Source organism: Gopherus evgoodei, chromosome 14, assembly GCF_007399415.2.
Source record: "Gopherus evgoodei ecotype Sinaloan lineage chromosome 14, rGopEvg1_v1.p, whole genome shotgun sequence".
Lineage (NCBI taxonomy): Eukaryota > Metazoa > Chordata > Testudines > Testudinidae > Gopherus > Gopherus evgoodei.
In genome coordinates, this window is record NC_044335.1 from 4,307,797 (window position 1) to 4,369,446 (window position 61,650).

Below are 61,650 nucleotides of genomic sequence, written 5' to 3' on the forward strand. Positions count from 1 at the left end.
GTCTCTAGCTGGGTTCTGAATTAACACAGTTTATAGCACAAAAATAATGGGTTGAAGTAATTGATTTACTGTACTCTTACCTTCCTAAAGGTCAGAGGTGAGGTGGTGGGGGAAGCTGCTGTTGTTCCATGGATACAGAATTTCGCTCTCTAGTAGTGTCTGTCAGTATGCCAACTCTAATGAGCACTACAATATAAGACAAAAATTAACTATAATACTTTGGGTTTGCCTGCGGGGCCAGAAGCCACTCACTGGTATTGAAGTGCCAGTTTTAAATGGAACATCTGGATATCCATGATTCACTTGGCAGATGAGTCAATGATTTTCATTTAGCAAATCCGGTGGTTTCATTCATCAGAATGATTATGCTGTTTGAACTGCTGCTTGATACACATACTGCAATAAAAGGTGTTAATGCAGATCTCTTTTTCATCTGAACTAGGGGAAAATCTTCCAGATAAACTCTTGCACTTGTTTAACCATTCAAAAGCATTTTTGTATGACTGTTTACCATTTCAGCTTGTTCAGAGATTTGCAGATGTTTACACATGATCCAATCCCTTGCAACTTCTTGGAAATATCCTCAGTGAATGTGTAGCTAACGATAATAAGAGGCTGTGAAAATCTATTGTATGTTGATACAAATTATTTGGCCTTTTGGTTACCAGAGAATGAAGTGTGTTAAAGCTCCACAGAAACTAACAGGCAGCCAGATATTCACAGCATCCTTCTCAAATCCCTGCTTTCCTGGGAAATGGCTGCTACTTTCAAACTTTGACATTTGTAGCTTGTCTGCCTAGTATATATACATATATAATTTATTTTAATAAAATGATTTAGATAAGGGCATGTTGAGGAAGCAAATGCCTACCAGTCCCCTGCTGACAGTGACTGAATTGATTGAGGTTGCAAATCATCCAGGTTAATATTATCCAGAACAGATCATGCTTTCTAAAAAGGCAATAAAGCTAAAACCCCATTTGGAATATGGACCTGTAAAGGTCAGCCCATTACTTCTCTATCATACAGTAGGAATTGCCAGACCAGACTAGACTTCATTTCCAGCTAGTACAGTATTGGCTCTCTGACAGTGGCCAGAATCAGATGTATCAGAGGGAATGTACAAAAAACCCTGCAATAGTTACATGAAATAACCAGCTCAAGGATAGCTACAAGTTAACCCCATCATTAGAGGTTGGTTTATGCCCTGAAGGCTTCTATCCCTTCCAAACACTGGGTTATAGTTTTAATCCTGTCTGACTTCCACGCAAATGTCCGATCCTTTTTCAAATTCTGGTAACATTATAAGATTGATCTTTGACAGGTCCGGTAGCTGTAAGAACAAGGATTCAAATGTGAATTCACCCTTCAGAATGGGAGCAGACCCAACACAGACCTAGAGTTGGAGGTATGATAGTTTTGTGTTTCCAACTAAAGATTAGTCCCACCTGCTCAGTCAGAGGAAATGCTCAATCCTGCTTAATTCTAGTCCGTGCAAGATACTCATGCAATGGCTGGTTCTTTGGGAGGAAATTCCCACTTGTCTCCCCCATGTCTGACTCTCTGCTTTGCATTTTGTTTTCTTTTGATAGGTTTTGCATTTGCTTTTCAAAACGCATGGTACATGACTCTTCTTTGAAGTTTGTTGAATGCTAGTAATTGGGGGACCTGTTTGGATGAGAAACACTGCCTCTTCCTCTGGGGGGGCACTACTGGGTCACTTGCAGTAATTGCATTCATTAATCTATTGCCTGGTGCACAGGATGTTTACACCACACACTTTTTTTTTTAAGGTGGTCAGAAGGGAGGCTATACAGTAACATGCAGTGCGCGCGCGTGCGCACACACACATATATAATATATAGTGTGTGTGTTTATGGAAATATATAGTGAGAGAGAGCATGCATGCTTAGGCATAGAACTGTATAAATAGAATGTTACATTAATGTTGCACCTGTGTTAAATTTTCAATATCATGGATGTTGAGTGATTTGCACATTAGGTGTTTGACCCTGCAGTCTTTATTTGAGCAATGTTCTTGTTCTTGGAGAACCCATCACAGACCTCACCTCCTTCTGCTCCAAGTGCAAAGTGCATTTCTTTGACTGCCTTCTGTAACCTGAATACACAGCAATATGAATATTTATTAAAGAAAGAGGAGACCCTACCAAAACAAGGCACTCCACTGCACATGCTTCTCACACTGGGAAGAGGATGAGAAAATAAGCATGCGACAGAAGTTAGTCATGTTGCTTAATACACACTAAGGGAAGATGCTGAGATACTGTGGTGATTAGAACCTATGTAGGAGAGTTGTAATAAGAAATAGAGCTAAAATGGAGTCTTATTTTGAAAAATGTCTAACGATGGCAACATGATGTTTTCTATGTTTTGTGTCAATGATGTCTAGATAAATCTGTCCAGTTTGCAAGTAAAAAAGCAATTTTGAGGAGGTCTAACTGTGCCAGCCCTGGCAGCTTAAGTTACATTCTTTTTGGCTTGTGTATCACCAGTAGTCATCTGCAATAGGAGTTTAGTTAACAATCCTGTTTATGTGCAAACCTGAATAGAATTCAGCTCCCTCTCCCATACTGCATTGGCTCTGCAGAGCTAACAACAATAAAAAGTAGTAAAAACTAAAAGGCCAGCTGCTGATTGGCAGAGTAAGCAGGTGCTATTCTGCATAATCACTTTTCACTGTTAAACACCTTAAAGTTGAATTTGTGGCACAATCCTGAATGGCTTACAATACAAATTAAATGAAGAGGTTTTATACTTGTGTTTTACGCAGGAGATGCTCAGAAATGCTTTGTCAATATCTAGTGAGCATAAATGAACATTTATTTACAAAACATCCTTGGAATGCCAGGAAAATAAGCGGAAGAACAATTCAGGCTTATGTGATCATAAGGTGTGTTGCTATATGTGTGTGTGTCTGTGGGCAGCAATTGCAAAATCAAAAGGGGAAAAATATTCCACGGAAGATTCCCCAAAGTCAATGCAGGGTATGACGTTGCGTGGCTTTGTACATAGCACGTTTTTTTTTCTCCTGTTTGTTGGAAGGAAATGGAAAAAAAAGTGCCATGAGTTTCCTATTCTCTAACAAGCACAGTGCTATCAATTTCTGCCCTGCTTCTCTCACTTTCTAACACAAGATATACTTGTTTCGGGGTCAGAGTGTAAGGAGATTAGAGGCAAGATACCAGCTTGGTAGGGGAGCAGTTCTGCCCCTATACTGAAGTGCTGATAATAGTGCCTACAGGCAGTCTGGAGTAACTCAGCTCATGCTCCTTCCACCTGTGCTAGCGAAGGGAAGACAGAAGTACTTGTAAGCAAAGGTGGGCACAAGAGTGAGCAGTGGACTCTGGCGCACGTTCATTGCCATGGAGTGCACGGAGGCTGTCTGCAGATGTACCACTGGGTTTGGCTTGATTCTGAGGGGTGGCTAGGGTAGCATGGGTCAGAAATGAGAAGCTGCTGCTGTCTGAGGATTTCTGATGAGAATTAGACATGGGGCATTGATTCTCACAGGACCCGAGTCAGGGTGTTCTGCTTTGCGGCTCTCCCCCCAAACACTTAGAGAGGGATCTTGTGCAGCCAGAGAGGATTAGGCGATGAACTCTTATGTGGGAAGATTTCCTAGGCTGCAGGGCAGAGAAGAGATCTAGCCAGTGGGATGGCTGTGGATCAGTGTGGTTATCTGCTTTCCCCATGGATCCTTAGGATCTATAGCTTCTGGCTAAGGAACATCACTATAGTATTTACACGTTGACTTTCTTTATATTGGACACTCCGGAAAGGTTCAGTTACTATAGAAAAGCCAAGGCAAGTAAGCGCTTTACCATTACGTTTGAAGGTGGTCAGTCTAGTGATCAATCATGGCTCTTATATGAGGGGAATGCATAGCTGTGGCCATGGTCTGAAAACGCTTGGTCCCTGCTCCTGTGAGTTTTAGCCAGAGGAGCAGTTTGCTAGATCTATGGAGGGGGATAGCGTAGTAGCAGCTTACACAGTGAAACTCTATGGAGTGTTTGGGGTAGTTTTTTCTCTGCAAGATTCCTCGCCTTCCCCTAGTAATGATGATAGCAATGGTCTTTGTGGCCTGTGATGCTGTGCTGGGATCTTACGACATTGGGGAATGGAGCATATTTAGCTACTGATGATGCATGCAACAAATATATGTGACGAAAAGATTCCCTGACTGGGAAGTTATTGAACATTTACAGCTAGGGAAGAGAATGTATAGAGGGGGAATTTCCCTGCCTTCCCCCGGCTAACTCAATTCCTGATGTGTTCGGGTAAAATGTGTAATACTCAAACGAGAGTGCAGACGGTGGATGTGCAAAATTTCAGATATCATTTGCTTCCTGGACAAATATTCACAGCAAATACACGTGTGTGCACACACACAGTTTTGATTCAAATGCAGTATGTACAAAACTGCCTGGACATGGCAATTAATTATTGTTAGAAAATTCTAACCCATGCCCGGGTGTGAATGGGAAAGTGAAGCCAAGCTTTCGAGTAATAGGGGTTTTATGTTGTGTTTTGGCAAAAGAAGAAAGTATTCCCATAAAAAGGAAGCAGATAAGTTAGGTAGCTTTCTGGATGTCTTTTAGAACTGTGTGCGTTCAGGGTTGTAGAGTGTGGATCCAGTCCTGCTCTGGTGGGAGTTTTGCCATTGAATTCAGTGGGAACAGGACCAGACCCCTCCCCCCCCTGGAAAGAGAGAAGGCCTGATTTTCCAAAGTGCCTAATATCTATGGAGATATACCTGTCTCATAAAGCAGGGACCTGGAAAGGTCATTTGAGTCCAGTACCCTGACTTGGCTAGCAGGACTAAGTATTGTCCTTGAGAGGTTGTTTTTTGACCCCAGATCCCTAAATGGCCCCCTCAAGGATTGAACTCATAATCCTGGGTTTAGCCATCAATGCTCAAACCACTGAGCTATTCTTGCCCCCATGATTCTGGGTGCTTCAAGGGGGTGGGGTGGGGGGAACAACCTGGGATACCTTAAATAGGCCTGCTTTTCAGAAAGCAGCAAGCTCCCAGGTAATTTCACCTGCAGTTGAATACAGTTGCAAGCCCAGCCAGGCTGAGAAGGGGAGGTGACCCCTGTTCTGGAGCTGTCTAGTGTGATTAGAGCCCCCTTCCCTGAGGGAGTCTCCAAGAGGAGCCAGTGGGGTGCTGCCTTATACACTGCTGGTCACCCTGTATTGCGGCCCTCGCTGGGGGACCTGTCCCACCTGCTGGGTGGGGAGCAGCACTGCCCTCTTGTGCCTTTCCCCAGCAAGGGAGGTGCGGTGGCTTCCCAGGTAAGGGACACGTGTCCCCTCTGCTTTGCGTCCTGGCGTGGCGAGCCGGCAGGGCCTGGAGCCCTCGGGGAGAGCGCGCACCCCGGGGCGCTGCGCCTAACCGGGCTGGGCCGCAGGGAAAGCAGGCAGCCGGCAAGGGCTGGAGCCCTCGGGGAGAGCGCGCGCCCTGGGGCGCTCCGCCGGGCCGGGCTGGAGGGAAAGCAGGCAGCCGGCAGGGGCTGGAGCCCTGGGGGAGAGCGCACACCCCGGGGCGCTGCGCCGGGCCGGGCTGGAGGGAAAGCAGGCAGCCGGCAAGGGCTGGAGCTCTCCTGGAGAGCGCGCGCCCCGGGGCGCTCCGCCGGGCCGGGCTGGAGGGAAAGCAGGCAGCCGGCAGGGGCTGGAGCCCTGGGGGAGAGCGCACACCCCGGGGCGCTGCGCCGGGCCGGGCTGGAGGGAAAGCAGGTAGCCGGCAAGGGCTGGAGCCCTCGGGGAGAGCGCGCGCCCCGGGGCGCTGCGCCGGGCCGGGCTGGAGGGAAAGCAGGCAGCCGGCAGGGGCTGGAGCCCTCGGGGAGAGCGCGCGCCCCGGGGCGCTCCGCCGGGCCGGGCTGGAGGGAAAGCAGGCAGCCGGCAGGGGCTGGAGCCCTGGGGGAGAGCGCACACCCCGGGGCGCTGCGCCGGGCTGGAGGGAAAGCAGGTAGCCGGCAAGGGCTGGAGCCCTCGGGGAGAGCGCGCGCCCCGGGGCGCTGCGCCGGGCCGGGCTGGAGGGAAAGCAGGCAGCCGGCAAGGGCTGGAGCTCTCCTGGAGAGCGCGCGCCCCGGGGCGCTCCGCCGGGCCGGGCTGGAGGGAAAGCAGGCAGCCGGCAGGCGCTGGAGCTCTTGGGGAGAGCGCGCACCCCGGGGCGCTGGGCCGGGCCGCAGGGAAAGCAGGCAGCCGGCAGGGGCTCGCTCCTGTGCTGCAGCTGCCCCGCTCCCTGCGGACTGCCCTGAGCTGGCAGCTGATGATTCATCACGGCGCCGTCGCTCTTACGCAAGAGGCGATTCCAGGCCTTGCTCTGGGGGCAGGGCTTGCGCTCTTCGGCGTTATAAAGTGGCTGGGTATGTGAGCAGGGAGGCAGAGACAGCAAGGGCAGCAGCTGTGAGCACCAATGCTTAGCCCGGTAAGGAGGGGAAAGGCAGCGGCTGGCTGGCGGGGGGTGGGTGTGTGTGTAGGGGGAGGAGGGTGTATGGCCTGTGGATGTGTCCACCTGTGTGTGAGAATTCGTTTTATTAAGCCAGGCGTCAGTTTTTCAGAGTTTATAATTTCATTTTGTGGATGGGTGTGTTTTTAGCTATTTTTTGAGTTTTTATGTAGGTGCCCAGAAATCTGAGGTTTTTCAGGGGCTTTCTCTTTGTATACGCTACCGCAGTGAGCATGTGGGTTACTCATTACAGTAGCACACACTGTAAAGCATAAGCTCTTTGTCACATTCCTTGGCGCACTTTGGTGTGTCTCTGGTTCAAACAGCATTATATTAAAGCACACTAGGGACACTTCAGTGTGCACCAGCAGGGTCATCAGGGACTAATTATGCCCAATACATTTGTGTGCTTTAGAAATCATACCCCCTGTAATGCGCACTAGTGCTCTGTGTAGACAAGCCCTTAGCTACAAGTAACAATTTCCAGTATTTTTCTCGTGTTTATTGGGTAAACATAGTTCTATTTATTTTTGTAATGGGGTGTTATCGCAGTATTTATCAGTGAAAAGCTAGAACTAAAAGCCATAGAAATACAGGATAGGATAGAAAGTAAGGTTTGCATCAGTCTTTTTTATTTCATAATTTTGTACCCTTGTGTGATTAGGACTGATTTTTATGAGTGTGCGTCATATATGTCTGTGTATCATATATGATCATGTATATATGCAAACTGCGTGTGTGTGTCTAGAGAGAGAGAGGTACAGATATAGCAGATTGATTTTTCAGAGGGAGTTGGAAGCCATCAGCACCTTTGCAGACCAGGTTGATGAAATCTGTGTGATGTTCTCCTTGACTTTCAATGAGACTAAGTCTCCTAAGTCATGTTGTTAAATGGGGTAACATTTTCGAGTGTCCTTTTTTCCCCCTAGTAAATTGTAAGAGCTTTAATTTGTAATTACAAACTTTATAAAGCAGATGGTTTTAAGCTGATAGACCAGACTACTTGCCTGGCAGCTTGTTCTAGTTTTTCTGGTATAAATTTGTATGTATCAGTCTCAGAATTACTGCATTGTGCTTCTTAAATATTCAGTTAGACCCTTGATAAAAATCCATATCACTTTTTCATCGACTTTTTTACTGAAGGCTCAGAGTTAACATTTAAACTGCTGTAGCTCAGCTATTTCTTTTTAAAATACTGAATGAAATCAGGTCATAGGGTAACAATTATCATGTTAGTCATCACCAGGGGGTTAACCCAGGATCTCTGGAGCTAATGCCAGACTTTCAACAGTTTGAGCTAAAGGACTAAGTCCCCTGGTTGGTAGCTATAGCAGACATCCTCTGTGGGTCAGGCACAGAAGGGGATGCGTAACGTGCACTGAGCAGTGGGCAACAATAGCATAGGGGGTAATTGTTTACCAAATGTCATGCAATGATACCAGTGCAAAAAGATCATCTCATTCTTTTCTCCCTCCAGCTCTCATCTTTATGCCGGTCTTGACTTTGCCAGCTCCTAGATACACATAACTTCCTCGTGTTAAATGTTTTGGAGGCCACCTTCTGAGTAAAGAATTCTGTGACTTTTGTGTCTGACTCCCTACTGCTCTCTCTAATCCAGATCTTCTCAGTAAACTCTGAATCATCTTTGTCTAACAATTTCCTTCTCACATCTCCCTTTATCTGTGAATCCACCTGCTGCACATCTCCAGGCTCAAGAGAATTAAACTTTACCTAGATATCTACTCTGCCAAAACCCTTATGCAGGTATTATTTCCTCAATGTGGCTACTGCAATACCCTCTTCTTCTTCGAGTGATTGCTCATATCCATTCCAGTTAGGTTTGTGCGCGCCGCGTGCACGTTCGTCGGAGAAACTTTTACCCTAGCAACCCTCGGCGGGTCGGCTGGGCGCCCCCTGGAGTGGCGCCGCTATGGCGCCTAATATATACCCCAGCCGACCCGGCCACCCCTCAGTTCCTTCTTACCGCCCATGTCGGTCTTTGGAACAGTGGAGCGCGGCTTAGCTGACCTCCACATTCCCTAGCAGCTCATAGTTTTTCTTAGACTTAGTTAGTGTTAATAGTATTGTTAGTACTTGTTTGAGGGGATCGGGGGTCAACCCTTCCCCGCACCCGGAGCTCATGCCTGGCTCACCGGGTTTCAAACAGTGCTCGGCCTGTCACAAGCCTATGCCGGTAGGAGATCCCCATGACTCCTGTCTAAAGTGCCTCGGGGAGTCACACTTATCGGCTAAGTGCTCAATTTGCAAAACATTCAAGCCGAGAACTAAGAAGGAGCGGGACATCAGGTTAAAGCAGCTCCTCATGGAAGCGGCCCTGACACCTCCGTCCTCGGCACCGAGCACAAGCCAGCCGGTAAGCAAAGGCACCGCCACAGCACCGAGCACTGCCACCAAGGACTCCCGGCACCGGCCCCCGCCGGCACCGAAACCTACTCCGAGCCACTCTCTCTCCCCGAGGTCGAAGACGGCGAAGACCCAGGTGAACCTGCCAACACCCGCCTTGCAGCCAGAGCCTGCACCGAAGTCGGACCGCCCGGCACCGATACCTGCCGTGGCACTGCCTAAGCCGGCACCGTCAACTCCAGCCCCACGAGGGCCTTCGAGTCCGGCGCCTGGCAGCTCCCCGGTACCCACCGTGGTAGAGCTTACTTTGCCTTCTACCCCGGAGATGTTTTCTGCAGCAAGAGACCTGATCGCGATCACTGATGCGGCACCGCCCTTACCCCCGGCACCGCCGGTGCGGGTACTGCAATCACTGGGCAAGCCGACCCTGACCAGACCATCATCTGTCAGCGTGGCGGACCGGCACCGCTCCAGATCGTGATCCCGCAGACGCTCCAGATCAAGACGTCGCTCCCACTCTCGACGGCGATCCCGGTCTCGGCACCGTTCAGACTCCCGGCACCGGTCTTCACCTCGGTACCGTTCAGGCTCCCGGCACCGGTCAACACCTCGAGCGTCAACTCGATACTCGCGGTACCGCTCCAGCTCCCAGCACCGTACCAGGCACCGCACCTCCAGGAGCAGGTCAAGGCAGAGAGACTCGAGATCTCGGTCGACCTCCCGACACCGAGCCGGTCGCAGGTCCTGGTCTCGCTCTCGGTACCGATATGAGTACCGGCACCGGTTGCCACAACTGAGGGGTGTGAGGTCCGTTGGGACTTCGGCTCCATCCTTCACTGTTCCACCATGGCCGTCCAGACACACGTCTGCATCCTCCCAGGCGGACAGCTACTACGACTGGGACCGGGATCCGGAAGTACCGGTGGGTGTGTTCCAGGACCCCCGTCCACAGGATGTAGGATCCCAACAGTGGTCCTTCTGGACACCCTGGGCGTACCACCAGGCCCAGGGTGCTCCCCGGTCCAGACCCATTCTGCTACCTCGGAACATCGGATACCAGAGGCCACCGTTTCCCGCCCCCCCGCGGTTGAGTCGGAAGAACAGATACCACCAGACTCCCCGGGGCAGCTGGAGCAGGAACTGACCCAGGAGCAGGAGGCCATCCGGGACACACTCATCCCCGGAATATCCTCCTCCTCCTCCTCGCCGGATGAAGCCATGGCAGGGATCTCATCTTCAGGACCCTCGCCGATAGACCTCAGGGCCCATCAGGACCTCCTGCGCAGAGTGGCCCTTAGCATCAGTCTACCTGTGGAGGAGGTCCCAGAAGTTGAGGACCCAGTAGTGAGTATCCTCACTGCAGATGCTCCCACCCTGGTAGCGCTACCGTTTATCAAGACCATCCAGGCCACTGCCGATACCCTTTGGCAGTCTCCAGCTTCCATTCCACCGACGGCTAAGGGAGTCAAAAGAAAGTACATAGTACCCTCTCGGGGGTACGAATACCTGTACATCCACCCTCCTCCCTCTTCCCTAGTTGTCCAGTCGGTCAACGAAAGGGAACGACATGGCCAGCAGGCACCGGCCCCTAAATCCAAAGAGGCTAGACGGATGGATCTCCTAGGTCACAAGGTGTACTCAGCAGGGGCCTTGCAACTCCGTGTGGCCAACCAACAGGCCCTATTGAGTCGATACAGTTACAACACCTGGGCGGAGGTGGGTAGGTTCTCTGAGCTACTACCCCCGGATTAACGTCAGGAGTTCAATGCGTTCCTGGAGGAGGGTAAGAAAGTAGCCAGGACCTCCCTCCAGGCCTCCCTAGACGCGGCCGACTCAGCAGCCAGAACCCTGGCCTCGGGGATTACCATGAGGCGCATTTCCTGGCTTCAGGTCTCCAACCTACCCCCGGAACTGCAGCACACCATCCAGGACTTACCCTTTGATGGCAAGGGTTTGTTCTCGGACAAAACGGATCCCAGGCTGCAAAGCCTGAAGGACAATCGAGTTATCATACGCTCGCTGGGGATGCATACCCCTGCGATCCAGCGTAGACCCTTCAGGCCCCAAGCACGCCGCCCATATTTCCCACCCCGCCAAAGGCAGGACCTCAGCAGAAGGCGCGGACGGGGTGGCCACAGACGCCAGTCCAGCTCCCACGGGGGCCAAAACCAAGGGCCCTCTAAGGCACCACCGGGCCCCAAGTCCGACTTTTGAAGGTGCGCCCGGGGACGGCATACCAGCCTTAGGACAGGATCCTTCCCCTATTTTCTCCAACCGCCTCTCCCACTTCCTCCCGGCGTGGTCCCAATTAACATCAGACCTTTGGGTTCTGCGCACGGTGAAGCAAGGATACCATCTACAATTTGCTTCTTCACCACCCTCCCGCCCCCCTTCCCGGTCCCTCTTCAGGGACCCCTCTCACGAGCAAACCCTCCTGCAGGAGGTCCGATCTCTCCTCGCAGCAGGAGCTATAGAGGAGGTACCTCTAGACGAGAGAGGAAAGGGGTTTTACTCCCGATATTTCCTAATTCCCAAGTCAAAGGGAGGCCTCAGACCTATCCTAGACCTGTGAGGCCTCAACAAATGGATGCTCAAGTTGAAGTTCCGCATGGTCTCCCTGGGAACGATTATCCCATCCCTGGATCCTGGAATGCAGCCCTCGACATGAAGGACGCATATTTCCACATTGCCATCTTTCCACCGCACAGGAAGTACATTCGCTTTACGGTCAGACACCAGCACTTCTAATTCACAGTCCTCCCCTTCGGCCTCTCCACGGCCCCGAGGGTGTTTACGAAGTGCATGGCCGTCGTGGCCGCCCACCTCCGTCGGCAGCAAATTCATGTGTTCCCGTACCTGGACAACTGGCTCCTCAAGGGGTCCTCCCAGTCGCAGGTGCGGCAGCATGTCGAGGTGGTTACGGACCTTTTCTCCCAGTTAGGCCTGCTCCTCAACGCCGAGAAATCCACCCTGGTCCCCACGCAAAGGCTGGACTTCATAGGCGCAACCCTGGACTCTACTCAAGCCAGGGCCTACTTACCTCAGCCCCACTTCCAGACGATCGTCTCGATCATACGAAGCTTGCAGGCCTCCACGATCACCTCAGCTCGCACCTGTCTCGCACTCCTGGGACATGTGGCCGCATGTACTTGTGTGACAAAGTATGCCAGACTCCCCATGAGACCCTTCCAAACGTGGTTTCATTCGGTATTCCGCCCGGGCAGGGACCACCTAGACATCCTGGTGACAGTCCCCCCCCCTGCCCCCTCCGCTCCCTCGACTGGTGGCTAACTCCATCCCTCGTATGTGCGGGGATGCCGTTCCATCCACAGCCACCGTCGATGACAACGGATGCATCATCCCTGGGTTGGGGGGCCCACTTAGGGCACCTGCGTATCCAGGGTCTCTGGTCGTCCCAGGAGTTGACACTTCACATAAACGTCCAGGAGTTGAGGGCCTCGCCTGCCAGGGTTGAGGGCCTCGCCTGCCAGGCGTTCCAACAACACCTACACGGCCATTGTGTTTCGGTATTCACGGACAACACAACGGCCATGTACTACATCAACAAACAGGGAGGGACCCGTTCGTCTCCCCTGTGTCAGGAAGCCGTTTGATTTTGGGACTTCTGTATAGCCCAGTCAATAGATCTTGTGGCGTACTTTCTTCAAGGGGTCCGGAATGCACTGGCAGACAGGCTCAGCCAGTCCTTTCTCTGCCACGAATGGTTGATCAGACCGGATGTCATACATTCCCTCTTCCAGAGGTGGGGATTTCCCTGCATAGACCTGTTCGCTTCCCGCTCGAACAGGAAGTGCCAGGAGTTTTGCTCCTTTCAGGGTCTCTCTCCCGGGTTGATCACGGACGCATTCCTCCTGTCGTGGAGGCACCACCTATTGTATGCCTTCCCTCCGTTTCCCCTACTGCACAAAGTCCTGTTGAAACTCCGCAGGGACAAAGCACGTCTAATCCTGATCGCACCTGCCTGGCCCAGACAGCATTGGTTCACCACACTGCTGGATCTGTCTGTGGACTCTCCAGTCCCCCTTCCTCTCCATCCAGACCTGATCACACAGGACCACGGCAGGCTCCGTCACCCGGACCTATGAGCCTTCCACCTCACAGCGTGGCTCCTACATGGCTGAACGCGGAGGAGTTGAGTTGCTCCGCACCAGTTCAGCATGTTCTCCTTAGCAGCAGGAAGCCTTCCACCCGCTTAACGTACTCGGCGAAGTGGAAACGCTTCTCTTGCTGGTGTGCAACTCAGGGCGTTACCCCTTTGGAGGCTCCGATCCCCACGGTCCTAGACTACCTCTGGTACCTTAAGCAGCAGGGCCTGGTGACATCCTCCCTGAAGGTACACTTAGTGGCCATATCCACTTTCCGACCAGGAGAAGGTGGCCACTCCATGTTCTCCCACCCATTGGTCGCTCGGTTCATTAAAGGCCTAGAGTGTCTCTATTCCCCCATACGTCGCCCTGCCCCTACCTGGGACCTTAACTTGGTCCTAAACAGGCTCATGCTCCCACCATTTGAGCCACTAGTGACTTGCTGACTCCTGTACCTAACATGGAAAACAGTCTTCCTGGTGGCCATTACATTGGCCAGGCAGGTCTCCAAGCTGAGAGTTCTCACAGTGGACCCACCCTACACTGTTTTCCATAAAGACAAGGTACAGCTGCGACCCCACCCGGCATTCCTCCCGAAGGTTGTGTCTGCCTTCCATACCAACCAGGACATCTTCCTCCCGGTCTTCTTCCCAAAGCCCCACTCTTCTCGGAGGGAGCAGCAGCTACACTCCTTAGATATACGCAGAGCACTTGCTTTCTACATTGAGCGAACAAAGCCGTTCCGAAAGTCTCCCCAACTGTTTGTGGCGGTCGCGGAGCGGATGAAAGGCCTGCCAATCTCCTCCTGGATGACTGCATGTATTCGCGCATGCTACGATCTAGCTCATGTCCCTTCTGGCCACCTCACAGCACATTCCACTAGAGCTCAAGCGTCATCAGCCGCCTTCCTGGCAGGCGTACCTATCCAGGAGATATGCCGTGCAGCGACCTGGTCATCGGTCCACACATTCACCTCGCACTATGCACTGGTCCAGCAATCAAGAGATGATGCTGCCACATCTCACTCCAACCCCACCGCCTAGGTAAGGCTTGGGAATCACCTGACTGGAATGGATATGAGCAATTACTCGAAGAAGAAAAGACGGTTATTCACCTTTGTAACTGTTGTTCTTCAAGATGTGTTGCTCATATGCATTCCAAACCCACCCTCCTTCCCCTCTGTCGGAGTAGCCGACAAGAAGGAACTGAGGGGTGGCCGGGTCGGCTGGGGTATATATTAGGCGCCATAGTGGCGCCACTCCAGGGGGCGCCCAGCCGACCCACCGAGGGTTGCTAGGGTAAAAGTTTCTCCGACGAACGTGCACGCGGCGCGCACACACCTAACTGGAATGGATATGAGCAACACATCTCGAAGAACAACAGTTACAAAGGTGAGTAACTGTCTTTTCTATGTTCTCTTTAAATCCATAGGGGCCTATAACAACCAGACGACTCTAACTCTAGGAAGTGCAGACAGTTCAAAATTGCCCACTCTGACGGTCCCTCGGGTATGCTCTAGGAACCTCATTCTGAGTGGATTGCAGTGACTTTCTTTTCTCACTCCCTGTCTCCAAGTCACTGAGTCCCTTCCCTTCCCTTCCTTAAGACCTCATCTGTACTACACAATGGCCCAATGTTGCATAACCGTTACTGCAATCACGCATAACATTCTTGCGTTCCAGAGCACCCTGTGAACGTTGGACTTGTGGCCCCAACTCTGGAGCTGATTGAATGTTCCTGTTGAGATCCCAATAAAGAGGATCTCTGCTTATTTAGGCTGGATCATTTAAAATCAGAGCCAGGAGGGAGAGATCTCAGCCTTTGGTGAGCAGCTGTAACTCTTGTTCTTGTTGGGCTTCTTCAGCAAGCCTTTTGGACACACCAGGACCAAGCAGGGTGTAGTGATATTGACAGCATCCTGGGTAAGAGCGGCCCACTAATAATTCATGCCCTTTACTGTGTCTCTCCCTGAATCCAGCAGAGCTGGAACTTGAGGAGAAATTAGCATCGCTGTATCCCAGGAGAAGAGAAGCTGCCCAGACATCATTCTAGGGCCCAATTCAAGCATCTGAAGATGTCTCCAAATATCATGAGTTCTAATGCTAATACCATCCACAGTGCTATGCTGTCCAACCACACACTGCATGTGAGACATTCATCCAAGGTAACAGCCTGTTTGCTCTTGATGTTGTTCTAATGTGTTTTTCACAGGAAGGGGGGAACCAAAGAAAGCTCTGTGGCTCTCCGGACCTTTAGTGAAGCCCCCCTTGTTTCTCAAAGGGTTTTAAATTTGTATGAAAATGTTAGTGTCTTTGTATTTTATGGATAACTCCTGCTCCACGCACCCCGGGGCCTTCAGTCCTTAGTCAGAACCTGATATTCTAAAAGGCTCTAAATTGTAATTTTCTCCCATCTCAAAGTCCAACTTGTTTCTTTTCATTTAAACCTGGCAAGGTGTTGGTAAATTTCAGGAAGTTAGTTAAATCACTCTGCTCCTCTTTGAGAGTTCTGTATCAGAGTGTCTTTGTTTTCTGCTTTTCATGGGGCTCCTGTCTGGTAGTGACGTCGGGAATTTTACAAGCCGGGGAAAACCTGTAATCCCAAAGCAGCTCTATTCACTCGAACATTGCACTTCAGTATTGGGGCCGCCAAAGGCTACATCCTCGCCTCACTGAAGTCAATGGCAAAACTCCCCTTCAGACCAGCGTGGGGCACTACAGAGGATTATGGAACATAGACAGTATTTGTTCAGGGATCTCAGTGAATTTGGCTGCTCAAATAGATCCTTGTCTGCAGTGTGCTGTACAAGACACAACACAGGAAGGCCCTGCCCTGAACAGCTGAGAGCCAGCAGGGACAAGAGCCCAGAGGCAGGAGGAATGAAGTGGCTTTTTAAAATTGGTTTCAATCACTTCTTGTGGGCATGGCGAGAAGCAGCTCTTAAGGAGGCACTTAGGGTGGGCAGAAGTAGTGGGTTAGAGAGTCAGGATGGAGGGCACATTCCATGCCTATGGGGCAGCATGGAAAGATGAGTGGGAGGAGGAGATAGATGGGGCAGATAACAGTGTGATCCAAAATGGTTTTTCATGGCCCCAGTGGTAATCATGGGAGGCCATTCTGGTACCCAGCTGCTGTAATTGTGACGCCCATCTACAAGAGGGCAAGTGAAAGTCTGATAGTTCTTTGTGTCTTTTTACACTAGTGGATGGTTGGTGCTATTGTGCTTTTCCTGGCTGTGCCTATCTCCAGCACCACTCCCACCTACCCATGGAGAGACCCCGTGACTAACAACAAAGTGGTGTGCCATCAGTGCCCGCCGGGAACCTTTGTGGCACAGCACTGCACCAGAGACAAACCCACAGTGTGCGCACCGTGTCCAGATCTGCACTACACGCAGTACTGGAACTACCTGGAGAAATGCCGATACTGCAACGTCATCTGCGGAGAGCTGCAGGTCGAGCTACATCAGTGCAACTCCACCCACAACAGAGTGTGCCAGTGTCGGCACGGCTACTACTCTGAGTCCGAGTTCTGCATCGAGCATGCCAAGTGTCCTCCCGGGTTTGGAGTAGTAAAGCTGGGTAGGTATTGCAGCTGGAGTACTGAGGCAAGGGGTGTAGAGCTGTGTCTAAGGCCTTATTATAGTCTCATGCTATTACCATCCTATCAGAATCCAGGAGACACCTGTTAAATAGCAGTAGCGGATAATCTAAGGTTATGCGTGTGTATTTTCTCACCATATATATGTGCACCACTGCCCTCTGTTGGATGGGATGTCAGATCCGCTCAAGTGAGTAAGAGAATGTCGTCATCTAGTGGCTACATCCTCTGAACGAGCAACATCCTACCACTGTTGTCCAAGTACACCGCTACCTCAATATAAGTATAAATATTTCAAGGGTTCCTGCTAGTTTGGCCATAATCTCTCGTGGGCACCCAGGACTGAAGGCAATAAGGCATGTGGGCAAGGAAGGTTCATTGTGAGGACCAGAAGAGGTTTGCTTGATGTCTCAATACGGGGGCTGCACTGACAAATGAACTTAGCCATGGGGCTGCTTCCTGGAATCCTTATTTGGTGATTTTGAAAGCATATATTAAAGATGGGAAAGGGGCAAATGAAAATAAGACTGATCTCTCCCCGCTGCCCCCCAAAAGCAGGTATGTAACAAAGAGCATTTAAGGGTGACTCAGAAGCGTAGCTCTCTAGCTCAGGATGATGCATAGATTACTGAAGGATATTAGGGAGTTTTTATTTTTTCCGTATCACAACTCTGTCTAGTTTTTATATTACCCCCTTCCCTGTGGTATTTGAGGGCTGTCCAGAATTACAACATGCACACCAAGATGTATTTCTCTCTCTCTCGGTCTTTTTCCCTCCCAGCTCCAGTCATCAAGGATTGGCCTCTATTTATTTTGGTTTTAAGCTGCAGTTTTATAGTAGGCAGGCTCAGTCTAGCAGTGTGTTTTGCCTCCTACTCTGAAGAAATGGTTTTTTGGCCATGTTTTCCTGACGGTCTCCATGACTGCATTCCAGATTTATAGGCCAGTCACCGGAAAAGCCCTGTCTTCTGCGCGCATGAGTCTTCTGTGGGTAGTTGATGGCTTGTTCCCATGGAATATGTCTATTGTGAGATGCCATGATTAGGCAGTGTGAGCTAGGTGCCAAGGTCATTTAGGCCAGTTCCATGTAGGTTGAATTTGACCAGGTGCTCAAATGACAGTGATGAGGGACATATAAGTAGGAAGGGGAGCCAGTTGAAGGGAGTGAAACTGTGGGATGATGGGCTCCTTCATTCTGCACCAGCTGTGCCTTTTTTAAGGTTATTGGCTTCATGCCAAGCATGCTACCATCCTACCCAGGGAATGACGGTAACAAAGCCCAGAAGTCATGAATGCAAACCACCGTGAGGTGCAGGCAGGCTTCTCAATATAGCTGGAAATGGCATTTATTTTTCACGTTTGTGACTACTTGGGTATCCAGAAATAGGGAGGAGTCTGGGCGCACACCAAGGCGGTGGGCTGATGTTACAGAGATGGCAAGTTCTTCAAAGGGCTTTGTAGCAGGATGCGGGCTGCATGCTTTGGAGCAGTGACTCCTAAGATCAGAGATTCACCTGTTAGTTTCGTGCGCAGGTCTCGTCGGCTTCCATAAAGGCTGAGCGCTCTGTCTCGTGTGGTTTCTCCTGGCACGCTGGCTGTTCTCTTATGATTTGATTTTCTGCCTTCTTTGTTTATGATCATCAGCACGCGAGTTGGTGTTCCCAACCCAGCTGGCTGGGGTCCCAGCATTGGGCTGTCTTGCAGCCAGATCCTAAGTTTGGTAACTGCTCATCCTCCTTGAAGGATGGGGACTGGACTCTGATCCTGTGAATGATGTGCACACAGAGCTAATCTCTGTCTGACATCCCCTTATGCCCAGAGGGAACTCGGAGCACTACCAGATGCAGACTTAGGGCCAGATTCACCATTGCTTTTCACCTTAAGCACTCATTGACACCAGTGCACAGTGGGTGCCAAACATCAGGTAGTGGCTTGTGCTCACTTTACACTGGTGCAAATGGCTACATAGGCACAGGACAGCCATGAATCGGGCCATCTTCTTTTACCGTGCTCCCTAAGGGGCCGTTATCCCAAACACAATGGACGTGTACTGCAGGTATTTCACTGCTCAGACTCTTTCTGTGCCCCGTTTTGCAGGTACTCCCCATCAGAACACGAAATGTGAGAAGTGCCCCCAGGGGTTCTTTTCATCCTCCAGCTCCAGCACAGAGCCGTGCAAGGTGCACCAGAGCTGCTCGCAGCAAGGGAAGGAGACTAATGTCGTCGGAAACCAGTTCCATGACACCCTGTGCACCACTTGCAGGATGTTCAAGGGAAACGGCACCCAGGAGTCAGGTGAGGAGCTAAGTCGGCTTGGGGACGGAATAGCATTAGCAAACATGAAGTGGGGGATTATTCAGGTCTGCCTAGGCGGGGGGAAGGGGAACCCATGTGCTAGAATCATGTTGCTACCCAGGTTGGAGTGAAATTTTCCAGTGAAGCTTGTTCTACCCTAATGTATAGGATCGGTTCCAGTGGAATTTAAAAGTACAAAACTGTTTTAATTGAACTACAAAAAGGACAAACTAATCCCCCCTGAATTCACTGCAAGCTTGGCTAAGATCGTCTTAGACAGGGTCCCCCAGCACCCTCGCCAGCCATTGTCTCCTTCAATTAATGGCACTTTCCTTGGCTTGTCCCTGCATGTCAGAGTCAGCCTGTTATGTACAGTCTGAAGCAGTAGTGAGAACATGTATCTAGCACTGTCCTTCTGGCAGCCCAAGACACACAGCTACGCAGGGAGGGGGAAATAGCTCAGGAGTCTGCAGCAGGTGCAGAAGTGGTGTGCTGCAGGCAGGGCAGCTCGTGCTGCCTCTCCTGACTGCGGCCACCAGGCTTTATTTTTAGCTTATTTAAATTTTGGTTTCACTTCTAGTTAATGACTCCTGCCCATTTAACCTTCAGTCTCAAGCTGACCCACTGAGGCAGATTGCCATATACCTGAGCCAGGCAGCCACTGCACTGGGCCAAATGCTCTGGGCGGGAAGAAGACAATGGATTTGCTCCCATGTTGTTGTGAATCTGTCCCTTTGGCTTCCATGAGGCTGTATAGGTGTAACAGAGAGCAGAATCTGGCCTCTGTGTCTTCAACAAACAGTAGCTTCCCTTTGCCAGCAGAATGGATGCTTCCCCCAGCAAATGTGGCAGAAGGAATCTCTTAGTATCAGAGGGGTAGCCGTGTTAGTCTGGATCTGTAAAAGCAGCAAGAGAGTCCTGTGGCACCTTACAGACTAACAGACATATTGGAGCATGAGCTTTCGTGGATGGATACCCACTTCGTCGGATGCATGTAGTGCATGCTCCAATATGTCTGTTAGGGTACGTCTACACTACGAGATTATTCCGATTTTACATAAACTGGTTTTGTAAAACAGATTGTATAAAGTCGAGTGCACACAGCCACACTGAGCACATTAATTCGGCTGTGTGCGTCCATGTACCAAGGCTAGCGTCGATTTCCAGAGCGTTGCACTGTGGGTAGCGATCCTGTAGCTATCCCATAGTTCCTGCAGTCTCCCTCACCCATTGGAATTCTGGGTTGAGATCCCAATGCATAAACAGTGTCGCGGGTGATTCTGGGTAAATGTCGTCACTCAATCCTTCCTCCGTGAAAGCAACCGCAGACAATCATTTTGCGCCCTTTTTCCCTGGATTGCCCTGGCAGACGCCATAGCATGGCAACCATGGAGCCCGTTTTGCCTTTTGTCACTGTCATCGTATGTGTACTGGATGCCACTGATAGAGGCGATACTGCAGTGCTATGCAGCAGCATTCATTTGCCTTTGCAAGGTAGCAGAGACAGTTACCATCCCTATTGCACCTTCTGGCATGCCATTGTAAATTGGTGATGAGATGACGGTTATCAGTCGTTCTGTACCGTCTGTTGCTGTCATGGGTGCTCCTGGCTGGCCTCGCTGAGGTCGGCCGGGGGCGCATGGACAAAAATGGGAATGACTCCCTGGGTTATTCCCTTCTTTACGTTTTGTCTAAGAATAGAGTCAGTCCTGCCTAGAATATGGGGCAAGTGTACTAGAGAACCAGAGAGCACAGCCGCTCCGGGTCAGAGCCCCAGATATCCCACAGAAATGATGAGCTGCGTGCCATTCTAAGGTATGCCCCTGCAACAAACCCACCCATTGCTTCCCTTCTCCCCCAACCCTCCTGGGCTACCGTGGCAATGTCCCCCATTTGTGTGATGAAGTAATAAAGTAATAAAGAATGCAGGAATAAGAAACACTGACTTTTTAGTGAGATAAAATGAGGGGGAGGAAGCCTCTAGCTGCTATGATAGTCCAGGCAGGACATTAAAGGGTGTCGGGGGAGAGAAGCCCAGCCTCCCGCTGCTATGATTGTCCAGGCAGTACAGAATCTTTTCTTTAGACATGAAGGGGTGGGGGGCGCTGATGGAGCTCAGCCTCCAGTTGCTATGATGAAGACGGTTATCAGCCGTTCTGTACCATCTGCCGGGAATGACCGGGAGTCATTCCCATTTTTACCCAGGCGTCCCCAGCTGACCTCACCGAGGCCAGCCAGGAGCACTCACGGGCTGATGATGACGATGGATAGCAATCATATTGTATCGTCTGCCACCAGGAAGGGGATGCTGGTGTTCAGCGCTGCAGCACCCTGTCTATCAGCAGCATGCAGTAGACATAGGGTGACATTGAAAAAAGGCGAGAAATGTTGTTTTTTTTCCCTTTTCTTTCGAGGGTGTGGGGGGAAGGGTGTAAATTGATGACATATACCCTGAAACACCCGGGAAAAAGTTTTTGACCCTTCAGTCATTGGGAGCTCAGCCAAGAATGCAAATGCTTTTCAGAGACTGCGGGGACTGTAGGATAGCTGGAGTCCTCAGTACCTCCTCCCTCCCTCCATGAGCGTCCATTTGATTCTGTGGCTTTCCGTTACTCTTCTCACACAGCACTATGCTGTGGCCTCTGTCTATCATAGCCTGGAGATTTTTTCAAATGCTTTGTCGTTTTGTCTTCTGTAACGGAGCTCTGATAGAACAGATTTGTTTCCCCATACAGCGATCAGATCCAGTATCTCTCGTACGGTCCATGCTGGAGCTCTTTTTGGATTTGGGACTGCATTGCCACCCATGCTGATCAGAGCTCCACACTGAGCAAACAGGAAATGAATTTCAAAAGTTCACGGGGCTTTTCCTGTCTACCTGGCCAATGCATCCGAGTTCAGATTGCTGTCCAGAGCGGTCACAATGGTGCACTGTGGGATACTGCCCGGAGGCCAATACCGTCGATTTGCGGCCACACTAACTCTAATCCAATATGGCAATACCGATTTCAGTGCTACTTCTCTCGTCGGGGAGGAGTACAGAAATCGGTTTAAAGAGCCCTTTATATCGATATAAAGGGCCTTGTTGTGTGGACGGGTGCAGGGTTAAATCGGTTTAATGCTGCTAAATTCGGTTTAAACACGTAGTGTAGACCAGGCCTTAGTCTATAAGGTGCCACAGGACTCTTGGCTGCTTTTAAGGAATGTTTGTTTTCCATCCCCCCCAGAGTCCCTCTCCCTGGTCAATATTCTTCTCTCCTCGTTGGCAATTCCATAATAGGAATCTTGACTCTTGCCCCATTCCTTGAGTCAGCCTTTCCCCAAAGGGGCAATTTTTAGCAGCTGAGATGTTCATTGTCACTTGCTTCTTTTCCAATCTGTCATCAGCACGTGCCCTTCTCTTGTTAAGCATCAGCAACTTGCTCTGAACCCTGCCCTGGAGCTGTTTATATACACACTCATCTCTTGAGCAACAGTGCACTTGCAGAACGGGAAATTTATGAATGGAGGGATATTTTTAACTCTCAGTTTGCAAGAATATTCTTACGCAGCAGGGTAGCCTATGTGTACTGTGCCTACATATGTCTCTATGTACATAGCTACAGATACACACAGGCACGTCAGTAATTGTATACAAATACAAACTCTGTAGATAGGCTTAAATTGTCTGCTAGTGTAAACGGATGTGACTCCAGGACCGGATTAGCTTTCCTCTGGGCCTGGGGTTATTAGATTTTGTGGGGCCCCTGTATACAAGTTTTTTTCCTGGGAGGGCGTTTGGTGCAGAAGCGGACTGGGATGCAGGGAGGGTAGGTCTGGCAGGGAGTTTGGTGCAGGAGGGGGCTGGAGCAGGGGACTGGGGTGCAGGAGGGAGTGAGGGGTCTGGGAGGGAGTTTGGGTGCAGAAGGGGGCTCCGGGCTGGTGCAGGGGATTGGAGTGCATGAGGGGATACAGGGTTTGGGAGGGAATTTGGGTACAGGAGGGGGATTCTGACCAGGGGATATGGGGTCTGGGCGGGAGTTTGGGTACAGGAGGGGGTTCTGACCTGGGGCAGGGGGTTGGGGTGCAGGAGAGGGTGTGAGGTGCAGTCTCCGGCCAGGAGGTGCTTATCACAGGCAGCTCTTGGACAGTGGCGCAGCAGGGCTCAGGCTGCCTGCCTCTCTGCCATGGCCCCACATCACTCCTGGAAGTGGCCGGCTGCTGGCACGTCTCTGCTCCCCTGGCGGGAGGGGGACAGTGTGTCTCCGTACACTGCCCATGCCCACAAGTGCTGCCCCCATAGCTCCCAATGGCGGGAGCTGTGGGACTGGTGCTGGGGGCAGGGACAGCGCGTGGAGCCTCCTTCCCCTTCCCCTTCTCCCCCACCAGGGGCCGCAGAGACATACTAGCAGCCGGCCACTTCTGGGAGCAGCATGGGGCCAGGACAGTCCCAGAGATTCCTCCTGTGATTTATTTTTGCGGGACTCCCCTTGAGCCGGAGTCCCGGGCTGCAGCCCGAAAGCCTCTGCCTTAATCCAGGTCTGGGCACTGCTACGTTTTGGGATCATTTCGATCCTGATCTCTTGGGTCCATCTCTGTTGTGAGCTTCTGGCCTGCAGTACGACATATAGGATCAGGCCCATAGGGCCAAATTCACTCTGTGCATTTACCCAGAGGATGAACGTGGCCCTTTAGGGTAAGCCCAGCGTTACTGCGACTCATGTCAGCTGACCTGTGTTAGGAAGCCTGGGCTTGAGTATCTACATTGTATTTTAACCCTAGGTTAAGACTTTTCTAACACGTGTTCGATCCTAGGGCTCTGACGTCCACACTGCAGTGCATAGACCCAAATCAAAGTAATCATATCCCAGAGTCGCTAGTGCACCACCTCCCCAAGTGTGGCACCTCTAGCCCTAGGAATGTGGGTCTAACATTGACCAATGGGGTACCTTCCCTCTGTCTCTCCCTCCATTTTCTATCTGAGTCCTTTACCTGAGCACTTAATTTTAATGAGGCGAGTGCCATTTCTTCAACCCATGAGAGCTGAGTGTTGGACTGATTTTTGGTTTGCTGGCTGAACTGAAAAATCCTAAAAAAAAAAACCAAATTGTTTTGAAGTAGGGCTGTCGACTAATCACCGTTAACTCATGTAATTAACTCCAAAAAAAAGAATTATGATTGTAAAAATAATCCTGATTAATCACACCGTTAAACAATAGAATACCAATTGAAATTGATTAAATATTTTGGATGTTTTTCTACATTTTCATATATATTATGTTCTGTGTTGTAATTGAAATCAAAGTGTATATATTATTCTTGATTACAAATATTTGCACTGTAAAAATGAAAAACAAAAGAAATATTTTTCTGTTCACCTCATACAAGTACTGTAGTGCAATCTTTGTTGTGAAAGTGCAATTTACAAATGTAGATTTTTTTTTTGTTACATAACTGCAGTCAAAACCAAAACAATGTAAAACTTCAGAGCCTACAGGTCCACTCCGTCCTACTTGTTTGTCTGAGTGATTGGGTGAAGAAGAAGTAGGACTGAGTGGACTTGGCAGGCTCTAAAATTTTACATTATTTTATTTTATACATAATTCTACATTTGTAAGTCCAACTTTCATGATAAAGAGATTGCACTACAGTACTTGTATGAGGTGAATTGAAAAATACTATTTAATTTATCATTTTTTACAGTACAAATACTTGTAATCAAAAATAAAGTGAGCATTGTACACTTTGTATTCTGTGCTGTAATTGAAATCAATATATTTGAATACGTAGAAATAATCCAAAAATATTTAAATAAATGGTATTCTATTATTGTTTAACAGTGTGATTAATCGCGATTCATTTTTTTAATCGCTTGACAGGCCTATTTTGAACCAAAATTGAAATTTGTTCATTTTTCTTCATTCCGAAACAAAAAGTAAATTGTTTTGGGTTGAACAAAACAGAAAATGTGGAAATGGCAGAGGTGCTTAATGACAACTGTGTTTTGGTTTTTACCAAGAAAGTTAGTGGTGATTGGACATCTGATGTAGTGAATATCAGTGAAAATGAGATAGGATCAAAAGTTAAAATAGGGAAAGAACAAGTCAAAAATGACTTAGACACGTTAGGTGTCTTCAAGTCACCAGGGCCTGGTGAAACACATCCTAGAATACTCAAGGAGCTGACTGAAGAGATATCTGAGCCATTAGTGATTATCTTCTAAAAGTCATGGAAGATGGGAGAGATTCCAGAGGACTGGAAAAGGCAAATATAGTGCCAATATATAAAGAGGGAAATAAGGACAACCCGGGAAATTACAGACCCGTGATCTTAACTTCTGTACCTGGAAAGATAATAGAGCAAATAATTAAGCAATCGATTTGTAGAAGAAAAGGTGCTAAGTGACTGTCAGCAGAACGGAAGTGGAAAGAACAAATCTTATCAAACCAGCCTGATGGCTTTCTTTGACAGGGTAACAAGTTTTGTGGATAGAGGGAAGCGGTAGATGGTATATATTGACTTTAGTAAAGCTTTTGATACTCATAAACTAGAGAAATGCAACCTAGATGGAGCTACTATAAGGTGGGTGCAAAACTGGTTGGAAAACGTTCCCAAAGAGTAATCATCAGTGGTTCACAGTCAGGCTGGAAGGGCATAACGAGAGGGGTCCCACACAGTTCGGTTCTGGGTCCGGTTCTGTTCAATATCTTCATCGGTGATTTAGATAATGGCATAGAGAGTACAACTATAAAGTTTGCAGACGATACCAAGCTCGGCGGGATTGCAAGTGCTTTGGAGAATAGGATGAAAATTTAAAATGATCTGGACAAACTGGAGAAATGGTCTGAAGTAAATAGGATGAATTTCAATAAGGACAAATGCAAAGTACTCCACTTAAGAGAGAACAATCAGTTGCACACACATAAAATGGGAAATGACTGCCTAGGAAGGAGTGCTGCACAAAGGGATCTGGGGGTCAGAGTGGATCAAAGGCTAAGTATGAGTCAACAGTGTAACACTGTTGCAAAAAAAGCAAACATCATTCTGGGCTGTATAACAAGAGTGTTGAAAGCGAAACACAAAAGTAATTCTTCCGCTCTACTCCGCGCTGATTGGGCCTCAGCTGGAGTATTGTGTCCAGTTCTGGGCACCATGTTTCAGGAAACATGTGGACAAATTGGAGAAAGTCCAGAGAAGGGCAATAAAAATGATGAAAGGTCTAGAAAACATGACCTAGGAGGGAAGATTGAAAAAATTGAGTTTGTTTAGTCTGGAAAAGAGAAGACTGAGGGTGGACATGATAGTGGTTTTCAAGTACATAAAAAGGTTATTACAGGGAAGAGAGAGAAGAATTGTTCTGCTTAACCTCTGAGGACAGGACAAGAAGCAACGGGCTTAAATTGCAGCAAAGGAGGTTTAAGTTGGACATCAGGAAAAACTTCCTGTCAGGGTGGCTAAGCACTGGAATAAATTGCTGAGGGAGGTTGTGGAATCTCCATCATTGGAGATTTTTAAGAGCAGGTTAGACAAACACCTGTCAGGGATGGTCCAGATAATACTTAGTCCTGCCATGAGTGCAGGGGACTGGACTAGATGACCTCTTGAGGTCCCTTCCGGTCCTATGATTCTAAACATGTTCTCTCAGCTCTATGCATAATCCATCAATCCAGCAACTCACACAGGCAATCAATATTCTCTCCTCAGCTAGTTTGATTTACAGTAAACAAACAAATCTGCATAATTCAGGTGCTTTCATGCAGGCTGGAGCCAATAATCACATGCTAGGTCAGTGCACTAGTGTGCCCCTGCTTTGCACATGCACATGCACTGCAGTGTTTGTGTGTGTGCATGTGCACAAGCAAATCCCATTATGTGCACACTCGTGGCCACACAGATCTCTCTTTAGCCGTGTGTGCACACACAGGGATACTGACGTGTACATCTGGTAATACAGGCACAAAGGTGGGCCCAAGATGTGTACATAACCAAGGTCTGAAAATCAGGCTCTGTATGCCACAGGCCTTGTGCAAGAATCAGTAGGACAAATACGTCCGTGGAAGCCATGAGATGAGACCAGCAGGTATAAGACTGGACAAATGTCAGGGTCAAATTTTAGACTGTCTAATTTGAATAGTATTTCTTTAAGAGCTTGGGCTGTGCTGCTGGGTCTGACAGCTGGTTGACTGCCCACTTGGGGGGCTCAGCTGCTGACCACATGCCATGATCCTCTCCAGTTGCACTAGGGTTTTTCTCCTAGTTCTGATCCACAGAGAGCAATGAGGTTTACTCTTTCATCCCTGTGCTTTAAACCTCATGCTAGTCTTCTCCCCACTCTAGGGAATGAGGACTGTGAACAAGCAGTGATCGATTTTGTGGTTTACCAGAACATCCCAGTGAGAAAGCTGAAGCGCCTCCAGCAAATCCTCGAGCGGCACCAAAAGGGGGTCCTCCACAAGGACACCAGGCCTGCCCTTCAGGAAAAGTTCCACACATACCTCACCCAGCTGAAGAAGGATCACTTGGAGCTCATCAAAGTGCTGCTGAATGCACTCCGGGCAGCGAAGCTGTATACGGTGGAAGAGATGGTGCGGAAACGTTTCTCCTTGGAGTCAGAAGATTAACAGAACTGTTTAGGTTTTTGTTTTTAGTTTTTGTCTAGCTTGATTAATTTATTAACTTTCCACAAACTTAACTCGAGGTGCACCTTGGAGAAGATGAATGGTGGGTTTGTGAATGATGAGTCTCTGACCCATTCCTGATCCTCTCCATTCTGACAGCTGAGCACTGTCCCAGGGTGTGTGCACTGTCTGTCTAACCTGGCCGCAGGTGAAGTCTGTAACGCAGTCTGTGCCTGGCTAGCGGAACTTCACTGCAAGTGGAGCGGGATGAGAATTCTGGGAGAAACTTGCACTTTGACTATTAACCTCCTCTCTGGGGAGGAGGAGGAGGAGATGATGTTCTTACTTTATCAGAAATGAAATGCATAAGATTCCAGGGAGAGCATGCCCTCTCTCTGACTGCACAAGGGTCCCTGTTGCCCTTCCTTGGGCCACTGTTCAGAGTTTAATTTTAAAGTGCACCATATTTTTAAAACAATATTCAAATGTGTCCTGGGGGCGGCTGCCTTTCACCTTCCAATGTTAAATTACTTTCAAAGGGGGGTTTATCACTGAGACATGTCAGCAATAAGATGCCCCTGGGGTCACTCGTTACAGCCTCTTTTAAATGTACTTCTACAGTGCCTTGTTTTGTACAGTTTGTCATGTCTGTGTGATACAGAGAAATGCAAAGATCACATTTGCCTGAGACTCCACGTTATCTTCATGTGGCTCTGTCTTGGAATGCCCGATTTATGCAAACACACATGTACCATGACTGCAAAAACTAATCCTTGTCTGCACTGAGAGGTTGTATCAGTTTCAGCCACCGATGCAAACCCCTGGCATAGGAAGTGTACACCTCTATCAGACTCCATTCAACCCGTGCAATTGCTTTCAAGCAGGCACCAGTGCAAATAGCAGCTTCTCCTGTCTGCACTAGGGTTTGCACTGGTTGCTGGAACCGAGACAAACCCTCTGGGTAGACATGGCCCTAGACTCCAGCTGTCTGAGTCCTGTTGCGCTGCTCAGCCCTGGCCTGATCTCTGCGTTAAAAATGCAGCTTAGTGATGGGTGCCATTTGGTGATCTCATGGCCATGTTCTCCCTAGGGCCATGGATCGCTGCCACGTGCACATATCCCTCAGCAAGCACTCACATTGCTATGGAGCCAACGTACAGTTACATAATCTAAATAATGCCATTACTCTAAGTGGGGGAGTGTCTCAGCTGGCAGGAGAGTTTTGTTCTTTTAAACCCTTAGGGAAGTCCGTGGGGATGACTGCCCTGTGTACACTTCAGCTGATCTGCCATGATGTCACAAAACCACTGCTTCCCCCGGGACGTATTTCGCTTTTTATAGCTATTTATCTGAATGCTTGCCAGGAACCGACTGTGGTTTGGAGGGGGAAGGGAGAGAATGGTTTTCCCGCATCAGTGGTTGTTTGAAGGACTCGAAAAATGTCTCCACCTGGAGCAGCCGCACTGCTCAAGACCAACTTTAAATGGCTCTGGTCACAATGGGCTGTTTGAGCCTTAATTCATCTGCTTCTGAACATTTCCCCCTAGAGTTTTAGGAGGAACGACTTACAGTACAAGGAAGTCTGTCTAAAAGTCAGCTCTCTCTGTATGAACTGCTCGAAGAGTGGAGATCCCCATGGGACTATTACAAATGGAAACCCAAATAGTTGCTTGTCATCTCAGATCCCGGTACTAACACATTGTCCGGGCTGTGAAAGTCCCAGCATGTAAGCAGCAGTATGTTAACCACGCTACACCTAGAAAATTAAGTTGCTGAGGGGTTTGAAAAATCTAATGTAATGAACCAACTGCTCTCCTGGGTGAATCCACTCCCTCCTAGGGTGACCAGACAGCACGTGTGAAAAAGCAAGGCAGGGGGTGGGGGGTAATAGGAGCCTATATAAGAGAGCCCCAAATACCGGGGCTGTCCCTATAAAATTGGGCTATCTAGTCACCCTACTCCCTCCGGACATGTGCCCGACACTACAGCTCCCAGAGCCTGCTCCAGACCCCTGCCTTGGATTCCCCCAGGGACAGTTTTGGTTGCAGTCAGGAATACGGGGTGTGGGAAAGTCTTTACTAGGAGGTTCCCCTGTTCGATGGGACACTGTCAGCATTACACTAGGGGGAAGCCCAGAGCTGATGATCAGGAGCATGTACCACAAAAACGCTGTAGAACTGGGCTTTGAGTAATAGATAATGTGCAAAAAAACACAACCCAGCATATAGTCCAGCAAACTGGTGCAGAAAGCAGCTCCTGTAATGCAGTGATACTCAGACCTCAGAGGTTCAGGAGCCAAATTAGTGATCAGCATGACCCAGCAGAGCCAGTCGTGTGAATTCATAGTTTCACTTACTACACTACTGTATATTCATATTTAAGCAGTAGGACAGGTTAATAACTTATCGCAAGGGAATAACTTAATTGGTGAATAACCTAGTAAAAGCATCCTGACTGGTTAATAATTAAATCACACAGCGTTTGATGCAAAGAGCTGCAGGAGGCACATTCAAAGACCCACTGCAAGCCTCAGTCTGAGTATCACTGCTGTAATGGCGTTAGGGCTCTGGGATGAAATTCCCCCTTCCCTGGGCTTGTGCACCACTTACATCCCATTTAAACCGATAGGGCCTTGGCCCACCAGTCATTTCACCCACAACAGGGCAACTTCTCCCAAACCACTTGCCCGCCGCAGGGACCCTTCACTCAACCCCTCTACCACCCTGGTATCGCTTTGGTTAACGGGAATACCAGTCCCTCCCTTCCCCTTGCCTTTCCCCACTCCTGGCCCATCCCTTCCGAATAGGAGATCTTGGATCTTTTAAGAAAGGATAAAAAAACCATGGAGAAACCACTGATGTCCTGTCCCTTCCCCTTATGAAAGAAAGGCAGAGACAGGGGTGAGAATGGTGCAGATGTCCGCTGAAGGAGAGTCTCCAGAGGACAACTGCTTTGCAGCGAGGCCCGGGCTAGCAACGGTGTGTCTGTTGCTGCCTGGGGTGGAGAAGGCCGGGTAGGTGCTCCCACCTGACGCTCTCCTATGATGCAGGAGGAAGGGGAGACGCATTGTGAGGTCAAAGGACAAGAAGTTGCCCCGCTGGCCTCCAGCTGAGGTGCACAGCCTTAGCTTTCACCAGGAAAGCCCTATGTGCCCAGGGACCTGCCTTCGCCACTTGCCCCCTGCCATGCTGCCCTAGTTGCCATCTGCCTCCGTGCAGGGCCGGCTCTAGCCATTTTGCCACCCCAAGCACAGCAGCACGCCGTGGGGGGCACTCTGCCGCTTGCTGGTCCCGCAGCTCGGGTGGACCTCCCGCAGGCGTCCCTGCAGAAGCTCCACCAGAGCCACGGGACTAGTGGACCCTCGGCAGGGACGCCTCTGGGAGGTCCACCAGAGCTGCCTGCCGCCCTCCTGGCAACCGGCAGAGTGCCACCCACGGCCTGCCACCCCAAGCACGCACTTGGCACGCTGGGGCCTGGAGCCAGTCCTGCCTCCGTTCCCTCAGTTTAAAAGAGGGAGGCTAGTGGCATGATGGTCTCCCTAGGGGGAGGGGCTCTCAGTTTAGGAACCTGCTCCCTGCTGTGGGGTGAACCAGGCCCGTCTATTTACAAGGGCTGTTATGGGAGAAAGGGGTGCAGGGTGTGATGCTGGGGGAGGGGAGTCTTGTTCTCCTGGGGGCTGTTGGTTTAGTTGGCTGATTTGTTTGATTTCTCTGTTTGTTTAAACATCTACCGCACCAACAAGGAAGTGCTTACGCCATCCTTCTGCATCTCAAGGGCCCTTCCAGCTCAGGGTTGTAAAGCACTAAATGAAGCCCCAGGTGACCCCTGGGAGACAGGAGCTTGTTGGAACAATGGTGAAGTCATGGCCCAGGCCTTGCTCACAGTTGCCCAGGGAGTTGGTTGCAGACCTAGGAGAAACCCTCAGATCTCCTGACTTCTGGCCATGTGATTTAACCAGACGAGCACCTGCAAAGCGCAGGCCAGCCCCGAAGTCTGAGGGCCGCTCTGAGCCAGCGTCTTGATTTGGGTCCATCTCTGCCTGATAGGAATAAAAAGCAGGTGGAGGATGGAATCCTAAGGACCCTTGGCTCCAGGTGTCACCTGCTCCACCTGCCTTGGAGTGTTGTATGATGAGGTGCCTGGGCTCCGTGTCATCCTCTGAACTATTATTATTGTCTGTATGACGGAGGTGCCCTCGGGATTCCAGTCACGGGGCAGGGCCCCACTTTTCTGGATGCTCTGGCATTGCCCTGTCAGTTCCTTGTCCTGCTTCTGGTGGAATAAATTAGGGCGTCACCTGTAGACGTTGGCCCATCAGGGTAAGTTTGTCAGGGCCCAAGTATCACCCAGTGTCACACTCAGAGCAGCCAAACAGCGCAGCACCTCCATGCAGGTATTAGGACAGGTGCTAACCACATACCTTCCTCCCACTCCATCCTCTCTGCGGAAAATGACTCACCCTGCCCGTACCATCTAAGCGGCTGGAGCTGGGTAGCAGTGGGCGCCATTTCGCACGGGCCAGGCTGCTCGCTGATGGTGGAGGTGGTTTCCCACTCGGCCAGGGAGTGACGGATATGTGTCAGTTTGGGATAAACTGCCAGGTTTGTCCATTTGTCTCTGTATTTTGTGAGTCGTTGGACACTGCACTCTGTGTGTCATGGGCTTTGGTCTCTGTGCATCTAGTGACCCTCACTGCAGCCTCTGGGCTCTGCAGACTGTGACTCTCTTGGTGCTGCGTAATGGGGAAATAGCTTGTTTCCTGGGCTGTTTTTTACAGATTGGGCTTTGTGCTGGGGTATCGATGTTGGCTGGAGTTTTAAGGGGCTATGCTGGGGTGGAGCTGCCTGAAAGGGGGACACAGTCATGAGTGTGAGAGAGACACCCTATGGATGCAGAGATGCCTTGCGAATGCTTTGCAAATCCTGAATTGCAGGTGTGTCCTGGTGAGTCTGTTTCGGCAGCATCCTCTCCTGGGGTGGGCGAGATTGGGGTGAGTTTGTAGGGAGGGTTTGTGAGCTGGGATTCATTAGGGATCAGCTCTGTTTCTGGAATTGCTTTGTCAGGCTGGGGCATGTGGATTTGGAGAACTTTTCATCAAGTGGGGCTGCTTTGGCATGTGGTTTGGTTTCTAGGTTGTTGATAGGAATTGTGATTACGGCTGGTTTGAGAGGCTGTGTGTATGGGAGGGGGGTTTCCCCCTGTGGAGCCTCATCTGGACTTGCACAGAATTTCTACATGCTGAGAATGTCTCCCTTCTGTGTGAACTTGCAGAGCGATGGGGGCTGCTCTCTTATTTACAAAGGTCTCCAATTCCCATAGCACATATTCCAAGAAATCATTCAGTTTCCAGGAAACTTCATCTTGCCATTAAATCCTGCATGTTAACCCTGTGTCAGTTAATTCAGCCTGCCTGGAAACAGGATGACTTCCTCCAGACCTGAGATGTGTTAGCTTCCTCCTACGTAGGTCACACTTAGGTTGACCAGACTGTGAAAAATGGGGACAGGGGATGGGGGGTAATAGGAGACTATATAAGAAAAAGCCACAAATATCAGGACTGTCCCTAAAAAACTGGGAGATCTGGTCACCCTAGTCACACCTCTCGTTCCAACCCCTGAACCCCTAGAAAATGGCTCAGCCCACTCCCCATCCACTCTGCTCCTCTTTGTAACCCCTAGGCTGTTACAAATTGGGAGGGTGAAGAGAAAAGTAGTTAGGAACAGAGGAACTGGCAGTCTGGATTCCATGCCAGGTCTATCTCATCCACTATCTTGTCTCTAACAGTGGCCAGCCCCAGACCCCTGAGGGAAGGATAAAGAACCCCACAGCAGCAGATGTGGGATAAGCTGCCCCCCTCTACATTAGGTTTCATCCTGATCTCTAAAAGGCAGAGATTGTCTTAAGCCCCAAAGCATGAAGTTGGTTATCCCAGACAACAGTTTTGTTATGATAAATATGCTGTTAATGATGAGAACTCCAGTTTGTGGGTAAACGGGTTAGGAAAAGCCCAGATAAGGCTCTTTTTTTCTAGAGGAGGGATTGGAAATCCTTTTATGAGAACCACGGGAGGGCTGGCGTGGAAGGCGCCCAAGAAAGGCAACTTACAGAATAGGGTGGGAAATCTCCCATTGAGGCGAAACTCCACACAGAGCAAGTTCTGGCTCCTAAAATAGGGCTGAGAAAATATTTATTTTGTGGCTGGTTTATTGAGCCCTCTTTTGTGCTGGAGAAAACAGCGGGGGGCTTTAAAGGCTCGTGTCTGCTGGCGTTAACAATGGCAGGTTATTTTTCTGACTGAGTCATAAGATTCATTGCTCTGTCATAGCTGACCAGGCTTCTCCCCGCCCACACTGGTAGCTATTGGAGTCGCTGTTGAAATGCAAACAGTGACTAAGTCATGAGATAAACTTCATCTCAGGTCAATCTGATCAATAAAAGGGTATTTTTGGTGGAGAGTAAAAGACAAATGTGCATATGCACCAACCTGCCCACTCCACTCCACCCTTGGGAGACAGCACAGCCAATGATAATGCTCCGTCCGCTCTTGCCTTCAGGAGTGCTGGTGCCACCTGGCCCAGTTAAATGTACCCGCCTCATTTCCTTTTTTTGTTGCTGTCTCCAAGGGTTGGCACGCTGGGTAGACCGGGACCGATATGAACTGTCAGGCAGCAGTGAGTACCTTTAGCCTAATAACCCAAAGAAGGGAGAATGTTTATTTTACGGTGGTAAAGAGCTATTACATATTAAGTGATTATGTACGAACCTCACTTTCAGGGAGGGTGACTCATCTATTATAAAGAGCATAAGTACCTTTCCCAAACCCTGTGCTCACAGCACACGCTGCCCCACCCCATGCCAATCCTGGGGTTTGGCTTTCTTAACACTTACATAACACCAGCTCAAACCTTCTTCTTAAAGTTGGCCGCTCCTGGGGTTCCTCCCACGGGACTGCTCAGTCCGCACTTTAGGTTCTCTCTTCCACTTACGCCCCTCTTTTAGGTGCGGTAATGAGTCACCTGCTTCAGTGAGTCATCAGAACTCACTGACTCCTTTGGGGGAGGCAGTGCCAGGTGAACGCTGCCCACCTTTGGACAAGACTGTACTCTTTGATGATGCACAAATGACTCTGCTCACTCTCCCAGTGCTGGAGGGCTTGACTTAACATTAGTGCCCAGGGCCCCCAGCGATCATCCTTCCACCAGTGCTCTTTAAGCACAGCACACATGTCTCAGCAGGAGCTCCTGGTTATAGAGAGGGTGGCCAAAGTGCCAAGTGCTCTGTAGGAAGCAAAGAGGAGCCAAGTGGAGTTTACAACCAAGCAAAGTGGGAAGAAAAATCCTTTCCCTGTGTCGTGAGCTGCCTTGCCAAACAGTTCCTTCTGCCCCAGACGATATCCCTCAGAGCTGTGGTTCTTTCCCCAGCAGCTTTACCATCACTGCAGAGCCGCGCAGAGCCAGCAAACAAAACCCACCTTTTACGTGGGACCTCAAATCAAGGCCTCAGCCCCTGGAGGCTGTTTAAAGATCCCAATGCCATAAATGGTATGAGCGGCTGTGGCTTTCGCCTCAGAGCATCCCTTCCAGCCCCTGCTCCAGTGGGGTATGCTCCAGCTTCTCCCACTAATGAAATGCAGCCACTCCTGCATGAGGGAGGGTCAGCATCACTGTAGAACAGTTTAGGGGCCTGACCCCAAACTCTCCTGAAGTCGATGGGCTTTGGATCAGACCCTAACACAGGAAATAAGAAGAGTCTGTAGCTAAGTGGAACTGCAGTGAACATTTTTAGCGAGGCACAATGACATCTGGAGGGAATTTAGATCAAGGTGGTCTGCAGAGCAGTGGGGAGAACTAAAAATGATGTGGCCTCCAGAGAGCACCTCAGGGTTGCATGAATCGCCTTGAGAATCCTCACCCATCTTTGTGGCAATGGAAATACCATCAGGGCTCACAAACTTCCTGCAAGTCAAATACTGTACCTGGGTGTACTGAGAACCATTCTAGCCAGGTCACGTTTTCTTACACCCTCCCTGCTGTCGGTGGAAGCTCAATGGAAATCATACCCTTGCTTCTGTCTCCCACACAGGTGAGCCTCTCACAGCAGTTTACACACCTCAAGGAGTTAAGTGTCCTAACAAGTCAGAGGGGCAAAAGTAGCTTTAGACCTGTTTTACATAGGGGGGGAAACTGAGTCAAAGACACTAACTTGCCCAAGGTCAGGCGGGAAGCTTGTGGCACAGCTGAGAAAAGAAGCTGGGTCTCCTGCGGCCCGTCCCTGTGCGCTCTAGCCCCAAAGACCACCGGGCCCCATAAATGGGATCATGTTTCATGTGCTTAGCGCAGCTGAGGCTGCGATCCATGTCAGCGAGTGGCAGGAAGGGGCAGGTTGAGGTGTGGACTCAACGTGGCTGTTCCCTCCACACGCACGCACACACAGGCACTTTCTTCTCCTTTGTACTTCCTCTGAGTCCCCTGCTCCTTCCTCTCCTCAGGCATTGCTTGGTCAGTATTTACTTTCTGTTCCCTTTCTCGCACCTGCAGCAGCTTCCTGTAAGCGAGCGGTGCAGCAGAGAGGTGAACTGCAGGTGCTCTCTGACCCGGGACACACACTCACACCACAGACTGCCGAGAACGTGACGCGTGGGACCACTTCTGCCACTCCAAATAAGGAAACGAGAGTTATCGGATGTTCTCACGTTTAAGGGACTCACACTGGGCTTTACTCTCAGATACAAAGGTGAAATTATTCTAGCGTGGCGGGTTAGCTGCACCGATGATTTATGGTTAAGCATTGTACATACAACACATATTGCTTATTAATAGCATCAGTGTTAAGCTGGTCTCCTTCCACAGCTGTACACAGACATGAATCCGCTCCCCTGGGAGTATTTGAACGCTTGTAAACTGGAGTTGGCTGAAATTTTTTTCATCAAAACTTTTTTTTTTCCTTTTGAAAAATGGGTTTAAGTTAAATGGAAAGTTTCGCCTCCATTTTTTTGGGATGGTGGTGATGGTGTTGGCCCAAACACAACCCCTGAATTAAAAAAAAATACTGAAAAATTCTAACAAAGAAGCTGATGAAAATGAATATTTTTCATTTTCATCAAAGTTTTAAACAGAAAATAAATGCCATTTCTGATCGGGTCTCTCATTGAGGCAGGGAGCTCAACTCCCCAGCCACTCTAAAGCACTCAGCACACTGCAGAGGGGCAGCATGGTCCAATGGATACAGTACTGACCTGGGAGTCGATTCTCACCTCTTCTAATGACTGACTGTGTGACCTTCTATTGGAATTGGAAAAGGTTCAGAAAAGGGAAACAAAAATGATTAGGGGTATGGAACGGCTGCCATATGAGGAGAGATTAATAAGACTGGGACTTTTCAGCTTGGAAAAGAGATAACTAAGGGGGGATATGATAGAGGTCTATAAAATCATGCCTGGTGTGGAGAAAGTGAATAAGGAAGTGTTGTTATTTACTCCTTCTCGTAACCCAAGAACTAGGGGTCACCAAATGAAATTACTAGGCAGCAGGTTTAAAACAAACAAAAGGAAGTGTTTCTTCACACAACGCAGAGTCAATCTGTGGAACTCCTTGCCAGAGGGTGTTGTGAAGGCCAAGATTATAACAGGTTCAAAAAAGTACTAGATAAGTTCATAGAGGACAGGTCAATGGCTATGAGCCAGGCTGGGCAGGGATAGTGTCCCAGAAGCTGGAAATGGGTTACAGGGGATGGATTACTTGATGATTCCCATTCTATTCCTTCTCTCTGGGGCATCTGGCATTGGCCACTGTCAGAAGACAGGATACTGGGCTAGATGGAACTTTGGTCTGACCCAAAAATGGCTGTTCTTATGACCTGGGGCAAACACTTTCTCCTCTTGGTGTCCCCTATGAAATGAGGATAATGAAGTTTATTGACAGATGTAAGTATTTTAGGATCTCTGGATGAAAGGTGCTGTATAAATACAAAGTATTATAATTGCTGATCCTACGCCAAATACTAATGCTGGGTAAAAGTCTTCCTGAAGCAATTCTCTCTGCTTACTCCTTACAAACCCTGGCTATTTCCAGACTGCAGGTCTGAGTGCTTAGGAAGATGGTTGGTCTTAAGGATGCAGTTTCTTAATGAGGAATAGGTATCAGATATTAGCATTAGAGTGGGCGTATACCCTTGTCCCCTGAAATCTAGGCCCCTGACCTGCATCACTTGCACCTTGCAGTAACCTCTATAACTTTCAAAATTGCAGCGATTGGGTGGGCGCACGAAGGAACAGTCAAGTGCCTAGCGCTCAGCGTTGGTCCCAGATGTCATTTTGAACATTGATGAGCTTGGGCTGGACAGTGACCTGCAAGGACTGGCTCACGTTCAAGGGAGTGCTGCAGTCTGGAGACTCAGTCACTTGCCCGAGAGAGGTGGACATGGAAACGCAGGACGATTATGGCCTCCCAGAAGACACTGGAAGAAAGAGCCAGGAACACAACAACAGGTGAGCGGGGAGTGTGTGTGGGTGAGGTGAAAGGTCTGCTGCAGAGGATCCTGGAGCTGGCAGGTATGAAAGCATGAAGGGGTTTGAGCATAGGTGGGTTCTCCAGAGGTTTGGATAGCTCAGGTCAGCACCCTAAACTGCTCATCCAAGAAGCCCTGAATCTGAGGTTCCCCTATTGCTAGTTCCCATGTCAGAAAAGAGCAAGGTGGTTTTCGGAAAGGGTGTGGATGCACGTACCAGATCTTCATGCTATGAAACATAATAGAACGGTGCTTAGAATGGCAATGGCAACTCTATCTACATTTCATAGACTCTGAAAAGGCTTTTGATAGCATTCAGAGGACCAGCCGATGACGTATTCTGTGGGCATATGGAATCCTTCTCTGTATAATCAATGTCATCAAAAACTTCTATTTCAACTTTACATGCAGTGTTGATCACAGTGAGCTCAGTTTTGAAGCCAAAACAGGAGTACATCAGGGGTGTGTCATGTCTGCCACCCTCTTCAGCATTGCCATCGCCTGGATAATGCGGCATACAGCAGAAGACGTGCCAAGAGGTATTAAATGGACACACTTCTCATCCCCTGAAAACCTGGACTTCGTAGATGATGTCGCTCTCCCATCATATACCCATCATCATATACAAGAAAAAACAACTTGACTCAATGCTTTCAGCCAGAAAATTGGACTGAAAATCAACTGCAATAAGACATATTTAATATTTAAAATATTTAAAACCTTTAATATTGCCTCACTATCACCAGTCTGGATAGAAGATCATGTTCTCACCAATGTAGAGACATTCACAGACTTGGGCAGCATCATCAGCCAGGATGGTGGAACAAGCCAGCACATCTGGAACTAAATCAATAAAGCCAGGAACACCTTCGGGAGCTTAAATATAGTCTGGAAATCATCAACATACTACACCAAAACCAAACTTAAGATTGACCAGAGCTGCATACTTTCAACACTACTTCATAGTGCAGAATGCTGGGGAATGAGGAAGTATGACATGTCCACACTGTCTTCATTCCATACAACCTGACTCAGAAAAAATCCTCTGTATCTTTTGGCCCAGAACAATCTCAAACCAAGATCTACTGACACAGTGCAGCCAAGAGGATCTGAGCACCATCTTTGCCAGGAGGCACTGGAGATGGATCGGTCATGTGCTTCAGATGGAAACTGATTCCATCACCACAGTAGCAAGAAGATGGACACTTGAAGACAAGCGAAAATGAGGCCGCTTGAAAATAACCTGGCAAAGAGCTGAAAAACCTGGGGTGCAGCTGGGGAACCATTGAAAGACTTGCCAGAAACAGACAGGAGTGGAGGAGCTTTTTCACTGCCCTAAACGCCAGAGATGTAATAGGAACATGATGATAATGATGGTCTCAGTTTATGTAAAGCTGATGCTGGGACTACGCGTGATTTATTTGACTTCACTTGGCCTTCCAAGAAGCAGCGAAAGGATTACTCAGAGGGGAAACTTGGAAGAAAAAAATCTGACCACATGTTCTCTTTTAGGATGACACTGAAACCAAAGCAACAGCACTAACAAAACCAAAACCAACCTCTGGTTTTTGCCCATGTGAATTTCAAACATCACCATGAATATTCCATGATACCACAGATTTGTCATTCAGTGACACAGCAGTTCTGACCCTCCGAGACCCAGCTCACTCTCCAATGTCCCATCTGCACTCATGTGATATTTGTTAAATTCTCTGAAGCTTTCTGAGAATTTGCAGAGCTCCCGTAGCATGGAATGTCCTGTGATAACATCTCTCTGTGACAGTTTGGGATGAGGGAGCAGGAGCATGAAAGGACCAGATCTAAGAAGGGTCCAGCCCCAGTGTGAGCAATGGGAATTACTGGCCCAGATGTCTATTTTGCAGGCTGCTTTGAGGAACAGTCTCTAGTTGACTCAGTAATCTCCCTCCCACTGAGACAGGAATCCTAGGTGCTTTTGCTCCATTCTTTGGCGAGTGTAGAGTTGCTTTTGAATCTTGTTTCTGCTTTCACTTTGGGTATTTCTCCTCCATAATCCTTTGATGCTACTGACATCAACAGACTATGCAGACCTATACAGCAGTGCAGGGAGGGCATGGGAGTGTAGGAAGCACCTGAGACTCTGAGATGTAGGGAAGCAAATAATTTTCTTTTGATTTAGCTGGGGTTTTAGAACTTTCCGTGGCCTTTCATTTTTTTTAATGAACTGTTTTCTTTCAGTTGTTCTGTCCTTGGGGTTGGATTTAGGGTGACCAGATGTCCCGATTTTGGGGTCTTTTTCTTATATAGGCTCCTATTACCCCCCCTCACCCTGATTTTTCACACTTGCTGTCTGGTCGCCCTAGTTGGATTTGCCCTTGTGAGAACGTCTTTGCACAACTTGTGACATATGTGTGTATAGGGGTCATTTCCCACTCAGTCAGCCCCCTTCTAGAAGCTGGGCCAAATGGAGATAGATGAGCCTGCTACAGCCCATGTGCTTAAAGACCTGGGTCTTTTAGCTCAGGAAGCAGCGAATTATGCTTTTAGATCCAGAGGTCCTGGGTTCGAGCTCTACTGTCAATGACCTTCCCAGAGGTCTTGCATCGCGTGTGCTGGGCCTGACCCTAACTCCTCCTTTTAGTTCCCCACATCCCAGAGTGTGGGGTGGCCAATGGGGACAGAGCTTCTGTCATCAGAGAGACACAGACATTGTCTATATTCCCTAGCTGCCTGATCTCTCTCTGTGCAGCATGTTCTGAGGGTGATCTACCATTTCCCGTAAAGACCAGCCTTTGGCAAGCCGTACTTTAACATGGCACCAGAGCCTTCCTCCTCACATCCGTTCTACCAATGCCTTGATGGTGTCCTTGGCGTTCGGGCAGGACTTCCTGCCGTAGCATATCTGGTAATATCCTCCCACAAACAAATGCACTTTCAACTACCCTTACGTGATCCAAAGTGCAGTGGCATGTAGACACAGGCACACATGTACCTGCACCCACCGCACAGCCGTTTTGGCGTGATGTTACATGACGTCAGCTTGAAAGCCGCAAGGCCCCATCTCACAGCCTGAGAACCTGCTCTGCCCCCTAAGCACCAAAATGCATTTGAATTTGCAGTGGCTCCCTGCCACAAAATTTGGCTGCAGCTCAGGATTTCAAAGAGCAGTGGTGTTTAGATCCAGGATTATCATGGATTAATTTGCATTTTATAGTTTAGTGAGTAAGATGAGAGACTCTGCATTTGCATTGGCTGTTTCCAGCTCAGAATGGGAGCATTCCTTGTTCTTTTCTACAACGTTGTGCACAAGATTTATGCGCCTGTACAGAGCAGCCTGAGAGAGCAAGTCAGAACAGCAGCTGTATAAAGTCTAAAGAGGAGCCAGCACCAAGGTTCTTGGTCTTCAGCGCGGGAGTTTCTAGCCAAAGGCTTTAGTCAAGACAAACCTGAACTGAGGTGAACTCCCCAGGGCCTTGATTCAGCACAGCATGTAAACACATGCTTAACTTTCAGCCCAGGCTTAATCTGGCAGCTTTCTCCAAAGACTCTCTGTGCTGTTCCATTGTCGCCTGATCAGACCTTCCATGAAATGCACCAGCAGTTGCCTGCTTGGCCATTTTGCGTCTCTGAATTCAGTGTTTCTCAATGACCGACCTGTTGGTGCTGGTCCCTTGGATCTCCCTGACACAGTTTAGGAAGGCAGCAAAAAGTTTGAGAATCACAGTCTTAGCCTTGCCTACAGTAGACAATTTTTCCCTGCAGGAGGAAAGAGCAGACTTGACAATACAGTAGTTCAAATTCTGGCTGTCTATGCTAATGCACCCACCTAGGGTGGAACTCAACTGCTGGTAACTGTTACAAGAGTGCTGTGTAAAAACTACAGCCATATATATGTGCTACATGTGTAGCTAGGTCTCAGAAAAAGCACCTTTACTGGCACATAAGAATATGTAGTTTTGTTCATAAGTTAGTAGAGTCAATAAAGCTCTTATGAATAGAGCTTGGTGAAATTTTCTGAATGAATAGTTTATTCACCAAAAATGCACTTTCAGTTGACCCAAAACTATCTGTGACTTTGGCACAAATTTGCCAAATAGTTTCAGCCAAAATCTTTTGTTTGGGTGCCCGTCACAAATGGCTGGAGGAGGAGGACAAGGTGGTGGTGATGCTAGTTCGTGACAAATTCATAGACATTCAGAATGACAATGCATAGTCATTGGGCCAGGGAACAAGTGTGAGAATGACTCTCTAGCCTGGTGTTCAGGCCCTCCCTGGGGATGTGTGAGACCCCAGTTCAAGTTCCTGGCGGGACGACAGGAGCCATGTGACTAGAATTGTTCCTGTGAGTTACCATCACCCAGACAACACCATGACAAGGCTTTGTGAACTCTGTTTTCTGATTGAATGTCATATCATAAAGGCCTGATCCATCCTATGGAAATCAGTGGAAAGCTCCCTGTTGGCCTCAGTGGGCACTGACTCTAAGAGGAGCACAAGAAAAAAAACCCTCTGAAGGGATTCCTGGTATATCAGAAACCAGACTGGGCTCTGCAAGGAATGCCTGGCAGTTGCTCCTTTGCTCTGCACAGGGCTTGGCATGACTCAGACTGGCACCCACAGGCTCCTCTACCATTGGTTCTTACCCAGCTTTTGATTCCCTATGCAATAAGCACATCTCAGCAGATGTCTCCCAAGGGACTGTCGTTCCCTCTGCAATGCTCACTGGACGCTGATTTCTAAGAGAAGGCAAAGATTATCCTGCACCATCTGCAAGGGCTTGGCCCAGCCACCAGGAAGCCAATGATGTCAATTGTCTTTCCTTGCAGGTCTCTTGTAGAGGCAGAATGTGCTCTGCTGTGGGTGTTCCTCACTCAGGAAGCTGTTTGCACATGCAGGGCAGGTAGCAGGAGGGGCAGGAGGGCTGTCAGTGCTGTTCCACCAGAGCCTCTGGGAGTCAGTTACTCAAAAGACCGGCCCTGAGGTCTCCATTGCTTCCCTTTCAGTCTTTCATCCCTTCCTGTTGCTGTGCCCCAGGGGCACTCTGCAAAGCAGTGTCAGCAACAGAGTTCACGTTGCAGATTTCTCTAGAACGAGCCAGTGGTTTTCCCAGGAGAGGTTATCAGCGGGCTTCTTGCCCTTGGAGCTCTGCTGTACTCTTCTGTGTCAGCGCATTCAAAGGAGAATAATCCCATTTTAATCAGGAAATTGCCAGACATACCAGATGCAGCCCACATCAGCAAATTCAGTCAGATCATGTGGATTTGGCTGAAAGATTCATGCTCTCTGCTGGCAATGTCTTCATGAACTGCGCGTAACTGGATGTTCCCAAGAGAAGTGATACCACAGCATGATGTCTGGTGGGAGCCATTTCCTCCCTCCTTCCTGCCCCCGATGTACCCTGAGCCTCGCAAACCTCTGTCTCATAATTCTCTATGTTCCGATTGGGTCTTCTATGAAGGATCTCACAGCACTCCCCACTTGGTAATGTCTGACACGACATCTCCCCATGGTTTTGTACAGTGTAGAGAGGTGACACGATAGGCCTGCAGTTACCAACTGAGTCTGTGGCAGCCCTAACTCCCAGACCCCTGCTTGGCCCACTAGACACGTTCTTTGTTTCCAGCTACCTTCCTTCCAGCCCAAGAAGACTTTGCTCCCATAACCAGTCAAAAAATGTCTTTGTGCAGGGAGATGAGGGCACCTCATCCTCATAGGGCGATGCAGGGGGAGACCAGAATAAGGAAATGAGTTTCCAATCCCTTGGCCTTAACTTCCTGCTCTCTTTGGCTCCAGGAGCTGGCAGTTTGGGTCCTCGTGGTTCTTGAGCTTCATGGATCCCTCTATTGGAGGCAGGGCTGGCGCTACCATTTAGGCAGCCTAGGCAATCACCTAGGGCACCAGGATTATTTGGGGGGGCGGCATTTTGCCAGGGGGGGCAGGCAGCTCCGATTGACCTGCCGCAGTCCTGCCTGCAGAGTGTCCGCTGGTCCGCAGCTCCGGTGGAGCTGCCACAGTCATGCCTGCGGACGGTCGGCTACTCGCGCGGCTCCGGTGGACCTCCCGCAGACACCACTGCGGCAGCTCCACCAGAGCCACGGAGCACCGGACCCTCCACAGGCACCACTGCAGCAGCTTCTAACAGAGCCACGGACCAACGGACCCTCCGCAGGCATGACTGCAGCAGCTTCACCAGAGCCATGGACCAACGGACCCTCCGCAGGCATGACTGCAGGAGCTCCACCGGAGCCTCGGGATCAGCATGGGGGGCGGCGAAATGGCCGTGCACCTAGGGCGCCAGAAGCCCTAGCGCCGGTCCTGACTGGAGGAGATGGCTGTATTGAGTTTTTGATGCTCTCTAGGCATTTCTAACACGCACATCTCCATAGTCTCTGGGCACAGTGTCCAAGAGCTGCCTTATATTTAGCTGGTGTTGTGCAATGCGGAGGATAAAACAACGCTCTTTGTAACCCTGAGCATCACTTAACTTCCTGATATACAGATTAACAAAGGATTCCCCAATGAGATGCCTCTGGCAAGCTGCTGTTGGAGCTCCCCTGGCCCAGCATCCCTCTAGGGCTATAGTTTCACACTTGACCCAGAATTTCAGCACCATCAATCCAGCAGTAGTGAGGATTTCTTTATGGAGGCATGTTGTGCACTCTACTGGTTGAAGAGTGCATATGACAACATCACACACATATCCTGGCTGCGTCTCGTTTCTTATACAATTGCTGCTTTAAGGGCAAGATTTTCATAAGCACCCAGTGCTGGCCTAACTCTGTTCCCACTTAAGTCAGTGGGATGATTGAGAATCTCATCCTAAAAAACCAGTTCTCCGAATGACATTTCCCTGGCCTGCCAGAACATTGGAGTGAAAACATGTCACTGGTTTAAAAAAAAACTCCAACCCATCAAAACTGAATAATGGGGCTTGGGAAGACTAGATCTGCTCTGTTGGGACAGGAGAGTCCAGTTAGTTTCCAACAGTGATCAATGCCCGCTGCTGCAAAAGGTGATGCAAACTCCCCATCCATGACAATGCCACAGTGGATCAGACAGACAGGCCTGGGCTGAACAGTTCACATCCAGATTTACCCCAATATTCCGGGGTGTTTGGATCTGGAGGGTTTGTTGTAGATCATAGAAGGTAGTTTCTACTTGCCTCAACTGTTCATCAACTTATGGCCTGAAGCATAAGCCATAGCCCCCTTGAAATTCTATCCTGCCATAGCTGGTGCAACTGCATGGTACATCCAAGGAAACCCTTTCCTCCAGCGAGATTCTTGGTGTGTTCCAATCAGTGAATGGACAGATGTTCTCTTGAACAGTGGTGTCAGGAAACCTTCACATGCTATCGGTGTTTATAGTGACTTTAAACAGGTGGTTGCTGCTAACTTCAACCTGCATGTGTCCACCTTATTTGTATGCAACTAGTGAAGGAAGGTGTCTGTTCAGAAAACACAGATGATCCTGACATCGCGGTCACCTATCCCATTATCTGAGACCTGATTCCACATCAAAGGAAGGTTCCCTTTCTAGTGCCCTATGGCAGAAGCTCCATCTCTGTCTAGGAGGAGTTTGCAACTGACAGTTCGGGATCCCTAGCCTAGCATCTTGTCTTTTGACAGTGGTGAATGCCAGGTGCTTTAGAGAGAATGAACAGAACAGGCAATCACTGAGTGATTTATCGTCTATTGTCCGCTCGTAGCTCTGGCAGTCAGAGGCTAGGGACACCTGAACATCGAGCTCCATCCCTGCCCACTTTGGCTAACAGAGACTGATGGATCTCTCCTCTATAAAAGGGAGCTTTCCACTAGTAGGCCACTGGCATGAGCTGGAAGGAAGAGAAGGTTGTTCCCCTCTCCCAGCTGTCTGGTGGAATCTCTGGGAGATAAGTTAAGGGGTGTCAGTTCAGCTCTTAATAGAGTGGTGTTCACAAACCCACCAACGTGATTGGCAGTCTCAACAGAGAGGTGAAGAACTGAATGGAGACTCATGTCCTCCTTCACCCTTCAAAGTGTTCCTTTTAGGAACGATTTGGGGACTGTTGGACAAGCTCAAGCTGTCTCTGTTCTGTGGATAGTGGGGCCTGTCACGGAGTCACCGGGCGATGCTCTGGAACTGCTCCCCACCAAGCCAGTCAGGACTTTGGGGAGCCTCTTCTCCCTTGGAGCAGACTTGTTCAGGGCAAGAAGCTCACACAGCTTCACCTCCTGGGTCTCTCCTTGGAGCATTCAGCATCCTCTGCCCCTCCGTGCGCTTCCCACAGCGAGTCCACCTCAGCGGGGTCCTGGGGAAGCCACCGGGTCCTGCACCCCCACTTTGCAATCAGATGTGACTCTCAGCCAGCCAGTAAAACAGAGGTTTATTCGATGACAGGAACAGGGTCTAAAACAGAGCTTGTAGGTACAGAGAACCGGACCCCTCGGCTGGGTCCATTCTGGGGGGCAGTGAGCCAGACCCCCAGGTCTGCCCTCCACCCTTGACCCCAGCCAGCTCCAGACTAACAACCCCTCCTCTCTCCTCAGCCCCTTTCCTGGGCCAGGAGGTCACCTGATCCCTTTGTCTCCAACACCTTCAGCTGGCACCTTTGCAGAGGAGAGGCCCAGGCCATCATTTGCTAGGAAACAGAGTGTCAGGCATTTAGGTGCACTGGCCCTTTGCTCTGCCAGATACTTAAGAACTGCCATGGGGACACTGAGGCACCAATACAGTATTCAGAGAGAACATTAAGAACATTCCCAGTTCATCACAGGGCCTGGGGCTGTTCATCAAGCACTTGTCACCTGAACTGTTTTTTTCTTTTTCTAAAGGAATAATGTCAAGGATCAGTGACAGGATTTCCCCTGCCTGCTGCCTTTCCCTGCCTCCTGTGGGCATCCATGTATGCTGTCCCTCCTGGGGGAAGTTCTGTAGTGCCACAGCTCCTATTTGCCTGCTCCCGATGCACCTATATCTTTGGTGATCCCTAGTCCATGCAGTGAATATCTGTCATTTTGAACATTTGCTTTTTGAATTCATTAGTAACTGCCGCATTCCAGGAAGACTGGATTCCTCTTGACCTCCAGTCCTTGCCTCACTATGAAGTTCCCACTCTGGGCCAACAGCCAGCCCAGTCAGTCAGTCAGACGTGCTGCCATTCACTGCTCCCCTTAGTGCAGAGATCAAACCAAACTATGAATGTAATGAAAGGGCAGCCTAGATACAACTGGAGAAATATTGCTGGAGTGACTCAGCCTTTTGGGCAATTGCCAAGTACAAGAGTCTAACACAATGAGTTGGAAGAAAATGAGGTGTGTCTAAGCGGACTGTGACTCCTCCAGCATTTCATTCGGGACTGTCCTGACCTTTGTCTCATACAAATAACATAATTAGCTCATACTTTTTGTTATTTTAATCTATTTTAAATTAATGCAATCACTACAAATCCTGGAAATCACCAGCTAACTTAACCAATAACTTCAGCTCACAGGTCTTAATCACTTAAATGTCAGAGTGCCCAAGTATGCCTTCAGACCCAGTTTTCCAATAAAACTCCCCTTTCACTTCCACCAGCCATGATGCCCATCCCAGGTACTCAGCTAGAGTAATGAACATTTCCTATGGGCAGTGTTTAATGTGTCATTTGCATGTGAAGAAGTAGGAGGTGAGAGTTAAGGTGGTGTGGATGTGGTGGAAGGGCTTTTGAGAACATCTAGAGTTAGAATTGTAAGGGCTAAAAAAACCCACGACATTGGAAAGCTATAACCCCCACCTTCACTTTGGGATATAAACCAACCTCAGGCTAATGAGTGCCCCCCCAGGCATAGGTTCTCTGTCTGCTGCTTTATTTTTTGCACCTTCTTCTGAAACAGGACAAGGTGGAGCATTGTTCTGATCCAACCTAGTAATTCCAATGGTCTTATGGAAATGGGTGTAGGCGCATCCTCCAAGCAACAGGGAGCAGTGGAATGAGCTACTGAGCCAATTGGAGTCCCTGAGAGGCACGCAGCAACCCAGCTGTGATGGCCTGATGTGACTTGACCACATTCCCATGGTCATCTTCCACCGGGATGTCTCCTTGCTAGGTTCCTTGTGCCTCTCTGCGACTCCAAGTGATGCTGAAATGCTTTTCAGGGACAATAGCCCTGGATTTCAGGCATTCCAGGTCACTCCACTACATCTTGCTGCATTGCCTCTGAAGTTCTTTCCCCTTTAAATCTTTGAAAGTGTCTGGATCCCCAAGGCAGCCTTCTCTTGCAGCACGCTGCAGCCCTGGCAACCTCAGGGGCTTCTCTCCCTCTCCCTCACACCATTCATTGTTAATCATTTTTTAAACTAGAGTCAGAAGAGTCTTGAGAGTTCTGTACATCTCAGATGTACCCCCTCTCTGTGTGCCTCACTCTCTGGGATCCCGGGACAAAGCCACCCCTGGGTACTGCTGTCTCCAGGCCAGGCTGCCCATATTCCACATTGATATGCAGCTTGATAACCTGCTTTCATCCCATGCTTAATAAGCATGTGGAAAAGTCCCATGGACTGCCTCTCTTCCCAGGGTTGATGCTCTCACCTGGTCTCATGGTTCAGCTGGTGTTGCTATCCTTGTGCACATACTGTACATACAGCCATAGAATCATTGGAGTAGAAGGGACCTCGAGAGGTTATCTAGTCCAGTCCCCTGCACTCAAGGCAGGACTAAGCATTATCTAGATCATCCCTGACAGGTGTTTTGTCTAACCTGCTCTTAAAAATCTCCAGTGATGGAGATTCCACAACCTCCCGAGGTAATTTATTCCAGTGCTTAACTACCCTGACACAAGTTTTTCCTAATGTCCAACTTAAACTGCCTTTACTGCAGTTTAAGTTCTTTATTTCTTGTCCTAGCCTCAAAGGTTAACGAGAACAATTTTTCTCCTTCCTCCTTGTAACAATCATCTATGTACTTGAAAACCAATATCATGTCCACCCTCAGTCTTGTCTTTTCCCGACTAAACAAACCCAATTCTTTCACTCTTCCCTCATAGGTCATGTTTTCTCGAGCTTTAACCATTTTTGTTGCTCTTCTCTGGACTCTCTCCAATTTGTCCACATCTTTCCTGAAATGTGGCACCCAGAACTGGACACAATACTCCAGTTGAGGCTTAATCAGCACGAAGCAGAGCGGAAGAATTACTTCTCGTGTCTTGCTTACAACACTCCTGCTAATACAGCCCAGAATGATGTTTGCTTATTTTGCAATAGTGTTACACTGTTGACTCATATTTAACTTGTGATCCATTATGACCGCCAGGTCCCTTTCTGTAGTACTCCTTCCTAGGCAGTCATTTCCCATTTTCATAGACTCATAGAACTGGGAAGGACCTCAAGAGGCCATCTAGTCCGGTCCCCTGCACTCATGGGAGGACTAAGTATTATCTGAACCATCCCTGACAGGTGTTTGTCTAACCTGCCCTTAAATATCTCCAGTGATAGAGATTCCACAATCTCCCTAGGCAATTTATTCCAGTGCTTAGCCCCCCTGACATGAATTTTTTCCTAATCTCCAACCTAAACCTCCCTTGCTGCAATTTAAGCCATTTGCTTCTTGTCCTATCCTCAGAGGTTCAGAAAAACAATTTTTCTCCCTCCTCCTTGTAACGACCTTTTATGTACTTGAAAACTGTTATCATGTATTTTGTATGTGTGCAATTAATTGTTCCTTCCTAAGTAGAGGACTTTGCATTTGTCCTTATTGAATTTCATCCTATTAACTTCAGACCATTTCTCCAGTTTGTCCAGATCATTTTGAGTTTTTTCCTCTAAAGCACTTGCAACCCCTCCCAGCTTGGTATCGTCTGCAAACTTTATAAGTGTTCTCTCCATGCCATTATCTAAATCATTGATGAAGATATTGAACAGAATCAGACCCAGGACCGCTCCTGCGGGACTCACTTGATATGCCCCCAGCTTGACAGTGAACCACTGATAACTACTCTCTGGGAACGATTTTCCAACCAGTTTTGCACCCATCTTATAGTAGCTCCATCTAGGTAGAATTTCCCTAGTTGATTTATGGGAAGGTCATGCGAAACCATCAAAAGACTTACTAAAGTCAAGATATACCACATCTACCACTTCCTCCCATCCACAAGGCTTGCTATCCTGTCAAAGAAAGCTGTCAGGTTGGTTTGGCATGATTTGTTCTTGACAAATCCACGGTGCTACTTATTACTTTATTATTTTCTAGGTGTTTGCAAATTGATTGCTTACTCATTTACTCCCTTATCTTTCCAGGAACTGAAGTTAAATGGACTTGTCTGTAATTCCCCAGGTTGTCCTTATTTCAATTTTTATAGATTGGAAAAGAGCAAACATAGCGCCAGTCCTCTGGAATCCCTCCCATCTGCCATGACTTTTCAAAATAATCGCTAATGGTTCAGATAGCTCCTCGGTCAGCTCCTTGAGTATTCTAGAATGCATTTAATTAGATCCTGGTGACCTGAAAACATCTAACTTATCTAAGTAATTTTTAACTTGTTCTCTCCCTATTTTAGCCTCAGATCCTACCTCATTTCCCCTGGCGTTCACTATGTTAGATGTCCAATCGCTACTAGACTTTTTGGTGAAAACTGAAACAAAAAGATTATTTAGCACTTCTGCCATTTTCACATTTTCTGTTGCTGTTTTTCCCCCTTGAGTAATGGGCCGACCCTGCCTTGGTCTTCCTCTTGCTTCTAATGTATTTATAGACTGTTTTCTTGTTACCCTTTGTTGCTACCTAGTTTAATCTCATTTTGTGCCTTGGCCTTTCTAATTTTGTCCCTACAGACTTGTGCTGTTTTATATTCATCCTTTGCAATTTGACCTAGTTTACACTTTCTGTAGGGCTCTTTGTTGAGTTTCAGATCATTGAAGATCTGGTTAAGCCAGGGTGGTCTCTTGCCATACTCCATATCTTTCCTACGCAGGGAGATAGTTTGCTCTTGTGCCCTTAATAATATATCCTTGAAAAACTGCCAACTCTCAAACTGTTTTCCCCCTTAGACTTGCTTCCCATGGGATCTTGCCTATAAAATCCCTGACTTTGCTGAAGTCTTCCCTCTTGAAATCCATTATCTTTATTGTGCAGTTTTCCCTACCATTCCTTAGAATCATGAACTCTACCATTTCATGATCACTTTCACCCAAGCTGCCTTCCACTTTCAAATTCTCTATCAGTTCCTCCCTATTTGTCAAAATCAGACCTAGAACAGCCTCTCCCCTTGTAACTTTCTGCACTTTCTGAAATAAAAAATTGTCTTCAATGCATTCTAATAATTTGTTGGACAATCTATGCCCTGTGGTGTTATTTTCCCAACAGATGTCTGGGTAGTGGAAGTGCCTCATCGCCACCAAGTCGTGTGCTTTGGATGATCCTTACCCAGAGACTTTCAACAAGTCTGTCTCCTATTTCCATCTCAACCTCAGTCCAGCTGTAGGCATTTTTAACATATAAGGCAACACCTCCTCCCTTTTTTCTTTGCGTGTCTTTCCTGAGCAGGCTGAGCTCCTATGTCAATATTCCAGTCATGTTTATTACCCCACCAAGTCTCCGTGATGCCTACTATGTCATAGCTGTGTTTATTAACTAGCATTTCAAGTTCTTCCAGGTTATTCTCCATACTTCTTGCATTAGTACACAAAATCTGAGATTCTGATTTGATTTCCCCTCTGTTCTCCCTTGTCTGCTAGAACAGCCCATGCTCCCCCCAGAGCCTGGTTCTTCTCCTAGAGCTCCATGTTTTTTACTTACTTGTGGGCTTTTGTCTCCTGCCTCCATCGAACCTAGTTTGATGCCCTCCTCACTAGGTTAGACTGTCTGTATCCAAAGAGGCTCTTCTCCTTCCTCGATAGGTGAACCCGATATTAACAGTGCTGGGCACAGCACTCCAAGGGTCCAGGGTGCAAATAGTGTCTGGACAAAGAGCCCAAGTGCTTCCTCCAGAGCCTTTGCTGAGCACTTTGGGGAAAGGACTTCATCTGCCTGGCAAACTCAGAGACCTAAGTGATGTTAGCCAGGTCTGCACTGGGTTCCTAAATCCCTAGGTGACCTTCTGAGCCCTCCCTGGAGGGGTTTACCTGTCCCTCTAGCTGTTCATCCCACATGCAGGCTACACATTGTGGTGGTCACTGCTTTGCTGACCAGCAGTGTGTGATTTTCTCCTCCATCCCAGCTTGGGTGCAAGCTTGGGCCCTAGACTCTGGGTGAGGAGCAATTCAGCCCCTGGCTGACTCCTCTCACTCCTGTCCTCCCTCATCAAAGAGAGACCTTCTGTAGCGCCCTGAACATGGATCTCCCCCTCCCCCTCTCAGCACTAGTATAACTGGAGCAACAGGGCTAGCTCTTCCGAGAAAGGATGAGGCTGCTCCTCGCTCCCAGCCTTGTCCTGCAGCTGTCTGCTCCTTAAACCCATGGCATGCTCCCACCATCCTCCTCTTTCCATTAGTGACATCCACTCGCAACCCCCTGGGGAGCTCTCCCATTACCCTCACCCAGCAATCAGAGATCTCTGCTCTTAGGGACGGTAGTGCCTCCATCATCCTTGCACTGCAGTAAGTCATGTCTGTTTCCTACCCTCTTGCCTGTGCACAGGTGTCACTGTTCTGTTCTCCTGGCCAGTACTGAACGGCCTTTACCTACACTTAGACACTAGGATCAGGAGAACTTCCCCATATGTTCATTGGCCTCCTGTTGGTCTCGGTTCTGTGCATGCCCTGAACTCTGGGGCATCCCCTTACTGCTACGAATGATACACTTTTGACCAGGTGAAATGTGTCCCTGACTCTCAAGGCCTGAAATACCCGGGTGGATGGAACATTTATGTGGTTTCCCGCATGGAATGATGCAGAGACTGTCTCCTGCAGAGCTGTCCTATGGATAACCGCATAGGTTGTAAATTCCCCTTTTTTTTTCTAGCGGCTCCCCCACTCAGTAACAGCTCTAATATAAACAGATCAAAGCCAAGCCAGACTGAGAGTGCCTCCCCCACTCTCCTCTGGCTGCTTTCCACACCACAGGCACTGACCTTGTCTGTTTTCATAGCACAGATTTGTTTAATTTTCCCTTAAGAAGTTCCTGGTTCTCTTAGTGTCCCATCGGCTGTAAAGCATATGCTCATTGGTATCCAGAGTCACACTTGGACATCGTCTAGACAGCGAGACAATCAGAGCATGCAGAGTCCCTCAGGTAGATGCAGGCACACTCATGGGTGTCTGGCAAGTTAATACAGATGCTCAGAGACAGAAGCACCAAAAAGACTTCTTATTAAGGAGACCTCTCACCACTGGTGTTAATTTGGAATAAATCTTGGATGACCAAGGAAAGCCCAGAACACTGGCAGAGCACTAATGTTGCACCAATATTCAAAAAGAGCAAGTGGGATGACCAGGGTAACTATAGGCCAGTTAGCCGGACATCAATCCCTGGTGAAATAATGGAAAAGCTGATGGAGAGTTCAACTGATCAAGAATTAAAGGATGGGAATATAATTGATGACAGTCAAGGTGATTTTCTTGTCAAACAAACTTGATTTCATTTTTTGATGAGATTACAAGTTTGGTTTTAAAGGTAACTACATAAGAGACGTAGACTTTTGTAAGGTGTTTGACTTAGTACCGCACAACATTCTGATTAAAAAAATTAGCACTACACTATATCAGTAAAGCACACGTTAGATGGCTTAAGAACTGGCTGACAGAACTCAAAAAGTAGCTGTCAACAGGGAATCATTACTGAACAGTGGGTGTTTCTAGTGGGGTTCTACAGGGATCTGTCCCAGGGAGACACTTAAAGAGCTTGATTAGTTTCGCTTAGCAAAAAGAAGAGCAGCTAACTTGATCCCAGCGCATAAACAGCTTCACGGAGAAAACACAAGTTGCTCAATCTTGTGGAGAAAGGCTGGAAGCTGAAACCTGACACATTCAAATGAGAAACAAGGCTCAAATTGTTACCAAGGTGAGTGATTAACCACTGGAACAAATTCCCAAGGGAAGTGGTGGGTTCTCCATCTCTCAGTGTCTTCATATGCTGACTGGTGCCTTTCTGGAAGATGTTTTAGCCAAACACTAGTTATGGGGCTCAATATGGGGTAATGGGTTGACATTCTCTAGCCTGTGACATACAGAAGGTCAGGCCAGATGATCCAATGGCCCCCCTCTGACTTTAAACTCTATGAATCTATGAAGACTTAAAGTGTGGTTGGGTCCCATACTGGGTTGGTTTTGGACACAGTGAGTTGAAAGGGCTGAACATTTGAAGGGGCTTCAAGCCCCTTTGGAAAGGAAACAAAAAGAAATATTGTGTACAGGAGAGGGGCCCATAAATCATTTTAGAGGCAAATCCTTGGATGATTTTCATTTTGAGCTGATTACTAGCATTCAGCACATTCCAATTGCTATTTTTCAGGAAATTGATGTGCTTGAGTGCATTTTCTGGCTCGTGCTCAGCTTGCTTCTCTGCTCCTTAGGAATGCAGCCTTTAATGCTCAGCTGGAGCATGCTGTTCTTATCAAGAAAGGGCAACTATTTTTTTTTATGAGTCTAGGCTTTTTCTGAGTCCCCTGCTCTGGAGGGGAAACAGCTTACGGTATCCTGAGAACATGTCCTAGGCACAGAATAACTTTCTATATCCCATCTCTGAATGCTGCAGTGGGTGTAGATTTGAATGGCCGCTTAGAGAGTTTGACAGAGCAGGTCAAAAGTTTATTACTGAAATGAGCAGAGCTTCTCAGTTTAGAATCAGATGCAAGATTTGGGACTGACAGATAGTAGAGAAGTTGGGAAACCGGAGCTTCAAGCTCTGCATTTTACTTTGACAAGATCTATTTTTAAAATACCTATTGTGGATGATGTTTTGACTTAATCGGTATCTCCTGTTCTATTCAGGTATTTCCATGGCTCTCATCACCACAGTATCTCTGCTAAAACTTATCGTTGTTGCTACTGGGTATGATTATTGAGTCCAACTAGTATGTTGAAGAGCATCAAGAATGAAACACACCAGGAGAGCTAAACCAGCAGAGATGTTACTGTGACTTGTTCAAGAATGAAATGTACATGCTGTAGTAAGATGAGGCCCTGAAACATAAACCCTGGGATCAGAGGCCTGGTATGAGGCCTAAGGCCTGAACTAAAGTAATGGTCAAGACTTTGTTAACATAAAGCAAAGTTAAGCTGTGAGCCAGAGGCAGGCCCTGCTCACAGACTCTGGCAAGGGGAGGGTGATGTTGCAAAAATACACATACCTAAGAGGGACTGGACACTCGAGATATAAACATGTGCCAGGATGGTACCAAGAACATGTCAATACTTGTACATTCCACACATAAGGAACAGGCTGACCCATCCTAAAGATGGGCAAAAGGGTAATATGACAGAACAAGGAATAATGGGCTCAAATTGCAGCGGGGGAGGTCTAGGTTGGATATTAGGAAAAACTTCTTTCACCAGGAGGGTGGTGAAGCACTGGGATGGGTTCCCTAGGGAGGTGTGGAATCTCCTTCCTTAGAGGTTTTTAAGGCCCAGCTTGACAAAGCCCTGGCTGGGATGATTTAGTTGGGATTGGTCCTGCTTTAAGCAGAGGGTTGGACTACATGACCTCCTGAGGTCCCTTCCAATCCTGATATTCCATGATTCTATGATGGATAGAGTTGTTTTGTTCAAACCAACATGTACAAGGGGCTGTATCTCAATACAGCGGAAGCGATGTGTAACTTGTTTGTACCTGTACTATATGAATGCACCCCTGTGGAGTTGTCTTTGTCTGGCCTAGAGGGCAGTGGAAAGTCCTGCCACTTACTGAGTGCGTCAGGGAGCACATATGTACTAGCAGAACTGTAGGCATCTGATCTGGAGAGCTAGAGCCTGTTTTGTTTGTGTGCCTTCGTACCTTATTGGCATCTGTGGTCATTGGGGGTTCTCTTGGGGTCTGCTGTGTCAGCTATCGGCAGAGCCGGGGCAGCATGCAGAGGGAACACACATGCAGACAATTGTTATCAACATTGGACAGAGCAGAGCCCCACACCAGTGACGACTGACAACACATGTGTCTCACTGGTGAGGCAAAGGGGATTATTGAGCATTGCACCAAATAGCGTAGGGTATAGGTATTTGGTAGATGAGCCATAGAGATGTAAGCAGGGTCTGCCTAGGAGTGCAGCATGATGGAGCTGTTTTCCCCAGATGATCACTCTTGGCTGGTGTTGGATTGCAATTCACTTTGATGTTGGGTGCAGGGGTGATGAAAGGTGGCTGTTGGGTGAGTGGAGGCAGCAGAGCTGTGTGTGGCATGCCCTGATTGAGGGCAGTCACCCGCAGCTGAACTGCACTTGCTAAGCAGGCAGTAAGGGTTCCCAAACTCACTGGAGAGGCAAGTGGGTAGTGGCAGGTATTTGTATCTGGTGCTGCGGTCTCTGCCTAGAGTCCTAGACACCATTTTGACCGTTCATCTCATCCCTGTTTAATGACAGAGCTGCTTAGACTCCATGGGGAATCATTTCGTTTTGTTATAGATCACCAAGGCTGAAATCACTGATAACCTGCTCAAAGTTCTAAGCCTTAGACCTGCTGCGGGGCAGCATCTGCAGTAAAAGAGACAGACGAGCCTGCTCGAGCAGTGAGCCTGCCCCACTAACCGCTGAAGTCACAAAGCGGTGTTAAGTGGTGGGACCTCAGGACATCACAGAGGTTGCAGCAGAGTGGTGCAGCGGCAGAATGAACAACCAAGCAGCGGCGCGGTGGCAAAGTGAACGATGACACAGCGGAGTGGTGGCGGCAGCAGCACACAATGAACGATGCATCAGCAAAGGTGGCATTGCTCGATGCCTTCCCTGTGGACCAATGTCCCGTCACGCGAACGCACCTCTGGGTCTTCACTGACCAAAGACCAGGACAGTTGTGAGTGGGGTGTGGTGGAGGGAGAGGGGAGTGGCATGTTAAAGGACCATTCCTTTGTTGGACTTTCACACCACAAGTTTTCATTTCTATACTCAGTTTGAGTGCTTGTGAGAGGGGCAATACTGCCTCTCAGAGGCACCCAGGGACAGTGTGTAATTCTCCCAGATTACGGGGTAGGGGTTCATGCCAGTTCTGAGCTGTATTGATAAAAGGAACCCCTAGACCCTAGATATTGAATCCGGTCCTTGTCGTTGTTGACTCCACCTGGCAGAAGGGTCACAGATATAAATTAAAGCAGTAAGGCAAGGAGCCTGCAATAGATCCCCTAGGATATCATGCTTTGAGTGAATTCCCTCCATTGTAAGTAAAAACAGCAGTTTCCCACAGCCCTTCTGTATATAAAAAAATCCTCTGCAGTTGACGCCAGCTTCCTGCAGGGACTAATTCTAATCCTGGAACGTATTCAGAAAAAGAGATTATGAAGTACAGATAATGAATTTGTTCTGCCAAGGGAAGGTACAGTGACTGCTCAGATACAGAACCGCACCTAAACCAGTGTGTGTGTGTGTGTGTGTGTGTGTGTGTGTGTGTGTGTGTGTGTTAACAATGCCCCTGCGTAGGCTGTGATAAATCATCAAAGCTTTCAGTCTCCTTCCAGTGAGACAAAACTTCCAAACTCAACCAGCCTCCTTCATTACTGCCCAGGAAACAGGAATTGTCATTAGCCGCCAACCTTTAATCACTTACTAGAATTCTTCTTCAGGAATATCTATGCAATGGCTAATACCAAGGCTCCCTTTTAACGACAGTTTCACTTCAGATGAATTACCTCATCCCTATTTTTGATAGTCTCTGCAACAAAGAGACTGAGCCATAGAAAAGAGCCCTACCCCCTAGAAATACCTGTGTAGTCATATACACCTATGGTGCCAGTACCCTGGCACAATTCTGTGGTGTAGATTTGGTTGCCTAGATCCAAGGTGTCGTCACACAGACATATGGGGGTTGAGTCTCTCCACAGCTTAGAATGTGGGTGTCACATCTGTGCAAAGTGGGTGTAAAATGTGTTGATTTTCACTGCAGTCAATAATTGCATGCAGTTGTGGCAATTCAGACTCATGCTGTACTAGCAGAGACCAATGCTGGCGTTAGATGTAGCTGCACAGATCTATGGTACAGGTAACTCACTGCACTGTTACAATACTGGAAAAGACCAAGGAAAAGCATTTACCTGCTGCCTCCCTCACAGAACTGAGCTGGATTTATTCACAACAGCTGTGCCCTGGACAACACAGCAAGAGTACTTAACAACTGTCTTCTTCTCCCTGGCACATCGACCTCCATCTTCCGTTCTCTCCCAGGGTGCAGGAAAAGCCTTTGAGTGGGTGGGAGGAGTATATGTTATTTATAATGCTGGAAAAGACTGACACAGACACTGTTTTGTTAAATGGCCCCTGTCAGGGAGGTCTGAGGTGTCTGGTTGTGGTGCAGGAAGAGAGCAGAGCCCATTATCACATTAGGAGCTAACCATTGCTCACCCTCCTTGTTAACATTACAGCATGCTGACCTGCATGCTAGTCTGTTCAGTCTGCCTGACACAGCTGGTCCCTTCTCAAACAGTCTGCCAGCAGTAACATTAGTTGGTGCCTGATTCCTTGTGGGCAGCAGAAGGAATGTGTTAGCACTCCCTAACATAAGCACCGGGCACTTGCTGAAGTACGTAGTGTAAGAACAAAGCTGGCATGGCTAGTAATGCAAAACAAGCCCCTTTGGTTTTTTGTAATCTCTGGTAGGCTACAGGCCATCACCAATCGCTTTTCATTCAAGTCACCACGATTAACTTTAACAGCTGTTTAAGAGAATTGGGTGCCTCAAGGAAAATACTGATCTGTCTAGAAATCATTCTGTTTATCTAGCATTTTCCCTGGATTTATCCACCTAATTTGTGTGTGTGACTGGAAAGGTTTACCTGAAGACAAAGGCTTAAGCATGAATGTTTTCCATTCTCAACAGTTTACTGTCCAAAACCTATACCATCTGGAATTTGACATACCGCTTTAAAGACTCAGAAGAGTTCACATTTTCTTCCAGCTATCCACTAAGTGACCATTTGTGAACTGCCATCTATGGCCTTATGGTCTCCCCTTTTGTTGTGCATACAGTGCTTTGTTATCAGAGGATTGCTCACAAGTGGGACTATGCTTTGTTAGAGACTTCAAGCATTGTTTGATTGGAGCAAACAAGACAACTGGTTTCTAAGATGGCAAACCTGCAACCCATTTATTGGGCGAGATACAGGAAAGCTGCTTTCCTCAGGAAGAGGAAGGGGCTGCAAAGGGGCGGCGAATGGCTGTTGTGCGGACATTTGCCTTTCTGTCCAGGAGCAAACCCAGTGCATTCTGAATACCTGCCAGCTTGAAGTGCAAGGCCATACAACATGTTTTCAAACTCTGGTCATACCAGAGGAAGAGAACAACAGGAAATAAGGATCACTCTATAGTAACAGTTTGGAAAAGAAGCTATATTCAGGTGCTTTCTTTGGAGTAATGCCAGGTGTGGCACCCATCAATATACTGGGTTATTCCTGAGTGCCTAGGTGCTTGGTTTTCCACTTTGCTACAACTTGATTTCTTTTTTGTTGCTCAAAACTGCTTCATCTCCTCTCCAGGCTATTCGATGGATTTAAATGTCAATGGGGAAACGATCTGGGCACCATGGAGAGCTTGGATTAGTTACAAGAGTGAGGTCAAGGCCCCAGTCTACAAGCAGTTCTTCCTGGGTGACCCTGTCTCTGTCCAGAACCGATCGCCTGCCGTGGAGCTCCATGCCTGCAAAGGGTTTTAACTGCACTGAGCAGCTTGCAGGTCTGGGAGCTGGTAACTGTACGGTTCTCAGGCCAGGGACCAACATCTCTGCAAAGCACCAGGCACACCTCTGGTGCTCTCTAGAAATACTGGTCAGTAAGCAAGCGCTGGAGAGCAGGGCCCTGGGCAGAGCTGCTGCATAGAGAGGAAATCACATGACTGATTTTATAAAGAGCTGACGGGAAAAGGAAAGTTTGGTGCTTTCCACTCTTAACTTGGATTTAACGTAATGAGTTTCGCCTAAATTCAGAGCCCCCACTCAGCCTGCTGCGAAGGGGGAAGTTATTCTGCCCTGCAGGCTGGCCTGTACCTTCTGGACGTTAGAACAATTATGGCTTTGGCTTAGAAATGAGACATCATACCCCCCCGCCCCCCAACATCCACAAGGCAAGGGGGATCGGTAGAATGGCTGGAATGCCCCTGGCATCTACTTAAACAAAAAGGGCTTATTCCTTATAATTCTGTGGAAGCCAACTGCTCAATAAAAACCACCCACACCAATTAGGCAGGTCTCCTTTCGTCAGCTGTTTCACTTACTTCACTGTGACTGTTGGCCTCTCTGTCCAGGAGAGGAACAGGCCTGTACTAATGCACTAAAAACACTTAGATTTTCAAAGCTTCCTGGGCAATCTGAATCCCCAAGTCCCATTAAAATTAATGGGACTCGTGCACTTACATCCTTTCGGGGGCTTTGTCTCACAGTTTAAGGTTGAGAACTTCAATGAATTCAACTGCTGCAGCAATCCTGCATTCCTGCTGTGTCTCTCATTGCGGCAAGTGTTCCTCTGAGCAATGGACTGTGCATGAGAAGGGAGTTGCGGTTAGACCAGCCTGTTGCTGGTGAACAGGATCTGTCATCCTTGTGTTAAATTTACTGGAATTTGGCAGCTCTTCTGAGCCAGGCTGGGGCCCTGGCAACATTCAAACTGAGTAATTACATTCAGTCTCTAGTTCCCCACGAGCTTCAATTAAATAATTTTATTTTTCCCCCCTGACATCTTGTGTAGTGTTGGTAGGTGCTGCAGGGGTCAGCTGGAATTTCCTAAAGGAAGAGGGATGTATGGACTGCTGTCTGAGAACAGTCTCTTTCACTTTACCCTTTCCTCAGCACAGAACTGGAGAGTGTGGGCAGCTGAGAACTTCTCATAGGAGGCTTTTTTGTTTTAAAGTAAGAAGAAATCTGTAACTGCTGTGCTCCTCCTTAGCAAGGCCACTTCACACCTGTCAGGTCGTCACTTACAAAGCAAAGGAAGGTAACACATCACTTATTGGTGCAAGTGAGAAGAAATCTCACACTGGTGCTGGTAGGGTGACCAGACAGCAAGTGTGAAAAATCAGGACGGGGTAGAGGGTAACAGTCTATATAAGAAAAAGACCCAAAAACCGGGACTGTCCCTATAAAATTGGGACAGTTGGTCACCTTAGGTGCTGGGAAGAGCGATGCAGCCTCCTGAAATTGTTCCTGTATCTCATCAGGACATGCTGGCTTTCCCTTTCTCCAAACTGGGGTCACTTCAAAAGCCAAATGGCCCAAATTCTGCTCTCATTGAGTGGGGTAAACTCAGAATAATCCGACTGTCTGCAGTGGATATACTCTGCACTTACCCTGGGTTAAATGTGAGCAATATGGGTCTCAACACCCTCTGCAATAGGTTCATGCCTTGTTTGTAGCCCTTCACATGCATCCAGTAACACACAGTCCTGAACTCTGTAAGAAGGCCTGTGCATCAGTGGAATTTTCCCTTCTTTGTACATTCCCCATTTTCTTGCACTCCCTGCAGCGATAGACAAAAACACAGCATTTGCCAACACATCCACTATTAAACACCCTCCCCCCAGGGTTCGATATGTTGTCAGAAAAGGTGAATTCAAAGGCAGACAGTTCTCAGTGATTCACCCCTTTGCTTCCAATAGAGCATTAGGCTGGTGCAGCAGCCAAACAGCTACTCATTAGCTGCGTCTGACGAAGTGAGTAT

General features: G+C 48.4%; 1 protein-coding gene across 5 annotated transcripts; it reads left to right on the forward strand.

The window, feature by feature from the left end:
• Positions 1-1,387: 1,387 nt before the first annotated feature.
• TNFRSF6B (TNF receptor superfamily member 6b) lies at positions 1,388-28,117 on the forward strand. 5 transcript variants are annotated; one of them, XM_030533590.1, is made up of 5 exons: positions 1,388-1,408; positions 14,924-15,106; positions 16,145-16,523; positions 18,640-18,837; positions 27,154-28,117. In XM_030533590.1, exons 2-5 carry the CDS (start codon positions 15,017-15,019, stop codon positions 27,435-27,437), a joined length of 951 nt encoding a protein of 316 aa, XP_030389450.1. In that variant the 5' UTR covers positions 1,388-1,408; positions 14,924-15,016; the 3' UTR covers positions 27,438-28,117. The 5 variants fall into 5 exon arrangements, with proteins under 5 accessions (XP_030389450.1, XP_030389451.1, XP_030389453.1 ...); XM_030533591.1 differs by lacking the exon at positions 1,388-1,408 and adding an exon at positions 6,260-6,451 and having other exon boundaries at positions 27,201-28,117; XM_030533589.1 differs by lacking the exon at positions 1,388-1,408 and adding an exon at positions 6,264-6,451 and having other exon boundaries at positions 14,921-15,106.
• Positions 28,118-61,650: the final 33,533 nt, after the last annotated feature.

Coding starts and splice junctions, on each gene's coding strand:
- TNFRSF6B (XM_030533590.1), top strand. CDS start 15,017: ATGTCTCCAAATATCATGAGTTCTAATGCTAATACCATCCACAGTGCT. Junction 15,107..16,144: donor ATGTGAGACATTCATCCAAG/GTAACAGCCTGT, acceptor TTTTTACACTAG/TGGATGGTTGGTGCTATTGT. Junction 18,838..27,153: donor AAACGGCACCCAGGAGTCAG/GTGAGGAGCTAA, acceptor TCCCCACTCTAG/GGAATGAGGACTGTGAACAA.